Here is a 72089-nt window from a genome sequence, read left to right on the forward strand (position 1 = left end):
ACCCCTTTAAAGTGGAACTGTAACCAAAATATCATAATGAATAAAGTAGCTTTTTTTTTGTATACAATATTCATTTATAAATTATTTTGTCATTATTTGCCCATTGTAAAATCTTTCATCTCCCTGGATAACTTTTTAAAATGTATCACAGGCAGCAACATCGATAGTGCTGGAAGGTGATCTCTGTGGAATGTTCGGTTACTGAGGAATCTGAAACCAGTACAAAAACATAGCTGGTCTCCAAGAATGCTCTGGGGGAGGAATTCCACATGATAATCCAGCCTAGGACTTGCCTCAGTAGAAGGGCGGGGCTACATACCAATCTACAGCAATCTACAGCTATAGGAATTGTTTATGATGCTGAACCCAGGATATTTAACATAAAAGTGGGTATCCTGATAAATAACTGCAATCTTCTATATGTCGTTACAGTTACTCTTAAAGTGCATCATTATATTGGCAGATATCCTTTCCTACTAATCCAGAAATCCCTTGCAGGTGATTTTCAATTTTTCAAGAGCAGACGTATATCAAGGAGTAGTACATCAAGTATATACAGGCAGATAATAACAGATTTAACAAAGCAGAGCAAAACTTGACAGCTCATCAAACAATAGCACATATTATCTAAAATTGCTTTAAAGCACAATTTCCTATGTTAAATAATTCAACACATCCTTATTTTTACACACGTAATAAATATTTTGTTGACTAGCGAGTAAACATGTAATATGATGTAACAAGATTTTGAAAATATGTGCTTGCCTTAAAAATGAGCAAACCGAAACTTAATGTTTCATTACATTTTATAAACTATATTAACTACATAATTTATGAAACGTGGCATTAATTTTAAATAACGCATAAGTGCACTATAATAAAACACTAAAATTCCCAAAGGAGGCACACTTTACACAGGGCTCATTAACCTATTCTAAGCGCATTTATTTTTTAGTTTCCTGTGTTTTTATAAATGTATAGACGAATTAAACACAGACTTGTAGCTGTAAAAAACTGTCCTTTATTAACAATCTCGAATTCATGATTTTATTTTTTATTTATGCTTATCTCGTATTCATGGTTGATATTGTCTGCTCAAAATGATAGACATGTGGTATGCACAACAAATTATATGTAACAACATAAATAATACTTACAGGTACTGGAGGTTTATGCATACCACCTTGCCCACATCATTCTGCTAGTGTCTCAGCACAAATGTATAGTGGGAACATGGGCTCATTGGGCTGGAGTGTTCCAATCTATAAGTTCCTTGAATTTTTGTGGGTGCGTTGATTTTCATAAACACGCTAGCTGTGCCTTGAATAAAGTTGTATGGACATTTGTCAGATCAGAAAAGTCTACTTAAAAATTAATATAACAGGAATTATTATGAAAGTATATCTAGTTTCCTGCATTTGACTACTGAAAAGGATGAATAGTGATCCCTAAATTAAAACACATAAACAAGTGATTGCAGTAAAAAAGCAAGTTTGCTCTTAAATATAAATTATTGTCTTGTATGTTGGCACATTATTGATTGGAATCCATTAAAAATGTCCATTTTGTTTATTTTTAAAATAATTACGGTATGCTAATGGTTTAATTTCACAGTTGACAAATCTTTCTTCTAAGATATGTAACTTTATTATATTTTTATTTTCACAACTGAAATTAATATACTATATCATACTTAACTGCAGTATTCAAAGATTTTATGATCTGGTTCATGAACTATAACTATGCTTAATTATTAGTGGAATTCGGTATTTGTTGTTATGCTAGTTTTTTATGCTATCATGGTTTACACAGCTTCTAAGTCAAATCTACAATCCAACAAAGTATAGATTTATGAAAGTAATTCTGTTCACATACTGTATTAGCAAAGATCACTATAACATATTCACACTTAGCATAACATCTAGATTTGGGAAATATGTAAATTAAACATATTTTAACTAGATTTCCTCTATTTTTATTTGCTAAAATATTAGTTTAAATATTTAATCGGTGTGAATATGCTTAGCAAAGAGTCATTAAACATAAGGCTTCTAGTTTTCCAAACCCAAGTTTTGGCAGCATCTGGAATAAGTGTGATAAATGTATGTTTTTTTATCAAGTATTCCAAACATTGCTTGTCAAGAGCTAGCGCTACTTTCAATTAATGTTTTAAGTCCAAAGTACATTTTGCAAAACCATGTTTTCCCAAGTTGCCAATTTAGAATTTCTCCTAGATAAATAATTTTATATTTGGCTAAGGAATAGCACTTTGTAAAGTGTCTAAACTTTATTATTTTATTATATATTATGTTTAACATAAATCTAGTTATTATTTTAGCATATAAAATAAAGTGTATAGAAAATAAATATTTTGTTTGTAAAGTTATGTGCAATCTATAAAACCAGTCTCATAAACTCTTGGATACTTCAGGCATTTGATTTTTTTTTCTGTTATTTTAGTTAGTTAAATGTAATTAAACAAATTATTCCCACAGTGGTTTATTGGGGGTGCACTCACAGGTGCACAATAAATTTATCTCCACTTAAAATCACTTCTTAAAGGAGTCATCAGGGGTTTCAAATGAAAATAAGTGGTACTTACCCGGGGCTTCTTCCAGCCCCAAGCTCCCAGCCTGTCCCTCGCTGCAGCTTCGCGGTGAGCCGTTCTCCACCTCTCCCTCCCGGTCCCCGGCGATGACGTAAGGCCGACCTGGAGGTTGGCATGTACTGCGCCTGCGTGAGCAGCGCTGTCAATCACCGCCACGTGGACCAGAGCGTACTGCACAGGCGCAGTAGTTCTGCGCATTTTTTCTTTGATTTTTTTCAAATCGATTTTCTCAAAAACCACAAATTCAATTTGAAAAAAAAATGCTTTTGACTTGTTCCCACAAAATCCATGCAGTTCGTATTGCGAGTCGTTCGTAAGTCGGGGACTCCCTGTAGTTTGGTCTAGGCAACATGCATATTTAATATGTTAAAGAACTCACACTCACTACATCTAGAGTCCTGTAAAAGTGAACCTGCCATGCATCTGAATGAAAGCATCTTTTCAGAATGTATGGGGAAGGGGTGATATGGAGGTTCTTCATCACACTCTATTCAGTTCAAAATATAGGTGCAGGTCAGACTTTACGTGAGACACATAACAGCCGTGCAAAAAAGGAAAAAATAGTCTTCAGGTTTAGACAGGAACTGTAGTTTTAGCAGTTTCTTTGAAACTGAACAAAACTAAAATTAAGATACTTATTTTTATCATATACATGCACCAGCGTTTATAGCAACAGGAATTTTATAGGCAGGCCTGCTTTACAAAGTGCACTTAGGGTAGAAGGCAGGGGGCGTTACCTGGAGTGGTCTCTCTCCTTTGCCAGGGATATTATATGCAGTTGGTGATTAGGACATGTTTCCTGGGTCCTTTTACCTTATGGGGATTTGAACTTTAGGGACAAACACTGCGTGTCTTTTTTAAGATCAATAATAAATTGGTTTATATTTTTGCAAAGATGGGTTTTTCTATTCTTTTTCATTTATTTATTGGTGTGCTATGCACACAAACTGCACTCTATTTTTGATATACATGAGTAGTGTTGTGCACTAGAAAGTAGCTACGAGTATGTTGCTACTCGTAATTGAAATTTAAATTAGACAGCGCTTTCTGCGCCAGAGGGGGGAGGTTAACTTACCACACACTTGCGTTCTGTGTCATGTTCCCTGTCACTCCCATTCTACCTTCTTTCAGGTTAAAGGAAGAAGCATAGGAGTGGCATGGAATGTGAGTGGAGCGCATCGGCTAAGGCGGTGGAATAGGTAAGTTAACCCTCCCTCTGCCGCAGGCAGCAATGTATAATTTAAATTTTGATTAGGAGTAGCTACGAGTACATAGCTACTCCTAATCGAAATTTAAATTATACATTGCTGCCTGCGGCAGAGGGAGGGTTAACTTACCCATTCCGCCGCCTTAGCCGATGCGCTCCACTCACATTCCATGTCACTCCTATGCTTCTTCCTTTAACCTGCGGCAGAGGGAGGGTTAGCTTACCCATTCCGCCGCCTTAGCCGACGCGCTCCACTCACATTCCATGTCACTCCTATGCTTCTTCCTTTAACCTGCGGCAGAGGGAGGGTTAACTTACCCATTCCGCCGCCTTAGCCGATGTGCTCCACTCACATTCCATGTCACTCCTATGCTTCTTCCTTTAACCTGAAAGAAGGTAGAATGGGAGTGAGAGGGAACACGACACAGAACGCAAGTGTGTGGTAAGTTAACCTCCCCCCTCTGCCGCAGAAATCGCTGTCTAATTTAAATTTCAATTACGAGTAGCAACATACTAGTAGCTACTCCTAGTGCACAACACTATACATTTGAAAAGTATTTTATTTTTATTTTTTTGCCTAAAGCGCCTTAGAATAGGCCAGAACTGTTCGCCCGCGAACGGGAACTGGCGAACTTCTGGGGTTCGCGATCGCAAGGAACCGCAAACTTTTCCCGAAGTTCGATTCGCCCCCATAGTGCATCATTAGGGTCAACTTTGACCCTCTACATCACAGTCAGCAGGCACATTGTAGCCAATCAGGCTACACTCCCTCCTGGAGCCCCACCCCCCTTATAAAAGCCAGGCAGTGTCAGGCATTGGACTCACTCGTGTGCCTGCAGTAATTAGAGAAGGGAGAGCTGCTGCTGCTGCAGAGAGAGCTATAGGGAAAGCTTAGTTAGGCTCCTTGCTGATTCGTATTGCTAAAAAAGCACCTCTCAACAGCTCTTTTGAGAGTTAATTTTGTTCTTGTGATCTATTTTTTATTTTTCGTTTGGCCCACAGACATTTGTGTTGCATAGACAGCCTTGGTAATTCCTACTGTGCCACTGCCAGGCCCAGCACATTCAGTGACTACCTGTATGTGTGACAGGCAGCTGCACATTTGCAATCCCAATCACTGCACCTGTTCACTGTTCAGTGCACCTACCTACCTATACCTACGTGAGCGCACGCATTGTTAATACCACCAGTCATTGCACCTGTTCAGGGTACCTGTGTGTGTGTGTGTGTGTGTGTGTGTGTGTGTGTCTGTGTGTGTGTGTGTGTGTGTGTGTGTGTGTGTGTGTGTGTGTGTGTGTGTGTGTGTGTGTGTGTGTGTGTGAGACAGGCAGCTGCACATTTGTAATCTCAATCACTGCACCTGTTCACTGTTCAGTGCACTTACCTACCTATACCTACGTGAGCGCAGGCATTGTTAATACCACCAGTCATGGCACCTGTTCAGGGTACCTGTGTGTGTGTGTGTGACAGGCAGCTGCACATTTGTAATCCCAATCACTGCACCTGTTCACTGTTCAGTGCACCTACCTACCTATACCTACGTGAGCGCACGCATTGTTAATACCACCAGTCATTGCACCTGTTCAGCGTACCTGTGTGTGTGTGTGACAGGCAGCTGCACATTTGTAATCCCAATCACTGCACCTGTTCACTGTTCAGTGCACCTACCTACGTATACCTACGTGAGCGCACACATTGTTCACACTACCAGTCATTGCACCTGTTCACGGTACCTGTGTGTGTGTGTGACAGGTGCATATTTGTAATTCCAATCACTGCAGTGCATACCTGTAACCTGTTCAGTGCACCTACGTGAGCGCAAGCAGTGTAATATACCACCAGTCACTGCACCTGTTTACGGTACCTGTGTGTGACAGGTGGACATTTGTAATTCCAATTACTGCACCTGTTCACTGTTCAGTGCACCTACCTACCTACCTACGTGAGCGCAAGCAGTGTAATATACCACCAGTCATTGCAACTGTTTACAGTACCTGTGTGTGACTGGTGCACATTTGTAACTCCAATCACTGCACCTGTTCACTGTTCAGTGCACCTACCTACCTACCTACGTGAGCGCAAGCAGTGTAATATACCACCAGTCATTGCACCTGTTCACGGAACCTGTGTGTGACAGCTGCACATTTGTAATACCAATCCCTGCATACCTGTTCACTGCACCTGTGTGACTGCACGTTGTTTAGTATACCAGCCCGTGCATACCTGTTAACTGCACCTGTGTGACAGCTGCACATTGTATTGTAATACCAGTCATGTCATACCTTTCACTGCACCTGTGTGACAGCACATTGTATTAGTCAAGTCAGTGCATACTTTTCACTTCATCCCCCCCGATATGGACAAAACAACAGGCAGAGGCAGACCCAGAGGCAGGCCACCCAGCAGGTCTGTTCGAGGTCGTGCTGACATGATTTTGTGCGGCCCTAGACCAAAGTACAGTGCTCAGAAGAAGGCACGTCCCATCAACTCCCAAGATTGTCAGGACTTGGTTGACTATTTAACACAGAACACCTCATCTTCCGCATCCACCAGCGCTACTCCAAGTACCACATACGCTACATTTGACACTTCGCAGGAGTTATTTGGTGGGGAAATCACTGATTCACAGCTATTATTGTTACAACAAGATGAAGGCGCTAAGCAAGTTACACCACCTCATATGTCCGAGTTAGGCGACACTATGGACGTAAGGAGTGAGGAGGAGGAGGATGAAGTACCTACTGTTGGTGCAGTTTTGTGTCTGATACAAGCGAAGCTTTGGAGGATGATTATGATGATGATACTGGTAGGTGAACAGAGGCGCCAGAAGGATAAACGTACATAAAATTTTTAAAAAATTGCTGGGAGGAAGTGGTGGACTCGCCTCCGTTAAAGCAGACACCAAGGACTGTAAATGTATAGATATACACATTTATTGAAAATACCCCAAAGATGCAACGCGTTTTGCGGGCACAGCCCACTTCTTCAGGCAATAAGCAGGGGATAAACAACAGCAATTCAGTTATAGCAAGCAGAGCCATGGATGCCACGTGGGATCCTAAGAGACAGGATGACCAAGGGGACAGTTCAGAGGGGGAGTCAGAGAGTAGGAGGAGACGAGTTGCTGAAAGAAGCAGGGGGAGCTGGTCGTCAGAAACAGCTGGTGGCAGTGTCCGGCGCTATGTATCGCCACCTATGGACAGCCAGCCAACATGCCCTTCAATGTCAGCTGCTGACGCCACCATAGTGCCCACACCCCAGGGTGGCTCAGCGGTGTGGACATTTTTTAGTGTGTATGCCAAAGATCAGAGCAATGCCATCTGTACTCTCTGCCACCAAAAATTGAGCCGTGGAATGCCCAACACCCACGTAGGGACAACTGCCTTACGAAGGCACATGCTGAAGAGGCACAAACCGCAATGGGAAGCCCACCTGAGCAAAAGCAGCACACAAAAGCAAAGCCACCCTCCTTCTCCTCTTCCTCCTTCAGGAGCATCATCTTCTTCAGCCGCTTTCTCCCATACACCTTCACAACCATAGCCAACCTTCTCCACTCCACCTCTCACCTTGAGCAGCTCCTGCTCCTCTGCCCACAGCAGCAGCCATGTGTCCGTGAGGGAAATCTTTGAGCGTAAGAAGCCAATGTCTGCCAGTCACCCCCTTGCCCGGCGTCTGACAGCTGGTTTGTCGGAACTGTTATCCCGCCAGCTGCTACCATACCAGCTGGTGGACTATAAGGCCTTCCGAAAATTTGTGGCCATTAGGACACCGCAGTGGAAGATACCAGGCTGCAATTATTTCTCAAAAAAAGGCGATACCCAAACTGTACCATGAAGTTGAGAGGCAAGTGGTCCATCTGACCACGGATGCCTGGTCTGCCAAGCATGGTCAGGGCAGGTACATTACTTACACAGCCCATTGGGTCAACCTGGTGACCGTTGGGAAGCAGGGAGTACGTGGCTGTGCAGCAGACCTAGTGACACCTCCACGGCTTGCAGGCAGGCCTGCTGCCACCTCCTCTCCTCCTGCTACATCCTCTTTGCTGTCGTCGTCCTCCTCCTCCTCCTTGGCTGAGTGGCAGTTCAACTCTACTGGTGGTGCGATCTCCTCTCCAGCTACACAGCCCCAGCTCCCCAGGGCCTATGCTGCATGCCAAGTACGACAGTATCACGCCATCGTAGACATGTCTTGCCTCAAATCGGAGAGTCACACTGGAGCAGCTCTCCTGGCTGCTCTGAACAAACAGGTTGATCAGTGGCTGACCCCGCACCAACTGGAGATCGGCAAGGTGGTGTGTGACAACGGCAGCAATCTCATTTCGGCTTTGAATTTGGGAAAGTTGACACACGTTCCCTGCATGGCACATGTGCTCAATCTCGTAATTCAGAGATTTGTGTCTAAGTACCCAGGCTTACAGGACGTTCCAAAAGCAGTCCAGGAAGGTGTGTGGGCATTTCAGGCGGTCTTACACGGCCATGGCACGCTTTGCCGATATTCAGCAGAGAAACAAATTGCCGGTGAGACGCTTGATTTGTGATAGCCCGACTCACTGGAATTCGACCCTCCTGATGTTTTAACCGCCTGCTACAACAGGAGAAATCCGTCAAACAGTATCTCTACAACTACAGTCAAAGGACGCAGATTTGGGAGATGGGGATGTTCTGGCCGAAGTACTAGACACTAATATGTCTGCAGGCTCATGCGGCCGTTTGAGGAGGTGACAAATCTGGTGAGTCGCAGTGAAGGCGCCATTAGCGACTTGATCCCATATGCCTTCTTCCTGGAGCGTGCCGTGCGTGGAGTGGTGGATCAAGTTGTGGAGGAGCATGAACAGGAACAGGAGGAAGAGTTGTGGAATCAATTCTCAGCAGAAGCAGATGATACCTCAACACCTGCGGCAGCACAGAGGGGGGAGGAGGAGGAAGAGTTGTGTGGGGAAGAGGAGTCAGATGATGGGGAAGGTGTTGTTTTGGAGCAGGAGGAGGAGGCGGAAGAACAACCGCAGCAGGTGTCGCAGGGGGCTTGTGCTGCTCAACTTTCCCGTGGTATTGTTCGTGACTGGGGGAGGAGGAGAACTTAGTTGACATCACTGAGGAAGAGCAAGAGGAGATGGATAGTATGTCTGCATCCAACTTTGTGCAGATGGCGTCTTTCATGCTGTCCAGCCTGTTGAGGGACCCCCGTATAAAAATACTCAAGGGGAATGAGCTGTACTGGGTGGCCACACTACTAGACCCTCGGTATAGGCACAAAGTGGTGGAGATGTTTCCAAATCACCAGAAGGCAGAAAGGATTCAGCACTTGCAGAACAAGCTGGCAACTATGCTTTACAATGCATTTAAGGGTGATGTCACGGCGCAACGGAGTAAAGGTTCCACTGCCAGTAATCCTTCTCCCATGTCCACGCAGGCAAGGACAGGTCGCTCCAGCAATCTCATGGTGATGTCGGACATGCGGACATTCCTTAGTCCAACACCTCGCCTTAGCGCTTCCGGATCCACCCTCCACCAACGCCTCGACCAGCAGGTAGCCGACTGGCCTTAAGTGTGGATGTAGACACTGTGAGCAGCGATGAACCGTTGGACTACTGGGTGTGCAGGCTTGACCAGTGGCCAGAGCTGTCCCAATGTGCCATCCAACTTCTGTCTTGCGCTGCCTCAAGCGTCCTGTCAGAAAGGACCTTCAGCGCAGCTGGAGGCATTGTTACTGAGAAGTGAAGTCGCCTAAGCTAAAAAAGTGTTCAGTACCTCACCTTTATCAAAATGAATGAGGCCTGGATCCCGGAGGGCTACTGCCCGCTGAAGACTGAAGTCAGTCCCCGCACACAGCATCTCGCCCTGCACGCCATGTGACTGCCTGCCCCATGACTAAGTCGCTCCCCACAAAGCATCTCTGCCTGCAGGCTGCTTGACTGCCTTCTCCGCCACCACCAACAGGGTCCAGGACTCCAGATGGATTCCTGATTTTTTAAGGCTATAATAATTTTTCTGGTGCGTGTACATGCCTGCTTATTTTTTGTCTGCACTGCAGCTGCAACTACACAACAAAAGTCATGTACATGTGTCAATTCCCCTTCGTGATCGTTACCTTGCCAAGATGAAGGCGCTTGCATATCACAATGAAGCAATGACCGACGGCTATATGAGTGTCTCGGGGGGTGGCACACCAAAGATAATAAGGTCGTTGCTTCATTGTGGACAGACCAAATTCGAACAGCTGGACAGTCACTGATGTTCTGTCATTGAGCTACCCTAGCACGGTGACCATATGGGCTTGAATACCGCCACTGCCTGCACTCTGGCCATGGTGGTGTGCACCGGTCCAGCACGGCCGTCATCTGTTTGCGGTGCGTTATACAGTGAGTTTGGTCTGTCAGTGTGAAGCAGTACTCTAATTACACTCCCTGATTGATGTATACACATGATGTTTTAAAGCACTTTAGGCCTCCAATTTAGCATGCAATGTGATTTCTGCCCTTAAAGAGAATCTGTACTCTGAAATTCTTACAATAAAAAGCATACCATTCTATTCATTATGTGCTCCTGGTCCCCTCTGTGCTGTTTCTGCCATTCTCTGCTGCAAACCTGGCTTGTAATTGCCAGTTTTAGGCAGTGTTTACAAACAAACTAACCAGCTTCTAATAGGCTCAGCTAAGCAGAGTGTGTTAGTCACACAGAGCCTGCAGGGGGTGTGTACAGCTTCTAGCTAATCACAAGCAGCCCTGCACATTCCAGTCTGACTGCCTCAGCCTGACTGTGCCGACTATAGAGAGAAGATTAGATCATATAACAGAGATAACACAGCTACTGTGCAATTAGGAAAAGCTGCAGTAAGCCAGACCACATTAGAAAAGGCATAGGAACTTATAGCATAGAAGAAATAAAGATAAACAATTTGTTACAGAGTCTCTTTAAAAAGCTGCTTTGCGTCAAATCCAGATTTTTCCCCAGGACTTTTGGCGTCTATCCCACTCATCCATGCAAAAACTCAGATGTTAGACCCCTTGAAACATCTTTTCCATCACTTTTGTGGCCAGCATAAATGTTTCTAGTTTTCAAAGTTCTCCTCCCCATTGAAGTCTATTGCGGTTCGCGAAAGTTTGCATGTTCGCGAACGTTTGCGGAGGTTCGCGAACGCGGTTCACGAACTGAAAATCGGAGGTTTGGGCCATCTCTACTTATAAATATGATTATGAAGCTCACAGACAGTGATGCCTAATATGCAAGTTTTCATTTGGCAAATTATGGAAATTTGCATGGGCAGGTCTGGCAATTTGCAGGGTACCAGCTCATTTTGAGGACTGTTGTTTGTTCTTCAGTTCCTGAATCTGATTTGACCTTGCAAAATATTCAGCAAATGTGTAGCTCATCACTGCTCACAATTGGGAACTCTGTAATTATCCATGTTTGTGGCGGTGGATATCTGTGAGCTCCCTTATTATTAAATGGAGCTGCCAGATTCCACCCAAACTTCCCATTTTAATACTACATCCTCCTTCTTCTAAGGGGGAATTTGGAAGTGAGAAGTGGTCACTGTCATTCAACGCTGGGACAATTGTACTTCTTGAGGGTTGATGGCTTTGTGAAACAAATAAACTCCCTCAGACAGCATGTAAACCCATAAGCTTATTTGCTAGGTATGCTGATGCTTGTTTCCTACCAAGTACATAAAGTCTTGCAATATTCAATCAAAATAACAAAACGGGAAATGGCACACAAATGGCTTTGCAAAAAGTTTTAAAGTTTTAAACCACACGTTTCACGGTGACGCCCTTCTTCAGGTGTGACAATACTGACAACCAGCTAAATAAACCCTCCCACATGAAGTACCTGCCCACACATTATCCGTTTAAGTGTATTACTGATCAACAGGAGCATTATTAACAACCAATACTAAGTACATTTGTCCTAGCAAGACTTGATCTTATTCTCACAAAGAATGTTTTCATATTCGATAATCAATGGTACCAACAGTCTAAAGCAGGTTGGGCAAACTTTATATAGCCCAGGCTGCATACCCTGGGCCACATTACTCTCCTCTTTTCCTCCTTCCCTCCCTTCCTGCAGAGTTGAGAGCGGGCTTAAATGAGAGGGTTAACTCCCCTATTTACCGCTTCCAGCATCGGGTCTCCACGGCCACAGTGGCATCACGTGACATTGAACTGAGACAGTGGGACAAAAAACTGAATCAGTAGCAACATATTATATCTGTAGTAAAAATGTTAGCAAGATCATCAGAAAACATTGGAATATTTTCCGTGATGCCTTTCCTAGAATACTAGAGTTTTGTTATCCTTCTTTAATGTCCTACAAACGAACACCAAGTATCATAGATAAAACCTTTAATAGCTCTTCACCCCATAGAGTCAGAGAAGATTAAATAGGAACTTATACCTGTTTGAGATGTCACTTTTGTGTCCCTGTGGCCTCGGATATATGTGTAAAACCACGCAGAAACTTAAGGACAAATTTTCCCCACATAAATCAGGGATTAGAAATCAGGACACTTGGTAGTAGCTAGGCTATATCCTAATACATCATCCTTTTTTAGACTTTTTGCATCTAATGGATGCTATTTTTGAAAACGTGGATACATTTGTGGAAACATGGAATAATTCAGCTGTTCTTTATGGTTTTCTGTTTTTGTTTGGATTTCTGCCTTTTTGCGGATTTGTGTTTTAAATTTACACAATAAAAAATGTATGCTTTCTACAACGAATGTGGACCTCATGGATTTGTTCTAATCAGGCCTTTTTGAGCAAAGACATTCCAGATCTTTGCCTGGAGTGCAATTTGCTCACAAGGCACCATTGCAGTGCCTGCTGATGATGATCAGTAAGATCACCATCAGCAGCTTCCTGGTTTCCTGTGCTCACTGCATCCCCACTGCAACTTGGCACCCAAATATACTTAGCACCTGTAAGGAAACGCGGAAATGCCGCCGTCTCTCAAGGTGAGGCGGCTGTTTCCGCGTCCAGCATGGTGTCACAACGCGGAAAAAACGCTGCATGCCGCATAGGCAGTGCGGCGGAATCCGCATTGGGAACGGCGGAATCCGCATCAGAGGCGGCCCCCGCACTAGATACATTGCATGACAGTACTGGTGTGGCTGGGACTGATAGTCCACCAAGATTCAGACTTACACGCGCGCGAGCAGAGAGGCAGAGTTTAAATAGCAGTTAGAAGGGTGTCGGCTGACCAGCTGGGTCAGCTGACAAATTCCACTGCTCTCATTGGACCAGCAATTAGGGAGGTCCTGGAAAGGTCCTAGAGTATATATACTGCTGGTTGTTCACTTGCTCTTTGTCTGGCGTGCGATCACATACGTGGGAGCACCCAGATCCGTAGTCAGATCCTGAAGTGTGTCGGGACCAGCTGGAGCTGTAATCCTACACTTAGCTAGATATTTGATAGCTAAAGTACTAGTTTGATTGTGATTATATGTTATGACTTTTGCCTGCCTCGACTATCCTCCTGAACTCTGACCTTGTACCTCGATATTTCTGATACTCTGTTGCCGAACCTCGGCTCGTTCCTAGACTCTGTTTCTGCCTCCTGATTTTGTACCCCGATATATCTGATACCCCGTTGCCGAACCCTGCCTGTACTTTGACTCCGCCTTTGCCTACTGTATTTGTACTTTATCTGTCCGTGTGTGTACGACCTGGCTTGTCTGACCTCGAGAACCGACCTCACGATTGGAGGCGGTTCCCAGTCCTGTTAGTGACACTTCTTCCTGAGTGTCACTCTCGGACTCTCCTTCCTACTGTCAGTCTGACTCCTCCCGTCTTGGAGAGCTCAGGTCTGCGGAAGGAATCCGTGCAGTTCTCCTTGCTGCACTGAGGCCTAGGCCTCCTAGTGTTACTGTTACACCAAAACACTACACTCTACTCAGGCGAACAGAGGTTAGTTTGTATATCGGATTATCGGTGAGACTGCAGATCACTTATAATCTGGTATATATCTGTATTTCCGGCGATACTGCAGATCACCGGTAATCAGATATTCTCTGCGCCCACCGATCGTTACAGAACGCCAGACCCAAAAAATGCAAATGGACGCACATACTGACCGTCTGGGCGCACTTGCCACTTCGGTGGAAAACATCAACCAAGTGCTGGGTAGCCACAAGACTATGATTGATGTCCTGTCAGGCTCTGTGCAAACCCTCCAGACGTCAGTTGATTCAGTGCGATCCTCTCCTAGTACTGACATACGTATGCCTGTACCTGATAAATTTTCCGGCCACAAGTCTGACTTCCGGAATTTCAGGAGTAGAGTGTTATTGTATTTCGAGTTGAGACCCCGATCCTCGGGGACTGAGACCCAACGGGTCACCTTTATTAAAACTTTGCTGTCTGGTGACTCCCAGTCATGGGCATACAACCTGCCTTCTACCGATACTGCTCTGACCTCGGTAGAGGAATTTTTTAAGGCCATGGCCGTAATCTACGACGACCCTGACCTTGCTGCATCCTCTGAGCGGAAGCTCAAACTTTTACGGCAAGGCAGGGGTCCAGTCGAGGATTACGCGGCCGAATTTCGTAGGTGGTCAGTTACGGCCAGGTTTGGCACTTATGCCCTGTTAGATTACTTCCTGTCTGGGTTGTCGGATGAGGTCTCCGACCTAATGTTAAGCCAACCCGAACCCAAAACAGTCGACGAGGCCATCTCATCGGCCATTCGAATCGACCGTAGGCTACGCCATCAGAGACAGACTAGGGGCAGTCATCGGCTTAGGCCGACCTCTTACACAGTGCCTCCCGCTGCACCCCTAGTAACTCCGTCTCCTTCTGTCTCATCATCTCCGGTCTTGCCTCCACCTGAGCCGATGCAGATCGGTCGGTCTAAATTGACCCAAGTGGAGAGAAGACGGAGATTGTCGGAACAACTATGTTTATACTGTGGTGAAGGGGGGCATAGGGTACTAGACTGTCTCATTAAGCCTAATAAGGATAAGCCGGGAAAACGCTACCGCCTAGGAGTGATAAGGGGTGACACCCTAGGCGCCCAGCTCGCACCCCTGAAAGAAAGACGATTGCTCCTCCCCTGTACGATTACATGGGGGGACAAATCTGAAGCCACAGAGGCCTTTATTGATTCAGGCTCCGCGGCTAACTTCATGAGTTCCGAATTTGCAGAGAAGTTGGACATTCCTCTCACCCCAGTAAAACCACCTATCCAGGTTACTGCCGTGGACGACTCCCCGTTACAAAGGGACCGTCCGCTGTCCCAGACACCAGAGGTGGAAGTCATTACTGGGGTACTGCATAGGGAGAGTTTACGTTTTTTTGTGTTACATATGACCACCTCCACCATTGTCCTAGGTATGCCTTGGCTGCAGCTTCATTCGCCACAGATCAATTGGGCGACAGGACAATTAACCAGTTGGTCAGACTTCTGTTCCCAACAGTGCCTAGGAAAAGTGGTATTAGGTCAGACCAAGGTACATGTGGAGGGTGTTCCCGAGCAATACTCCGAGTTCTCGGATGTATTCTGTCCCAGGGCTGCTGATAGGTTACCTCCTCATCGCCCTTTCGATTGCCCCATCGATCTCCGTGCCGGTTGTATGCCCCCTAGGGGTCACCTGTATAATTTGTCTGGACCAGAGAAGGTGGCTATGCAGGAGTACATCCGTGACAATCTGGCCAAGGGGTTCATTCGCCCCTCCCGCTCGCCTGCAGGGGCCGGTTTCTTTTTTGTTAAGAAAAAAGACGGAGGTCTTCGACATTGCATCGATTATCGGGGCCTAAATAAAATCACGGTGAAGAATCGTTATCCGTTGCCATTAATAGACGATTTATTCACGCAGGTCACAGACGCTAAGATCTTTTCAAAATTGGATCTGAGGGGTGCATACAACCTGATCCGCATTAGAGAGGGCGATGAATGGAAGACGGCCTTCAACACACCCGATGGGCATTACGAGTACTTAGTGATGCCCTTCGGGTTGTGCAATGCGCCAGCCGTCTTCCAGGAATTGATTAACGAGGTATTCAGGGAGGTGTTGGGTAGGTTTGTGCTTGTATACCTTGACGATATACTAATTTACTCCAACAACCTCTCCGAGCACAGGGTCCATGTCAGATTTGTGCTAAACAAGTTGAGACAAAATCTGCTGTACGCCAAGTTGGAAAAATGTATTTTTGAAGTTACATCTGTCGCCTTTCTGGTGTACATAATCTCCACCTCGGGCCTGTCTATGGACCCTGCCAAGGTATCCGCTGTTCTGGAGTGGCCTCAGCCGGTGGGGTTAAAGTCATTGCAACGTTTTCTGGGTTTTGCAAACTATTATAGGAGGTTCATAAAGGGGTACTCCACCGTTATTGCACCTCTCACCAGTCTCACTAGGAAAGGGGCGGATACTACTCACTGGTCGCCTGAGGCCCTACAGGCATTTTCGACCTTGAAGGAGCTGTTCTGCACAGCACCCATACTAAGACACGTAGACACTTCCTTCCCTTTTATTGTTGAGGTAGACGCCTCAGAAGTCGGGGTGGGGGCTGTGCTGTCTCAACGTTCAGGCTTACAGGGTAGATTGCACCCATGTGCCTATTTTTCTCGGAGATTTTCTACAGCAGAGAGAAACTACGATATCGGCAACAGGGAACTCTTAGCCATTAAACTAGCCTTTGAAGAATGGCGTCATTGGTTAGAAGGAGCGGAGCATACTATCACGGTTTTTACCGACCACAAGAATCTGGAATACATCGAGGGGGCTAAGAGGTTAAGCCCTCGTCAGGCTCGATGGTCCCTGTTTTTTTCAAGGTTCACATTCGTGATTACGTACACCCCGGGCAGTAAGAATACTAAGGCAGATGCGCTATCCAGGTGCTTTGAGCCAGAAACAGCACAGGCCTCCGTCCCTGAGACGATTGTTCCGCGAAAATTGGTGCTGGCTGCAATTGATACTTGGGAAGACTGGAAGGAGACGTTGAGCCCCTTCCAGCAGGACATCCCGGAAGGGAAGCCTGAAGGGGTCATGTTTATTCCCTTGCCCTTTCGTCTTCAGATCCTTGAAATGTTCCACGCACATAAAAATGCTGGACATCCTGGAGTTGCCAGAACACAGGATCTTGTAGCCAGGTGTGCCTGGTGGCCTTCCCTGTCTGTTGATTGCAGGGAATTTGTTAGGGAATGCGCAGTATGTGCTAAGAGTAAACCCTCCCGGCTGGCACCTGTCGGTACCTTACAGCCTTTGCCCGCCCCGAGTGAGCCATGGACCCACTTGTCCATGGATTTCGTGGGTGAGCTCCCCAGGTCTGAAGGCATGTCGGTCATTTGGGTGGTAGTCGACCGCTTCAGCAAGATGGCCCATTTCGTGCCCTTGAAAGGACTCCCCTCGGCTCAGGAATTGGCCGACCTGTTCATCATCCACATTTTCCGGCTGCATGGCATTCCGGAAAACATAGTGTCGGATAGGGGAGTCCAATTCATTTCTAGATTCTGGAGGGCATTTTGCCACCAAATGGGCATGAAGCTGTCTTTCTCGTCCGGCTACCACCCACAGACTAATGGCCAGACTGAAAGGATAAATCAGTCTCTAGAACAATTTTTGAGATGTTATGTTGCGGAGGCACAAGACGACTGGGTCAGATTTTTGCCCTTCGCAGAATTTGCTCAAAATAACTTGAGAAATTCCTCCTCCGGATTTTCGCCTTTTCAGGTGGTAACGGGGAGATCGCCCAAGTTTTCCCCCTTGCCAGTTGCCTCCTCTCCGTTTCCAACCCTGGAAGCCTGGCACAGGGCATTTAAAGTCATCTGGGGGAAGGTGAAGAGTAATCTGGAAAGGGCATTCCAGAGTCAAAAGGGTCAGGCTGACAAAAGACGCTCATTGGAGTGGAAGTTCCAGCCAGGAGACTTGGTCTGGGTGTCCACACGTCACTTAACCCTGAGACAGCCCTCAGATAAACTGGGCCCCAGGTTTGTGGGTCCATTTTCAGTGGCCAAGAAGATCAACAACGTTACGTATTCCGTTGATCTTCCCGCCAGCATGCGTGGGGTAAAGTCCTTCCACGTATCCCTGCTTAAACCAGCAGTCCATGTGGGTCCGACTCCTCCTCCTCCTGTGGTGGTGGACGACCAACCTGAGTACGAGGTAGAAAAGATATTGGATTCACGCATGGTACAGAATTCGGTACAGTACCTCGTACATTGGAAAGGGTACGGCATTGAGGAGAGACAGTGGGTACCGGGTTCACGCATGCATGCAGACGAGTTAAGGAGGGAGTTTCATGCCTTACATCCCGAGAAACCTGGTAGGAGTTGTCCGGAGTCCACTCCTCGGGGGGGGTACTGTAAGGAAACGCGGAAATGCCGCCGTCTCTCAAGGTGAGGCGGCTGTTTCCGCGTCCAGCATGGTGTCACAACGCGGAAAAAACGCTGCATGCCGCATAGGCAGTGCGGCGGAATCCGCATTGGGAACGGCGGAATCCGCATCAGAGGCGGCCCCCGCACTAGATACATTGCATGACAGTACTGGTGTGGCTGGGACTGATAGTCCACCAAGATTCAGACTTACACGCGCGCGAGCAGAGAGGCAGAGTTTAAATAGCAGTTAGAAGGGTGTCGGCTGACCAGCTGGGTCAGCTGACAAATTCCACTGCTCTCATTGGACCAGCAATTAGGGAGGTCCTGGAAAGGTCCTAGAGTATATATACTGCTGGTTGTTCACTTGCTCTTTGTCTGGCGTGCGATCACATACGTGGGAGCACCCAGATCCGTAGTCAGATCCTGAAGTGTGCCGGGACCAGCTGGAGCTGTAATCCTACACTTAGCTAGATATTTGATAGCTAAAGTACTAGTTTGATTGTGATTATATGTTATGACTTTTGCCTGCCTCGACTATCCTCCTGAACTCTGACCTTGTACCTCGATATTTCTGCTACTCTGTTGCCGAACCTCGGCTCGTTCCTAGACTCTGTTTCTGCCTCCTGATTTTGTACCCCGATATATCTGATACCCCGTTGCCGAACCCTGCCTGTACTTTGACTCCGCCTTTGCCTACTGTATTTGTACTTTATCTGTCCGTGTGTGTACGACCTGGCTTGTCTGACCTCGAGAACCGACCTCACGATTGGAGGCGGTTCCCAGTCCTGTTAGTGACACTTCTTCCTGAGTGTCACTCTCGGACTCTCCTTCCTACTGTCAGTCTGACTCCTCCCGTCTTGGAGAGCTCAGGTCTGCGGAAGGAATCCGTGCAGTTCTCCTTGCTGCACTGAGGCCTAGGCCTCCTAGTGTTACTGTTACACCAAAACACTACACTCTACTCAGGCGAACAGAGGTTAGTTTGTATATCGGATTATCGGTGAGACTGCAGATCACTTATAATCTGGTATATATCTGTATTTCCGGCGATACTGCAGATCACCGGTAATCAGATACTCTCTGCGCCCACCGATCGTTACAGCACCCAATGCAACTTGGCATCCACATATAATTAGCACCCACTGGAACTCCACAGCAAAACATTGTTAGTACCCACTGCAACCTGTTAGCAAAATAAACTTAGCGCCCCACCAGGGGAGGACTGGGACCTTTTGGCCTGGGGGAAAACACAAATTAGAGGTCCATTTTTACAGCAGCCCCAGCCCAAGATGACATCACACATGTGCCCCATGTGCTATATTCCAGTAGTGGGAGAGAGATGAGAATAGCCTGAAATTGATCAGAGAGCTTATCTGCGTAATATGTTGCCGCTTTATAAATACAACAAATAATAATAAAAAAAAAAATCTGTATTGCAGCCAAATCACACAGAGGCTAATTGCCTGTAATTATCAATCCTGTCCCTGCCAATCTCTCACACAAGCCCTGAAAGCAGCCCCTTTGGAGTCTAGGGACTGTCTGCCAGCAGCCCTTCTGGAGTCTAGGGACTGTTTTCAAGCAGCCCTTCTGGAGTCTAGGGATTGTCAAATACTTTTCAACCTAGACAATACCTTATGTAGCTGTGCACATGCAGTCATTTTAACAATGGTGAGAGACCAGACAGATTTGTTCCCACAGACCCTGCAGGCAAGCCCCTGCTCTGTATCGTGCTATGTATATTTACCAGCTTGACCGCCCTCTAATTGCTCTGTAATTGGGCATTTATTTGCCTCAGCCAGCTAGTGGTTCACATTGCCTTATACAAAAACATGAATGCACCATCCCTAAATCATTAAATGAGAGGCAGCCTGGGGGGACATCTCCCCCCTTCCCCCCTGGCCAGTCCTCCCCTGCGCCCCACTGCAACTTGGCACCCAAATATACTTAGCACCCACTGCAACTTTGCACCTACATATACTTAGCACCAACTGCATATTGGCACCCAAATATATTAAGCTCCCACTGCAACTTTGCCTCAAAATGTATTTAGCACCCACTGCTCCATGGCATCCAAAAGTACTTAGCAACCATGGCAACTTGGCACAAAATGTACTTAGCACCATCTGCATTGCAACCAAATACTGTATATTTAGCACCCATTGCAACTTTGCCTCAACATTTATTTAGCACTCACTGTAACTTAGCACCCAAATGTTTTTAGCACCCACTGCAATATGACACCCAAATATACTTGCCATTTACTACAGCTTGGCACCCAAATTTATAAAGCCCCAACTTAGCACCCACTGCAGTGTATTTAGCACCCACTGTAACATACCACCCAAAGCTAGCCACTGTAATGTAGCATCCACTGCTGTTTAGAACCCAAATGTACTTAGCACTCACTACAGCATGATGACTGAGGGAAAGTTCACACAGGTTTCTTTCATGCCGAAAGGTCAAATGCTTTTCTGCAAGCATGTAATAAAGTGCAATAGTGCAAAACTGTATGATGCAGGATGACCAAATTGTCCCTGCAGTGCAAGAAAAGGTCCAATCCAAAATGTACAAACAAGTGAAATAAATTATTCAGATCACAGTGGGCTGTCCTAAATATACAGACTCCAATATAGAAACCATGTGGTCCAAAAGGAAAAGGACAAAACAAAAAACAATAAGCTGTAAACAGTCAATACCAACAAACCCAAATGGCAATCGTGTGTCAAGGAAAGCAGTAACCAAATCATCACCTAAGATGTGAGAAAGAAAAGAGACTGTGGGCCATATCCTATTCAAGGTTATAAGTAGGTTGCACATGCAAGTTACTTATCACCTTGTCATCGCGCAAGGATTACAGGCAAAACATACAGTATTGCCGGTTTCCTTCACGCAATAGCTGATTGTTAGGGAGCATTACTTAAATTAACTTAGTCTTAAATTAAATAGGATGAGGCGATGAGGAGGACAAACTTTTTAGCCATTTATTTAGGAAAGGGTTCTTTACAGTAAGAGTGATTAAGATGTGGAATGCATTTCCACAGGAAGTAGTTATGGCAAATTGTATACCCGCATTTAAAGAGGGCTTAGATGCTTTCCTTGCATTGAAAGACATCCATGGCTACTATTACTAAGTAATGCCCAGTGATATTGATCCAGGGATTTTATCTGATTGCCATCTGGAGTCGGGAAGGAATTTTTTCCCTTTTGGGGCTAATTGGACCATGTCTTGTTGGGGGTTTGTCACCTATCTCTGGTTCAACGTGGATATGTGAGGGAGCAGGCTGGTGTTGTACTTTGTTCTCTGGTTGAACTCGATGGACGTCTTTTTTCAACCCAAATAACTATGTAACTATGATGCTCCCCCCACCTAAATGAAGAACTATATTACACACTCTTATCGAGTGTGTAATATATCTGCAACATGGCTAATTCACTAACCTTTTAGCATCCCTCAGACTGCTCTGATATGATTCAGACAGGGATTGAAAACCATCTAACAGCAGGGCTTTTTTTTTAAATAAATGTAGGCCTGATCTGTATGTCCTAAACAGTTCTCCGGCTCTAGAGAGCTTAATAAATTGGCTCATGGTATCTAAGCAGTTGTTGATATACATAACATCAATATTAACTTGTGAACCTGAATTTTAAGCCTAAAGCCTGGTACAAACATTCAATTTTGATTGGCCCATCATTCACCAATTTTACCACTTCTGTCTAGTGTAAGAGCATACCTACACAATCTTTTCATAGTATTCAAAATCTGTTTTACCAGATGGAGGTGATAAAAGTGGCCAGTCATTGGCCAATGAGAATTTAATGTGTGTACCAGGCTTACGTCATATTCTTTTTACCATATTAATACTGTATACTGTAATCCTCTGTAAAATTGTTTTGCTGAGGAGCATGTGATTCCCTCCCACCTCTATGCAGAGTTATGCGGCGCAGGTATGGGTATGAATGACTACTCTCAATCATGAGTATATTATGTGATTCCCTCCCTCCTCTATGCAGAGTTATGCGGCGCAGGTATGGGTATGAATGACTACTGTCAATCATGAGTATATTATGTGATTCCCTCCCACCTCTATGCTGAGTTATGCGGTGCAGGTATGGGTATGAATGACTACTCTCAATCATGAGTATATTATGTGATTCCCTCCCACCTCTATGCAGAGTTATGCGGCGCAGGTATGGGTATGAATGACTACTCTCAATCATGAGTATATTATGTGATTCCCTCCCACCTCTATGCAGAGTTATGCGGCGCAGGTATGGGTATGAATTACTACTGTCAATCATGAGTATATTATGTGATTCCCTCCCACCTCTATGCTGAGTTATGTGGCGCAGGTATGGGTATGAATGACTACTCTCAATCATGAGTATATTATGTGATTCCCTCCCACCTTTATGCAGAGTTATGCGGCGCAGGTATGGGTATGAATGACTACTCTCAATCATGAGTATATTATGTGATTCCCTCCCACCTCTATGCAGAGTTATGTGGTGCAGGTATGGGTATTAATGACTGCTCTCAATCATGAGTATGTTATGTGATCCCCTCCCACCTCTATGCAGAGTTATGCGGTGCAGGTATGGGTATGAATGACTACTCTCAATCATGAGTATATTATGTGATTCCCTCCCACCTCTATGCAGAGTTATGCGGCGCAGGTATGGGTATGAATGACTACTCTCAATCATGAGTATATTATGCGATTCCCTCCCACCTCTATGCCGACTTATGCGGCGCAGGTATGGGTATAAATGACTACTCTCAATCATGAGTATATTATGTGATTCCTTCCCACCTCTATGCCGACTTATGTGGCGCAGGTATGGGTATGAATGACTACTCTCAATCATGAGTATGTTATGTGATTCCCTCCCACCTCTATGCAGAGTTATGCGGCGCAGGTATGGGTACGAATGACTACTCTCAATCATGAGTATATTATGTGATTCCCTCCCACCTCTATGCAGAGTTATGCGGCGCAGGTATGGGTATGAATGACTACTCTCAATCATGAGTATGTTATGTGACTCCCTCCCACCTCTATGCAGAGTTATGCGGCGCAGGTATGGGTACGAATGACTATTGTCAATCATGAGTATGTTATGTGATTCCCTCCCACCTCTATGCAGAGTTATGCGGCGCAGGTATGGGTACGAATGACTACTCTCAATCATGAGTATATTATGTGATTCCCTCCCACCTCTATGCAGAGTTATGCGGTGCAGGTATTGGTATGAATGACTACTCTTAATCATGAGTATATTATGTGATTCCCTCCCACCTGTATGCAGAGTTATGCGGCGCAGGTATGGGTATGAATGACTACTCTCAATCATGAGTATATTATGTGATTCCCTCCCTCCTCTATGCAGAGTTATGCGGCGCAGGTATGGGTATGAATGACTACTCTCAATCATGAGTATATTATGTGATTCCCTCCCACCTCTATGCAGAGTTATGCAGCGCAGGTATGGGTATGAATGACTACTCTCAATCATGAGTATATTATGTGATTCCCTCCCACCTCTATGCAGAGTTATGCGGTGCAGGTATGGGTATGAATGACTACTCTCAATCATGAGTATATTTTCTCATAAAAATAGACGGGAAGGAATCCTGAAAACATATGAACATTACCCAAGGTATTTGAGCCTTACTAATTGTTTGGAAAAAAGACAGCACGTAGTGCAGAACTGCCACCCCTCCCAACTTTTCCTGTTCTGTTGACATTGCAGGCTGAGTTGTGAGCTACAAAATGATATAACTGAATATTTTTAGTTTCAGAAAATAATGAATGCATGTTTTTGTACGTTCTCTTTTGGGAGAAAAAATACTTCAGGGTCAGCAGTGCACAGAAATTCTGGATCTCAAAGTTCTACCATGAGCCAAAAAAAGAAATCAGTGAGAATTGTTTCAAGCTTCTGAAGATTATTTAATAATACAAAGGACTGCCTTTTGTTTTTGATGTGGCGTACCAGACTGAGCCTATTCAGGAAAAGGAGTTAAAAAAGCTGTGTGATATTGCTGTGTCTCATCCTGTGAAAGTATGGGAATATGCCATGCTGTGGACAAGTGATGTTATCAGTATTTTTTCAGTGTTCTACATAATTGTGCTGCTACGTTACTTTGTTACCGCAGAAGTGTTTCCAGATAGATGCTGGAGTTTTGTATGCACACTGTGACATCCACTCAGACCAGCTATTTATCCTGATGATCTCCAGCATAATAAAAACCAAAAACATACAAATAAGCTTATTTATATTTATTTATTTACATATTTACACAGGTGAAACTCAAAAAATTAGAATATCATGTAAAAGTCTACTTATTTCAGTAATGAAACTTAAAAGATGACACTAATATATGAAATAGACTCATTACATGCAAAGCGAGATATTTCAAGCCTTTATTTGTTATAATTTTGAAGATTATGGCCAACAGTTTATAAGAACCCCAAAATCCCAGACCATAAGCATATTGTAAAAATGTTCAATTTTCACTCTAATCAGCTAATTAATCCAAAACATACACAAAGGGTTCCTGTATTGTATATTAGTTTCCCCTTTTAGGGCCCTTTTCCACTAGCAATCGCTAGCGGTCACGCTAAACGCTAGCGATTGCAATTCAGAAAAAGTTAAACATTTCCCGGCGATTTCCTGACGTTTGCAATCGCGATTTTGATATGCTATGCACTGCAAAATCAAGGCAAAAATCGTTCCTGATAACGTACTGCATGCAGTACTTTACACGCGGCGAAGCCGCGTTAGACTGTTTGCACATGCTCAGTACGGGTGAGTTTTTTTTATTTTGGGGGCGGAGAGGAGGCGGGGAGAGGCCGCTACGTAGCCAGGCACATGGCTACTTAATATTCACTGCACTTGCAGTGTTTTCTTCTTGGAGCGGCCGCTGATTGGCTGGCGGGACCACATAATGCGGAGAGCTCCGCTCACGTGGTCTCCGCAGTGCCTCCGACAGAGCAGGCGCACCAAGAGCTGTTTGTAACGCGGCTCTTGGTAGCGTCCTGCTCCAACACCACCAGGCGTTGCGTTAGGGGCACGTTATGCGACCTTAACGTCCCCTAAAACGCAACGTCCTGGTGGGAAACCAGCCTCAAACATTTGTTTGGCACTGATAGCATTTATCTTTACATTTTTATTACCCCATTGTAGGTCAATGGAGCGTCTGCTTGACACTTTTGCATTACTTTTCTCCTGAGTTTTCTCTTGGGAGATAATTTTTTATCTTCTCTTTAAAATAACTTTTCTGCACTTTGCAATTGAAAAAGTACTGTCCAAATTATTTTGAGTATTTTCTTGCTTGCTGGTGGCTTAAATTGCATTTTATTAATGTGAATATATCACCTAATTGAAAACATAGAAGACAAAGCGAATTGAATAAGGGCCATTGCATATGGGCCAATTTGTTTTATGTTCCATGCATTTTATTGGTTTAATTGGTTGTGCCCATTAACGGCCAAATTCCCACCAACCAATTCGATAATGATCAATCGGTGGCAGGGTTATACTGTTAATGGGCACCTTAAAGGGAAGGTTCAGGCACAGGCAAAAAAAAATAAAAATCCAAATCCACTCTTACCTGGGGCTTCCTTCAGCCCGTGGCAGGCAGGAGGTGTCCTCGGCGCCGCTCCGCAGGCTCCCGGTGGTCTCCGGTGGCCGACCCGACCTGGCCAGGCCGGCGGCCAGGTCGGGCCTCTTCTGCGCTCCATTGTGCGTTCCACGGCGGCGCGCTAACGTCATCGGACGTCCTCCGGGTTGTACTGCGCAGGCTCAGTAGTTCACATGGAATTTCAAGAAAATTGATTCATGTTTGTGGCAGTAATGTGACAAAATATGGAAAATTTCAAGGGGGCCGAATACTTTTGCAAGCCACTAGAAATAAAAATCACTAAATAAATTGGGCCAATTTTTTCTATTTTGTAATGAGCAGTGATGCAGGCGAACTATGAAGCGGGGCTCTATCACAACTTTATAAATAGGCCTCATACTTACTACACACTACTGATGTGTAGCTTAATTTAATATATACAATTTTTTCTCTCTCCTTTACTAATTAGTTTAGAATGAGTGGCCTGCCAATCTTATCCTTTCCTGAAAATGACTCTTACAGGACTTCCGAGGCCAAAATGACACAAATCACTCTTTACCTTTATCTTAGCAGAATCCACGGAGGACGCCATCCACGCCCTCCGCTCCGTTCCGCCGCCAATCCATTCTTTTTATTGCCCCCAGGCCTGGTCCCGTCCCCACCAAATGGGTCGCATCTGATTCCACTCATAAGATGGCCGCCATCTTGAGCCGCGGCCGCGCAGTACGCTTTGCCGCGAGTACGGCTGCGCAGCCTTTAGCCCTCCTCCAGCCGTGTACTGGGTCTTGGCATCCTCCAGAGCGTACGTCGGGCGCAGTGATGTGAAAAAAATGTAATGGAAAAAAGTGATAAATTTTTACAATAATTATTTATAAATGATTTAGTCAGTGCTCGCCGATTGTAGTATCTTACCTATCCCCGATTTAAATTCTGACATTTATCAAATGGCGACATTTTTACTGCTGGCAGGTGATGTCTGTGAAATGAGATGTTGCATTTTTGGCAGTTGGAAACAGCTGCTATTTCCCACAGTGCAACAAGGCTCCCACAGTGTGATGTCAGCACCATGGTACTGACATCACACTGTGTGTGTGTGTGGGGGGGGGGGGAGGTGGGGGGTCACCACAATATCAGGCATACAGAACCCCCTGATGACCCGTTTGAGAAAAGGAAAAGATTTTTCTTGGGAAAGGGGGTGTCAGCTACTTACTGGGATGAAGTTCAATCCTTGGTTATGGTTTCTCTTTAAAAAACTACAATTCGGAAAATTGTAATATTGTGCTTCCCTAATAGTTATTCAAGTAACAGCAGCAGAATAAGATGCTTGATATACCCTGAGAATTACAGAAGTAGGGGTTCGCCTCTTCACTTGGTGTTTTCCAACTGACACACCGTTACCTCACTGTGGTAATTGGCAAATCAGCAGTTATGTACAGATAAGCAATGATAAATAGAAGTCTTGTCAGTTGTAAAAGACAAACATTGTATTACGGCCTCAATTCACTAAACTTAACTCCTGACTTTAATAACTCTTCTGAGCTGTTTTACAGTTATCACAATTATATCACCATGGTGATAACTGTAAAACAGCTCAGAAGAGTTATTAAAGACAGGAGTTAAGCTTAATGAATTGAGGCTGTGAAGAAGATCAGCACTACTGATGGATGGGATACTGTCAGATGTTGAAAAGCTATAGTAGTCCTTTAAATTAGTTTATACTCTGTGAGTTCTCGCTCTTGCCATTGAATGTTTTCAGTGGCTGATCAGCAAATCATACAAGTTTCCCTAGAGCTAGGTAAATAAAAGCTGACCATGATAACAGACTTCAACCAGGCTTGCTTTCACATATAATGGAACACATGCTGGTGGAATGTCTATAAAAAAGCTAGGACAATGATGTGATGGAATCAGTGCTTAAGGTAATCTAAATGTTTGGGAAAGAAAATATCCCTCATAAGGCAGCTGAGCAACCTATTGAGCATGTGAACTACCTAGTGCTAACTGGATGTGTCTGCAAACTGCTCAGTCCTTGTAACGGGACATCTGGGTGGGTTATTTTGAAACAATAGGAGGCACCCAAAATATAAAATAATTTAGAAAAAACCTTGACAGTTAGGGCCAGCTCTAGACTTTTTGCCACCTGATGCAAACTTGTGAGGATGCCACACCCTCCCAGGTAGTACAATTGGCCCAGGTAGCCTGGAGGGGGTAGCAGCCAGGAAGGGGGGAAGCAGGCACAGTGGAGGGTTGGACCCCCCTCCTTCACCTGCGCCCCCGTCTGCTCTCCCCCTCCAGCTAATTGCGCAGCAGGCATACACGTCAGGCAGCGGGCGAGGGAGCAATTACTCACCTCTTCCTTCCGCGTTCCAGCGTGCGTACCAACGCTCATCACTTCCTCCAATGTCGCTCAAGTGGCTGGCATTGCAGGAAGTGATGAGTGGTGGTACCCCATCCCCGGGGCTGTGCCTGCTGCCCCCCTTTCTGGCTGCTACTCCCTCCAGCTCGGTGGTCCCCCACCCACGGCCAGGCGGGTGCCTCCTGCCGCACTAGTGCCGCCTGAGGAACCTGCCTCACCCCGCCTCATGGGAAGCCCGGGGCTGTTGACAGGAGTGTAAGGGGCCCTTCACACTTGTCAGTGCAAAACCTGTATGCGATTTCCTGCATGCACGAATGCAATTTTTTTGTGGTTTTTATGCATGTTTGTATGCGATTTTAGGGGTTTGTGATTTGAATTGAAGTTTATTTACATGAAAATGCATCTGTTTAACTTCAAAACCATGGGCTCTTTCCAAGATCACCTTAACATCGCCATACTCTCTTTATACCCTGAGATTATTATTACTGATTTATAAAGCGCCAACATATTCTGTGGCGCTGACTATCAGGGCCGGCCTTTGACCTGAGCGACCTGTGTGATCGCTCAGGGCGCCGGCTTCCAGGGGGCGCTCCTGCCGCCTGGCCGCATGTCTTTTAATTTGGAAGCTGGCATGATGCGGCCACCGTGATGGAGGGGGGAGCCGCGGGGAGAGCAGCCCGTCCTCTCCCTCCCTCCTCTCCGGGCGCTCTCCGTGCTCCCCCCTGCAGAGTGCAGACTGCAGCAGTGAGAACAACTCACCTCCCTGGTTCCGATCGCCGGCGCCTCTCACGGTGTATCACTTGCCGCTGGTCTCCTCTTGTACATTGTCACTGATCGATGCACACTAAACTTCCTGCTTAGCAGGAAGTTTACTGTGTATCAGTGACAATGTACAAGAGGAGACCAGCGGCAAGTGATACACCGTGAGAGGCGCCGGCGATCGGAACCAGGGAGGTGAGTTGTTCTCTCTGGCTCTGCTGCAGTCTACATCGGAGGGGGGAGCACGGAGGGTGGCCCGGAGAGGAAGGGAGGGAGAGGTCGGGCTGCCCTCCCCGCGGCTCCCCCTCCAGTATGAGGGGAGGGGGGGCACCTACCTACCTAGCCTATACTGGGGGGGCACCTACCTATCTAGCCTATACTGGGGGGGCAGCTACCTATCTAATCTATACTGGGGGGCAGCTACCTATCTAATATATACTGGGGGCACCTACCTATCTAATATATACTGGGGGCACCTACCTATCTAATCTATACTGGGGGCACCTACCTATCTAGCCTATACTGGGGGGGCAGCTACCTATCTAATATATACTGGGGGCACCTACCTATCTAATCTATACTGGGGGCACCTATCTATCTAACCTATACTGGGGGGGCAGCTACCTATCTAACCTATACTGGGGGGGGGGCAGCTACCTATCTAACCTATACTGGGGGGCAGCTACCTATCTAATCTATACTGGGGGGCAGCTACCTATCTAATCTATACTGGGGGCACCTACCTATCTAACCTATACTGGGGGGGCAGCTACCTATCTAATCTATACTGGGGGCAGCTACCTATCTAACCTTTACTGTAGGCAGATCCCCCCTTTAGTGTGTATAGGCTTAGGCTACTAGTCTTACAGTCGCAGATCCCCTTTTACTGTATTTAGGCAGCAGATCCCCCCCCCCCCATTAGTGTATGTGTGTGGTGCGCTCACACGCGAAGAGGATGAATTTGGGGGGGCACCAAAATCTGGTTCTGCTCAGGGCGCTGTGAAACCTAAGGCCGGCCCTGCTGACTATGGATACATTTAAACATTTCCTAATCCTGACTATACCGGGCATAACCGACAATCTTGTATGACTCACCAGCCTTAACTTACTCAGACTTGCTTAGTTTCAACAGATTTCCAAATGTATCTCTCTATCCTCTCTGGCCCCATCTTACAAGTGAAAGAGTCACCAATCTTTTCAATTATGCCAGGTTTATCCCTATAGGTCTTTCCTTTACTCAGTGTTTGTCCATTGTAAAATGATTCCTTTCCCCGATTTACATTTTGAAGTGTATCATATTCTTTAGTTCAATCCTGGGTTAAAGTTCCTCTTTAAAGGGGAACTTCAGCCTAAACAAACATATTGTCATTAAGTTACATTAGTTATGTCAATTAAAATAGATAGGTAATATAATCTCTTACCCACCCTGTTTCAAAAGAACAGGCAAATGTTTGTGATTTCATGGGGGCAGCCATCTTTTTCATGGGGGCAGCCATCTTTTTAGTTGAAAGGAGATGACAGGGAGCATGAGACACAGTTTCAACTGTCGTGTGTCCTGATCACCCCTTCCAGCTGCACGCGCTAGGCTTCAAATCTCAAATTCAAAGTTAAAAAAAAAAAATTGCACCAAAACAGCAGAAGGAGAACAACAACATCAGAAATCCCATCATGCTTTGCACAGCATCAGGGAAAAAATGCCCAGGCAGTTTTCTTCTGTGGAGCTCAAAATGAGTCTTGGGTAAGAAAAACAAAGTTCTGATGCTGTGAAACTGTTAAAGAAACAACAAGGCTTTTCAGTGCTGCTGAGTAGATTTTTAGTCTAGAGGCTCACTTTAAGCTCTCTCACCTTGTGCATATATCTCCTATAGGGAGAAATTATTTTGTGCCTCAATGGTCTACTTGCTACTCATCCTAAACAAAACATGGTTCTGACTTTGGCTAAATACAAAGGTGATTTCCAATATCCCCGAATAGCTGAAAGCACTGCTTTGAGAAACATGACAAGGATCATGAAAGGCGGTCTATATCATTCTCTACTGTAAAGTAATAGTAAGATCCTCCACAGGGCCTATATAACACCAGCCAAGCTATTCAAGATTCAGATCTTTGTTTCAGGGGTTGTGGCTCTAGAGCAGGGGTCGGCAACCCGCGGCTCCGGAGCCGCATGCGGCTCTTTTTCATCTTCGCCGTGGCTCCTAGGCGGCTCCGGTGTCAGTGGCTGCGCGTGACGTGTGCTGTTGTCGCTGGCCGGCAACCTATCAGAGAGACCGCCGGACCAGTGCAGTGCAGGGCTTCGGGCAGCCATTTTCCCGTAGCCCTGCAGGCAGGACGTGACGTAGGAAGAGGATCGTGGGAGTTGCGCGCCACAAGGTCGGGACCGGAGGTCGGGACAGGAGGAGATCGTGACAGGAGGTCTTCTGACTAGGTGAGTAAATGGGTTTTTTTTTTCAGATCTGCTGAAGGATTGTGCATATGGGGGTCAGATCTGCTGAAGGATTGTGCATATTAGGGTCAGATCTGCTGAAGGATTGTGCATATGGGGGTCAGATCTGCTGAAGGATTGTGCATATGGGGGTCAGATCTGCTGAAGGATTGTGCATATGGGGGTCAGATCTGCTGAAGGATTGTGCATATGGGGGTCAGATCTGCTGAAGGATTGTGCATATGGGGGTCAGATCTGCTGAAGGATTGTGCATATGGGGGTCATATCTGCTAACAATTTGTGCATATGGGGGTCATATCTGCTAACGATTTTTGCATATGGGGGTCATATCTGCTAACGATTTGTGCATATGGGGGTCATATCTGCTGAAGGATTGTGCATATGGGGGTCATATCTGCTAACGATTTGTGCATATTGGGGTCATATCTGCTAACGATTTGTGCATATGGGGGTCATATCTGCTGAAGGATTGTGCATATGGGGGTCATATCTGCTAACGATTTGTGCATATGGGGGTCATATCTGCTAACGATTTGTGCATATGGGGGTCATATCTGCTAACGATTTGTGCATATGGGGGTCATATCTGCTAACGATTTGTGCATATGGGGGTCATATCTGCTGAAGGACTGTGCATATGGGGGTCATATCTGCTGAAGGATTGTGCATATGGGGGTCAGCTCTGCTAACGATTTGTGCATATCTGGGTCATATCTGCTAATGATTTGTGAATATGGGGGTCATATCTGCTAACGATTTGTGCATATGGGGGTCATATCTGCTAACAATTTGTGCATATGGGGGTCATATCTGCTAACGATTTGTGCATATGGGCGTCATATCTGCTAACGATTTGTGCATATGGTTTTGCGGCTCCCAGTTTTTTTCTCTTTTCGGAAACGGGTCTAAGTGGCTCTTTATGTCTTAAAGGTTGCAGACCCCTGCTCTAGAGGTACCTTTTTCCAAATGTGGTGGGACTGCCCAACAGGCTACTGCTTTTGGTCTCAAGTAGCCTGGTTGCATCAGTTATTAATAAGGGCCTTACTTCAACTAGTCTAACATATTACCAATTCTGCTAAGTCATACCAAGCTTCAAGATGGAAAGATTCCAGACTTGATCTGGACCAGGTAACTGCTAGAGTCCACCGTATCATGATCCCTGAACGAATGATAGCAATAATGTAAGACCGCATGCCCCAGTTTCCTAAGACCTGGTCTGCATGTGGATCTTCAATATTGTTTTTCTAGTTAGACTTACTCTTATGTTAAAGATCACTGGAACTAATCTAACCTGCATGCCTTTTTTAGGTATAGTAGTACCTTCTTCTGCTCTGTTCCTATTCCTTTAATGAAACCTGTGATCAGGGGCGTAACTAGAAATCACTGGGCCCCCCTGCGAATATTTGGATGGGGCCCCCCCCCCCATAGGTGCCAAATAATCGTAATGGGGCAGCGTTTCACTGTAAATTAATTGTAAAGTGGGCAGCATTTTACCAGACAATCGTAATGTGGGCCAGAAAATCGTAATGTGGGCAGAGTTCACCAGAAAATCGTAATGTGGGCAGAGTTCACCAGAAAATCGTAATGTGGGCCTTTAGAAAATCATAATGTGGGCAGAGTTCACCAGAAAATCGTAATGTGGGCAGAGTTCACCAGAAAATCGTAATGTGGGCCTTTAGAAAATCATAATGTGGGCAGAGTTCACCAGAAAATCATAATGTGGGCAGAGTTCACCAGAAAATCATAATGTGGGCAGCAGTCACCAGAAAATTGTAACGTGGACAGTATTCACCAGACAATCGTAATGTGGGCAGCGTTCACCAGAAAATCATAATGTGGGCAGAGTTCACCAGAAAATCATAATGTGGGCAGCAGTCACCAGAAAATTGTAACGTGGACAGCATTCACCAGACAATCGTAATGTGGGCAGCGTTCACCAGAATATCGTAATGTGGGACAGAAAATCGTAATGTGGGCAGAGTTCACCAGAAAATCGCAATGTGGGCAGCAGTCACCAGAAAATCGCCATGTGGGCAGCAGTCACCAGAAAATCGCAATGTGGGCATCAGTCACCAGAAAATCCTAATGTGGGCAGCAGTCACCAGAAAATCGCAATGTGGGCAGCAGTCACCAGAAAATCCTAATGTGGGCAGCATACACCAGAAAATCGTAATGTGGGCAGCATACACCAGAAAATCGTAATGTGGGCAGCAGACACCAGAAAATCGCAATGTGGGCAGCAGACACCTATAAATCGTAATGTGGGCAGCAGACACCAGAAAATCGTAATGTGGGCAGCAGACACCTGAAAATCGTAATGTGGGCAGCAGACACCTGAAAATCGTAATGTGGGCAGCAGACACCTGAAAATCGTAATGTGGGCAGCAGACACCTGAAAATCGTAATGTGGGCAGCAGGCACCTGAAAATCGTAATGTGGGCAGCAGACACCTGAAAATCGTAATGTGGGCAGCAGACACCTGAAAATCGTAATGTGGGCAGCAGACACCTGAAAATCGTAATGTGGGCAGCAGGCACCTGAAAATCGTAATGTGGGCAGCAGGCACCTGAAAATCGTAATGTGGGCAGCAGACACCTGAAAATCGCAATGTGGGCAGCAGACACCTGAAAATCGTAATGTGGGCAGCAGACACCTGAAAATCGTAATGTGGGCAGCAGACACCTGAAAATCGCAATGTGGGCAGCAGACACCTGAAAATCGCAATGTGGGCAGCAGTGACCAGAAAATCGCAATGTGGGCAGCAGTGACCAGAAAATCGTAATGTGGGCAGCAGACACCTGAAAATCGTAATGTGGGCAGCAGGCACCTGAAAATCGTAATGTGGGCAGCAGTCACCAGAAAATCGTAATGTGGGCAGCAGGCACCTGAAAATCGCAATGTGGGCAGCAGACACCTGAAAATCGTAATGTGGGCAGCAGTGACCAGAAAATCGCAATGTGGGCAGCAGTGACCAGAAAATCGTAATGTGGGCAGCAGACACCTGAAAACCGTAATGTGGGCAGCAGACACCTGAAAATCGTAATGTGGGCAGCAGGCACCTGAAAATCGTAATGTGGGCAGCAGTCACCAGAAAATCGTAATGTGGGCAGCAGACACCTGAAAATCGTAATGTGGGCAGCAGACACCTGAAAATCGTAATGTGGGCAGCAGACACCTGAAAATCGTAATGTGGGCAGCAGACACCTGAAAATCGTAATGTGGGCAGCAGACACCTGAAAATCCCCCTCCAGCTAGTCAATGTGTGTGGGCAGCGGGCAGCGGGCAGCAGCGGGATACATACCTTCTTCCTTGCATTCCATCGCCGCCTTCTCGCTCTAGCGGCTGACGTCACTTCCGCTTCCGGAAGTGACGTCAGCCACTAGAGCGAGAAGGCGGCGATGGAACGCAAGGAAGAAGGTATGTATCCCGCCGCCGCTGCCCGCTGCCCACACACATTGATTAGCTGGAGGGGAGCGCAGAGGGGAGAGCCCCGAGGTGAGGGAGAGGGGGGAACTTCCCCTCTCCCCACCGACTGTGGGCAAGGCTTTCCCCTCATGCTGCCACCCCTCCAGCCCCCCAAAAATGGCCCCGAGCGGGCCCCAGGGGGGGGGGGGGGGCGGGCCCCCCCGCGGGCGCAGGCGCTGCAGGGCCTATTGCTACGCCCCTGCCTGTGATGTATAAATGTGTTTTATATACATGCTAGTTTACTTTTTGGCCATTTTGTTAATTTTGTTGTTGTTTATTACTATTCTTGTCTTCTTCACCACCCTGCGTGGGAACAATATAAACTCTTAGGATTTTATCCTATGCAAATCATTAATAAAAGCTACCGTATATTCCAGCGTATAAGACAACTGGGCGTATAAGACGACCCCCCAACTTTTCAGTTAAAATATAGCATTTGGTATATACCCGCCGTATAAGACTATCCCTCTTCCAACGCACACTAATAAACATCCATAAAAACCACACCATAAAAAATTTAAAAAATCATATACTGGTGCTATGTATGAACAGATACTGGTGCTGTACTGTATGTGGTACCCTGTATATAACAGTATATAGGTGAAACAAAGGGGATTTGTTGCTAGACACTTCATATTTTAAGGTCGAGGCCACTTTTCTAAAACTAAAATATCCTTTATGAAACACCCTTTATTATTTGGGGTGCAGCCACCCGTCTATAAGCAGTACGTATTATACGGCCACTGATTATTTTGCACGCTGGGTAATGTTGATAGTAACAATATTAATAATATTATTACTGTACTATCTGGCACTTGTACATAACCTCCCCCAACCCTATCCCCTCACACTAACCTTCCTACATCTATGCCTAAACATTGAACCTAACCTCCCCCTGCCCATACACTGGTCGATTTCAGCCATCTATAGAATCGATTGATCGTTCAGAAATCGATTCTTTCAAATCAGCCAGCCGATCGATTTGCGATCGATTTGATCTATCTGACAGGATGGAAAATCTAGGTCGATCTGCTGCTGGCAGCAGATCAATGGCCCACAGAGTTGCATTGGATCTAATGGTCCAATAATGCATTTAGATTCAGCATTTCTGCATTTCATCTACATCTGCATTTCCTTCTAAAATCTATTGAAAATCTGTTCCTAGTGTGTGGCACACATTAGATAGATACCAGTCAGATGCGACTTGACGGGCATCTGACAGAAATCTATCTGATGGTCGAATCTGCTGCATATCTATAAGTGTATAGCTACCTTAACACTAATTCTACTACACCTAGACCTAAACATAACCTCTTCACCCAGCTATAGGTATACAATAGCCTGAGCACTGGCTTTACAGTAAAATCACCTATAACAGACACATGCAGGACAGAAGATGAGTTCTGGCTATTATATACCCAAGCCCAGTGCCCAGTATTAGCAACTGTTCCCTCCACAACTCATGGCAGGTGCATGGCTATATCACAGCCAAGCGCCGGTGCCATAAGTAACCACCATATGTTGATATCCATCACCCGGCACACCACAGGCACAAGTATACAGATTGGTCTATGATGGTGCCTATGGTAGCAGTATGGCTTAATTCACCTGATTCCGCTTTGAGAATCCGATATTTAGTTGAGTGGAGATTAGTTTCATCCCAAGCTGTACTAGCAGTTTACTGTAGGTAATCCCCTTTTGTGAGTACTGTATACTACTATTTTACCCTACCCTGGTACAGTAACCTACTATGCTAGAGTGGCTCCTGGTGTTCCTTCATTTTTCTAATGAGGTCTCCTTTATAACCAGATCTGGTTAGGTGTTTACCAAATAGTCTATGTTTTCATCGCTGATAATGAGTATGTTTTAAATCATTTGCCTTGTTTGGAAAAGCAAAGTTGACTTCAGGCTGAAAAGTAAAGGTCGATTTTACAGCATTAATATATTATATCAACAGATGTTAAGCTTTCATTTCAATAAAGTTTTGTTATCTGCCATCTAAGCAGGTTTTTAAATCCCGTGGTGTCACAGCACTCCATTCCAAGACAGCATGAACCACACAGAGAGGAGGGGGTCTTTGTGAATCACAATGTCAATGTAACCCTGTGTGTAATACAACCCAAATGAGGCACCTTCCTGTTCATCTTCCTGTTACCTGGGATGGTTCAACAGTTGTTAGCAGAAGAGGACAGAGGAGACTTGTACTTATCAAAACAATTATTATGCAGTTATGTAGCACTGACCAAAGTCCAGACCACTGTTCAGATCTCATTGGAACAATTCATATCATTAGCTGTGCTGCAGTGGGGATTACAGTCTAATATTCCACTACTGTACATTGTAGGGCCCATTCTGAAGGAAACCACTTAACTAAGTATGTAGGTAAATGTCCTTCACTGGGGCTCACAATCTACTGTTCCTACCACATTCTAGGGCACCGTATCTTAGGAGGAAATCACATAATTCAAATATCAACCTGGCCAGTATTCCAATTAAGGCTTTAGTGCATCCAGGTATTAGCCATTAGCCAATCACCTACCCCTCATCCTGTCTTACCATAGCCACATAATGGAATGGTCTTCCTAAACAATATACTCATATGCTGTATAACCAGTTGGTTCTCATAATATATATATATATATCTATATATATATATATATATATATATATATATATATATATATATATATATATATATATATATATATATATATATATATATATATATATATATATATATATATATACATACAGTACATAGATTTTGCTAAGATTATTCAAATATTGTACAATCCCATTGTATTGTGTATAGTCGCCTAGAGAGTATATTCATAGTGTGGATGTTATGGCAGGGTTACTTTGTTTAGTTTATACCTATCAAGGTAGAGCAGATTAAAGGTTGAATGTCAGATAAAATCAGCAGTAAGGGCCCATTCACACTGGGGATCACAAAACGCTAGTGATTAGCGCTAGCGTTTTGCTACGGCCATGCTACGCCATTTCAGCGATTAGCACTCTTTTTACATTGCAATGGCGATCGCTCAAAAATCGTGAAAAAACGCATTTGCGTTTACCAGCGATCACAGCAGTGAGATCACTGCCATAGTTAACATTACACTAGAGCTTTAAAAAGCTCTAGCGACTAAATTAGTGGTAAACGGATGCTAATCGCCTCACTGTGAATGGGCCCTTAGAGCTTGCTCCCCCACAGAGCCCAGAATGAAAGTTTGCACATACTGTATGACAATACCTAACCCTATAAACCTACCATTTTGTGTTATGCTCTTACTTATCTCATTGCTTACCCTAATGCTGGATACACACCATGTGTTTCCGCGTTCAATGCGTCCGTCGATACGCATCGATTTGATTATTTCCGACATGTCCGATTCAAGCTTCGATGGATCGTTAGGTCGATTTGCCATACTTTACATGGCAATCGACCTAAAAATCATTGAAATTCGTTCGGAAATGCTCGGAAATAATCAAATCGATGCGTATCGACGGACGCATTCGACAGGGAAACGCATGGTGTGTATCCAGCATTAGTCACACCACCTTGTCTAACCTTAACCATCCAAATGCCTAACTCTACACACTAATGCCTCAGCCTATGATACCGCACCCTACAATGAAAATAAAAAAGCAAACATTCCCTACTTACTTATCTATCAGCACTGGTGTCAGGAATAATACAGAGCAGTGTAAAAATTACTAGGGATGGTCGGAAATACAGATTTCTGATTCTGTGGAAAATATTTCCGCAAATGCCAATTATCGAATTAATCGGATTTTTGCAATTTCAGTTAATAAAGTGATATAATTTTTTTGGGGGAGGGAATCCACTATATTATGCAGATATCTGCTATTATGTGGACATCCTTTATACACTACCAAATTCTCTGATTGGTCAAATACTTTCAAGTCGGAATACTGCATACATTTTTGACTAATCGCAAGACTCAGATTCGCCTAAAATTTCTGTGGTATTCTGATTTCTGCTGTAAATTTCCAATTTTAGGCCAACCACAAGACTCAGGAAATACTCAGTAGTATTGGACCAATCAGAGGATGCGGAGGTTTACCGTGGAAATTTGAATACTACAGAAATTTTAGGCCAATCGCAAGACTCGGAAAAACTCAGTAATATCCGAGTCTAGTGATTGGTCTAAAATTTCGGCAGTATTCTGATTTCTGCAGAAAAAAATTGCATCCTGTGATTGGTCCAATGCTTCCGAGCTAAGTGCTGTCTCATGTTGCAGGTACGTACGGGAACAGAAGCAAGTCACAAAGCTTTGCTAATGCTTACTTCTTATTTTATATGATTGTACTATTCACAACACACAAACCAAGAAAACACATTTAACCACTTCCCGACCGCCCCCAGCCGATGGGCGGCGGCAAAGTCCGGGCCCAAACGACCGCAATACGCCCATCGGCGGGGCGGCTGCGGGAGTGGCTATGCGGCGATCACGTCATTCGTGACGCGATCAGCCGCCGGGGACTGGCTCCGCCCCCCGTTCGCTGTAACCCGCCAGCCGTTCGGAAGCGCCGGCGGGTTACTAGCACCCGGATCGCCGCATGTACATAGTATAATAGGCTTTGTAATGTATACAAAGCCTATTATACTGGCTGCCTCTTGCCCTGGTGGTCCCAGTGTCCGAGGGACCACCAGGGCAGGCTGCAGCCACCCTAGTCTGCACCCAAGCACACTGATTTCCCCCCCCCCCGCCCCCTGATCGCCCACAGCACCCCTCAGACCCCCCCCTGCCCACCCCCCAGACCACTGTTTGCACCCAGTCACCCCCCTAATCACCCATCAATCACTCCCTGTCACTATCTGTCAACGCTATTTTTTTTTTTTTAGTCCCTAATCTGCCCCCTACTCCCTCCTGATCACCCCCCCCCCCACCCCTCAGATTCTCCCCAGACCCCCCCCAGACCCCCCCCCCGTGTACTGTATGCATCTATCCCCCCTGATCACCTGTCAATCACCTGTCAATCACCCGTCAATTACCCGTCAATCACCCCCTGTCACTGCCACCCATCAATCAGCCCCTAACCTGCCCCTTGCGGGCACCCAATCACCCGCCTACATGCTCAGATTGCCCTCAGGCCCCCCCTTATCAATTCACCAGTGCAATATTTACATCTGTTCTTCCCTGTAATAACCCACTGATCACCTGTCAATCACCCATCAATCACCCCCTGTCACTGCCACCCATCAATCACCCCCTGTCACTGCCACCCATCAATCAGCCCCTAACCTGCCCCTTGCGGGCAATCTGATCACCCACCCACACCAATAGATCGCCCGCAGATCCGACATCAGATCACCTCCCAAGTGCAGTGTTTACATCTCTTCTCTCCTCTAAACACCCACTAATTACCCATCAATCACCCCCATAACCACCTGTCACTGTTACCCATCAGATTAGACCCTAATCTGCCCCTTGCGGGCACCCAATCACCCGCCCACATGCTCAGATTGCCCTCAGACCCCCCCTTATCAATTCGCCAGTGCAATATTTACATCTGTTATTCCCTGTAATAACCCACTGATCACCTGTCAATCACCCATCAATCACCCCCTGTCACTGCCACCCATCAATCACCCCCTGTCACTGCCACCCATCAATCAGCCCCTAACCTGCCCCTTGCGGGCAATCTGATCACCCACCCACACCAATAGATCGCCCGCAGATCCGACATCAGATCACCTCCCAAGTGCAGTGTTTACATCTCTTCTCTCCTCTAAACACCCACTAATTACCCATCAATCACCCCCTATCACCACCTGTCACTGTTACCCATCAGATTAGACCCTAATCTGCCCCTTGCGGGCACCCAATCACCCACCCACACCTCAGAACGCCCTCAGACCCCAGCCCTGATCACCTCGCTAGTGCATTGCTTGCATCTATTTCCCCCCTCTAATCACACCTTGAGACACCCATCAATCACCTCCTGTCACCCCCTAGCACACCTACCCATCAGATTAGGCCCTAATTTGCCCCGTGTGGGCTCCTGATCACTCGGCCAAACCCTCAGATCCCCCTCAGACCCCCTTCCGATCACCTCCCCAGTGCATTGATTGCATCTATTTTCCCCTCTAACCGCCCCCTGAGACACCCATCAATCACCTCCTGTCACCCCCCTAGCACTCCTATCCATCAGATCAGGCCCAAAACATCCTGTCATCTAAGAGGCCACCCTGCTTATGACCGGTTCCACAAAATTTGCCCCCTCATAGACCACCTGTCATCAAAATTTGCAGATGCTTATACCCCTGAACAGTCATTTTGAGAAATTTGGTTTCCAGCCTACTCACAGTTTTGGGCCCGTAAAAAGGCCAGGGCAGTATAGGAACCCCACAAGTGACCCCATTTTAGAAAGAAGACACCCCAAGGTATTCTGTTAGGTGTATGATGAGTTCATAGAAGATTTTATTTTTTGTCAAAAGTTAGCGGAAATTGGATTTTTATTGTTTTTTTCACAAAGTGTCATTTTTCACTAACTTGTGACAAAAAATAAAATCTTCTATGAACTCACCATACCCCTAACGGAATACCTTGGGGTGTCTTCTTTCTAAAATGGGGTCACTTGTGGGGTTCCTATACTGCCCTGGCATTTTAGGGGCCCTAAACCGTGAGGAGTAGTCTAGAAAACAAATGCCTCAAAATGACCTGTGAATAGGACGTTGGGCCCCTTAGCGCACCTAGGCTGCAAAAAAGTGTCACACATGTGGTATCGCCATACTCAGGAGAAGTAGTATAATGTGTTTTGTGGTGTATTTTTACACATACCCATGCTGGGTGGGAGAAATCTCTCTGTAAATGGACAATTGTGTGTAAAAAAAATCAAAAATGTGTCATTTACAGAGATATTTCTCCCACCCAGCATGGTTATATGTAAAAATACACCACAAAACACATTATACTACTTCTTCTGAGTACGGCGATACCACATGTGTGACACTTTTTTGCAGCCTAACTGTGCTAAGGGGCCCAAAGTCCAATGAGTACCTTTAGGATTTCACAGGTCATTTTGAGACATTTGGGTTCAAGACTACTCCTCACGGTTTAGGGCCCCTAAAATGCCAGGGCAGTATAGGAACCCCACAAGTGACCCCATTTTAGAAAGAAGACACCCCAAGGTATTCTGTTAGGTGTATGATGAGTTCATAGAAGATTTTATTTTTTGTCACAAGTTAGCGGAAATTGATATGTATTGTTTTTTTTTTCACAAAGTGTCATTTTCTGCTAACTTGTGACAAAAAAAAATCTTCTATAAACTCACCATACTCCTAACAGAATACCTTGGGGTGTCTTCTTTCTAAAATGGGGTCACTTGTGGGGTTCCTATACTGCCCTGGCATTTTAGGGGCCCTAAACCGTGAGCAGTAGTCTAGAATCCAAATGCCTCAAAATGACCTGTGAATAGGACGTTAGGCCCCTTAGCGCACCTAGGTTGCAAAAAAGTGTCACACATGTGGTATCGCCGTACTCAGAAGAAGTAGTATATTGTGTTTTAGGGTGTATTTTTACACATACCCATGCTGGGTGGGAGAAATCTCCCTGTAAATGGACAATTGTGTGTAAAAAAAATCAAACAATTGTCATTTACAGAGATATTTCTCCCACCCAGCATGGGTATGTGTAAAAATACACCCCAAAACACATTATACTACTTCTCCTGAGTACGGCGGTACCACGTGTGGCACTTTTTTTCACCCTAAGTGCGCTAAGGGGCCCAAAGTCCAATGAGTACCTTTAGGATTTCACAGGTCATTTTGCGACATTTGGTTTCAAGACTACTCCTCACGGTTTAGGGCCCCTAAAATGCCAGGGCAGTATAGGAACCCCACAAATGACCCCATTTTAGAAAGAAGACACCCCAAGGTATTCCGTTAGGAGTATGGTGAGTTCATAGAAGATTTTATTTTTTGTCACAAGTTAGCGGAAAATGACACTTTGTGAAAAAAAACAATTAAAATCAATTTCCGCTAACTTGTGACAAAAAAAAAAATCTTCTATGAACTCACCATCCTCCTAACGGAATACCTTGGGGTGTCTTCTTTCTAAAATGGGGTAATTTGTGGGGTTCCTATACTGTCCTGGCATTTTAGGGGCCCTAAACCGTGAGGAGTAGTCTTGAAACGAAATTTTTCAAAATGACCTGTGAAATCCTAAAGGTACTCATTGGACTTTGGGCCCCTTAGCGCAGTTAGGGTGCAAAAAAGTGCCACACATGTGGTATCGCCGTACTCAGGAGAAGTAGTATAATGTGTTTTGGGGTGTATTTTTCCACATACCCATGCTGAGTGGGAGAAATATCTCTATAAATAGACAATTGTGTGTAAAAAAAATAAAACAATTGTCATTTACGGAGATATTTCTCCCACCCAGCATGGGTATGTGTAAAAATACACCTTCTCCTGAGTACGGCAATACCACATGTGTGGCACTTTTTTGCAGCCTAACTGCGCTAAGGGGCCCAAAGTCCAATGAGCATCTTTAGGCTTTACAGGGGTGCTTACAATTAGGCACCCCCCAAAATGCCAGGACAGTGAACACACCCCACAAATGACCCCATTTTGGAAAGTAGACACTTCAAGGTATTCAGAGAGGAGCATAGTGAGTCCGTGGCAGATTTAATTTTTTTTTGTCGCAAGTTAGAAGAAATGGAAACTTTTTTTTAATCACAAAGTGTCATTTTCCGCTAACTTGTGACAAAAAATAAAATCTTCTATGAACTCACCATGCCTCTCACTGAATACTTTGGGATGTCTTCTTTCCAAAAATGGGGTCATTTGGGGGGTATTTGTACTATCCTGGAATTTTAGCCCCTCATGAAACCTGACAGGTGCGCAGAAAAGTCAGAGATGCTTGAAAATGGGAAAATTCACTTTTGGCACCATAGTTTGTAAACGCTATAACTTTTACCCAATCCAATAAATATACACTGAATGTTTTTTTTTTTATCAAAGACATGTAGCAGAATAACTTTCACGCTCAAATGTATAGGAAATTTTACTTTATTTGAAAAATGTCAGCACAGCAAGTTAAAAAAAGTCTTTTTTTTTGACAAAATTCATGTCTTTTTTGATGAATATAATAAAAAGTAAAACTCGCAGCAGCAATCAAATAGCACCAAAAGAAAGCTGTATTAGTGACAAGAAAAGAGGGTAAAATTCCTTTAGGTGGTAGGTTGTATGACCGAGCAATAAACCGTGAAAGCTGCAGTGGTCTGAATGGAGAAAAAGGCTCTGGTCCTTAAGGGGCGAAAAGACTGTGGTCCTCAAGTGGTTAATTATGCTTCCCTTTAAAAGGAAATAATTTATAGAAATAAGTAGGTGTTATTGTATTTTAGTAAATATACACACATGGACGTAACAACAGATCTTGCAAGGAAAAGCCTCAGGGTGCCCTGGGGGGAGGGGGGGGGGGGGACTGACAACTAAGGGCACGGATAGAAAAAGCTTCATGCTCTCTGCTCAATTGTTCTAATAACTGTGTCTGCTCAGCCACTGATAACAAATCATACAACGTTTTGTAGACAAATATTTGTATATTTGTAGACAGTCCCTATTCAGTGTGCAGCAGGCTCTTGTGTACAGCGCCCAGCCCTCAACCTCTTCATCCCCTCCCTAAGTTCTTTGTACTGTAGTGATTCTGGAAAAGTCTGCAGAGCCAGTTCTGCTCCATCAGAGATGGACAGAGTGAGTGTAATAAGATGAGGCTGGTAGCACACTCGTCTGTCGGTTTTCTGTTTTGTTTTCTGTTCAGTGTATCTGTGCAGAATGGGGGAGGGGAGGAGGCCCCATCCAAAGTTTAGCAGTGGGGCCCAGTGATTTCTAGTTATGCCCCTGTATAAACATATACAAATCCTCTGTATATATGATATGCTGCACTTTTCAATACGTATTGAAGCTTTTCTAGACTGAAATCAACTCAATGAAGTACGGTGAAAATCAGCAAGAAATGACAGGTTTAGATAAGAGAATAAAAATGAAAATAAATACTGTGGACCTTTGCTGTCTGTGGACAATGGAGAAATCTGTGTACAATCTGCTAACCAGATCTGCTTCTTATTAGAGAAAATAGCCGCACTCCGCAGGCATCTGCCATGCCATGTTGATTTTGTATCTGTGCCCAAACTTGCTGCTTTCAAAGAACCTTACCATGACAGTTCAGCTTTTCTTCATACTGTTGGGAGCCAGAAATCAGTAAATTGGTTGAAAGGCTATTGATATATGTATAAACCATAAAGGGATATTACAGTATATCACAAAGCTGAGTACGCCTCTTACATTTTTGTAAATATTTTATGATATCTTTTCATGGTACAACACTGAAGATATGACACTTTGATACAATGTAAAGTAGTCAGTGTGCAGCTTGTATAACAGGGTAAATTTGCTGCCCCATCAAAATAATTCAACACACAGTCATTAATGTCTAATCCGCTCACAAAAAAAGTGAGTACATATTTATTTATCGTATTTATAAAGCGCCAACATATTACGCAGGTCTGGACATTAGTTTACGTTACAGACAATATTTAGGGGTGACATACAGCAAAATGACAATACATGAATACAAGAGAGACCAAGCGGGTATTTTGCCCCAGGCGCAGTCTGTTGAATTATTAAAAAAGCGGCAAAACGAATGGCAGTTTAGGCGCCAAAAACTGACCTTGCCCCAGGTGCAACTTGGTCTTGATCCGTCCCTGATCATGCAGCACAGTAAGTGAAGAATGTCAAAATTTTACACCAAAATTGATTGGAAATTTTTTGTAGCATCGATTTCCAGCACATTTAAGCATAGCGAAGGAATCTGCAGAGAATTGGGAAAATGTATGTATGGCCTGCTTAAAAAGGGACTATCAAAGAAAGTGTCCTTCTGTAAACCCCACATACCTATAGAGCTTTTAGCCAGTAACAATAGAAGGCTTTTCATAAGTCTCCAAACACAGCTTGTGTGAAAAAAAAACCTTGCGCATCAGCTTTTTGTAGCAAAGTCAGCATCAGGGCTAGAGCGCTACCATGTAGATAGGTTCAATCACTATTCACATAGAAATGCTTTACTGTTTGTTTCTACCCTGCTTACACACACTGCTTTCTCACAGATCATATGAGAACAGATAGGAGATTTTTCAGCTACAGAGAAAGGATCTGAAGAGAAGGACCTGTACTTTATTCCTGATCTTGGATGCTCCCCATCCCCATTCAGAATGAGCTCTTCCTAGCTGTAAACTCTGTTTACTCCAGACTGCATGAAGCAGACAGAGACACATGGACAGCTGATGAGTTATTGACATCCTCTTTGATGTTATATTTCTGCTTTCTATAATTCTGAACATATTTCTATCACAGGATTACATATAGTGAGGACTGTTTCTGTATGCTGGATGTACTGGATACAGTCCACCATAGTAATGCCCACAGTGAAAACTGTTCTCTGTAAATGTCATATTTTCTTCACATATAAAATGAAAAGATGAAAAAAAGCCTTTGTATTGCTATTTGCTAGTACTGGAAATATATGTGGCATTTAGAATTGTGGTTAACTTTGATAATTGTCCTTTAAGGGAGAGGTGGGACCACTAGACCACCAGGGAAGACTACCAGGGACATTTAAGAAAAGGATCATATGTACATCTTATGTACATATGGAAATGGTAATCATATGGACCTGTTGTTAGTTTTACATTTCAGGTGGCCAATGAAATGCACATAATATCTCAATGCTGGCTGCACTTACTGTCTTTATCCCAAGTGCAGCTGCAATTTGTGCAAAACACTTTATACGAAATTAAATGCTTAAAAAGACTCTGAAGTCTCTTAAAATTCAGCTTTTTATTTCAAAAATGTGTTTAACATCATTCTCCTAACTAAAACGCCGCATCCCTGTGGCTGGACACTAACTAAATCCCCCCAAACTCCCCTCGCAAAATCCACGACTTTCTTAGTCATGGATTTTGCTGCTGTGTGCTTCCGTGTGAGGCAGAGCTTTCAGCGACAGCTCTGCCTCTACACGGGTCTGTTAGCGCGTATATCCGTCTCGTTCCCCACCCCTGTCAGTGAAGGAAGACTGAAAGGGGCAGGGGAGAGGCGGCAATCCAGGCTGACAGACGCGCTGAGAGGCAGGGCTGCCGCTGAAAGCTCTGCCTCACACGGAAGCGCTGCCCGGATTGCCCCCCGGGGAGTGTGGGGGGATTTAGATAGATCCCAGCCGCAGGGATGCGGCGTTTTAGTTAGGGGAATGATGTTAAACACATTTTTTAAATAAAAATTGGAATTTTAAGAGGCTTCAGAGTCTCTTTATTTTGTTCAGAATTGCTGAGCAACTCTACATGTCATTTTACTGCACTTTGAATGCATGTGTAATGATTCATTAATGCTTATTTTTAGAAAAAAAACAAAAAAGGAAAATATCATTTCACCTATTCATTCAGTCCATTCCCTCCCCCACCCTCTATAAGTCTGATGTCATGATAGGCTGTCAGCCAGAAGGAAAGCATGACTTCAGCTGACATTGCAATCACTTTCCCCTTAATGTCATGTGACTAAAGAGGATGTGTTCCAGGCTGTTTATGTGTAATCAGCCAGCTGTCAGTTTCTAAAGATTTCAACTTGTGGCTTCCATTTGTATTTTCCAAAATATGCATATTTCATTTACAATAATAACCTGTAAGAAAAGCATAAAAATACTGGCTTGGCTTTAACAGAGTTTCACAACTTTCCTACCGTTCATTTTTATTTTAGACCATTTTACAGGTAGTTCCCAACTTATCAACACTCAACTTACAAACGACCTGCTGATACTAATGGCCTGAAAATGTGAAATTTGATACTGTAAGAACAAGTCAAAAATAGTTTTTTAAACTAGTAAAATTACATTTTTCTTTTGGTACACTGAGGGCACAGGAGGACCGAAGTGGCACAGTGGGGGTGGGGCTAAGGTGGCAAAGATGGGGACACTGAAAGAACGGGGGAGCAGAGGTGACACAGAGGGGGACACTGAAGGCACAGGAGGGCACAGAGACGGTACAGGGGCTAGTGATAGCACAGCGTTTCAACTTATGGACAGATTCAGGTAAAGAACAAACATACAGTCCCTATTTTATTCATTAAATGGGGACTACTTGTATTTCGGTCTTTATAAATACCTTGGAAAGGATCTTGTGAAGTTGTATGAAAAGGGAAACATTCTAATCTGCCTGAACACAGGCCACATTCCATTCTAAGTCCATAAATGTGAATATGTATCATGGAAATATCAGACTGACGCTGTGCCAGTTAGATTTCAATAGTTCTACACTGTCCACGTTACGTTCCCAATTTCCAAACAATGTTATTGTTAATATAGTGCTCTTAGTGAAAGCCTGGCAACAATTCTAAATCTCCAATTAGTATTATCAAATCCTAGAACCAGATGAAAAATGCACAATATTCTAGGCTATATTTTAAGTGGCAAGGGAAAATGTAAATAATTGGAGAAACTATATATACAAATTTAATATGACCACAACTGGTAGCAGCTTTAAGCCATAGTCTTCTGCGGACAGCACGAAAGCAGTGTTCTGTTTCCTCCGACCTCCTTTGTGTGATACACATGCTCATGACTACAGAAGAAGATTAAAGCTATAATGGTAAATGATCCAGCCCTGCAGCTTTTTAAATGTACCGCATGTTGGATCCTTGTGAGAAAATGATTCACACAAGCACAAGACATGTTATGAAATATTTCTTCCATTTATAAAGCCAGCTGACACACGTCGCACTGAATGAATGACGCCAGTGCTGCATAGCTGTTATGTTGATCTGACAAATCAGATCTGAAGCAAAATCTGTTTGTGTGTGGCAAAAACACAACAGTGAAGGTTTATCTCTCAGGAAAGCAGTTCGTGTTCATTATTTACTGACTTATCTCTTAGGGAAACCAGTTTGTGCTCTTTATTTATTTGGTTTATAACTCATGTATGTCAAGTTTGTGTCAAATGCAAAGAATATGCACTTGCTTTCCAAATAATTATGCAAATTGTATGTAAGTGTCATAAAAATTTGATATTTTGTTTTTCAATTAAATTCATGCATAGCATTGTGTCTCAGGGCTCTTTTGATCACTGAAATCAATCTCAGACACCTCTGATAACTAGTTTGCCAGGTAAGCCCGATTAAAGGAAAAAATATTTAAAGAGAACCAAAGACGAAGCACCCTCATGTATTTTATTCCATTTATCAGTGGGAACATGACAGTAAACACCTACCCTGCTTTTAGTTTCATTCTTATCTGCTTAATTAGTCTATTAGCAGCTGTGATAAGAATCCCCGACTGGCTCAGTCTAGGTTTGACCTGGAATCATTATAGCTGAGTCACTCTTCTGTGTAGTCTTTTCAAGCCCAAGCCTGCCACCTCCTGGCTCAAATTTCCTGCTTTGCATACTGAGAGCTGTGATGACATGGGAGAGGCTGCTCCTGCTGAGAGAGAAGCTCTGAACAGACAAGTGTGGCTGCAAGCCTGCAATATGGTCTGTGTGCTCTGTGTGCACTCTGTCTGCATAGATACTGCTGATGACTGCAGTTTCATTCCTATGAGAGACACTTCCTACAGGCAGCTGCACATCATACCAAAATGAAAGCACATAGCCTAAATAGCAGCCTAGTCTCATATAGCCTAGACAGCACATCCGGAACAACTCATAACCTGGAAGCAGAAGGAATATGAGCCGGCGGCCATATTTGATTTTTGGCCATAATGGATAAAAAACACTAAAAAAGGCACACCAGAGCGGCAAAATTATCAGGTAGAGCATTTATTCTTTACAAGCTATCGACTGATATGTTTATTTAGTGTGAAACATTCATCTCTGGTTCCCTTTAAAAAGGGTGTCCCACTTTATTAAACAGACCACCATTTTCGAGCAATATGAGAAAGAAATATGATCTACAAAAGTGTGAAATAGATAAATGCCTTGGACAAGGTATGAAAACCTTTATACTTATACGGGCAGCACGGTGGCGTAGTGGTTAGCTCTCTCTCCTTGCAGCGCTGGGTCCCTGGTTCGAATCCCAGCCAGGGCACTATCTGCAAAGAGTTTGTATGTTCTCTCTGTTTCTGCGTGGGTTTCCTCCGGGCACTCCGGTTTCCTCCCACATTCCAAAAACATACGGATAAGTTAATTGGCTCCCCCCTAAAAAAAAAAAAAAAAATTGGCCCTAGACTACAGTACTTACACTACATAATATAGACATATGGCAATGGTAGGGATTAGATTGTGAGCTCCTTTGAGGGACAGTTAGCGACAGGACAATATATCTATATACTGTACAGCGCTGCGTAATATGTCGGCGCTATATAAATACTAAATAATAATAATAATACTTCACGAAAACTTAAGCATGATCATCGTACCGTTAAAAGATTTGTGGCTGATTTAGAACACACATGGGTTTGTGCAGATAAAAGCAAAATGAGGAACGGTTCTGCCAAACAAATACATCACATTAAGAGAACAGCTGCTAAAATGCCATTACAAAGTAGCAAACATATACTGTATTTGAAGCTGCTGGTGCTTCTGAAGTCCAGCGAACATCCAAGTGCAGGATTCTCCAGAGGATTTCAGTGCACAAACCTTCTATTCAACCACCCCTAACCTAAGCTCACAAGCAGAAATAGCTGCAGTGGACCTACAAGAAGACTAATTTTCAAACAATCTTGTTTACAGATACGTGCCATGCAACTCTTCATGGTCCAGATGGATGGAGTGGTGGATGGTTGGTTAACAGCCACCACATCCCAAAAAGGCTGCAATGTCAGCAAGGAGATGGTAGAGTAATGTTTTGGGCTAGAATCATGGAAAGACAGCTGTTCAGCCTGTTTAAGGTCCCTGAAGGTGTGAAAATGACCTCTGAAAAGTATGTGGAGATTCTGACTGACCACTTTGTTCCATGGTACAAAACGTAGAATCATATTTTCCATGATAACATCATCTTCATGCATGACAATGTACCATCTCATGCTGCAAGGACTAACTTTGCTTCATTGGCTGCTATTAGCATAAAAGGAGAGAAACTCATAGTGTGGCCCCCATCCTCCCCTGACCTCAGTCCTACTGATAATCTTTGGCGCAACATCAAGCAAAAGACCTATGAGAGTGGGAGGCAGTTTACATCCAAACAGCTGCTCTGGGGGGCTATTCTGACATCCTGCAAAGAAATTCAAGCAGAAACTCCCCAAGACTCACAAGTTCAATGGATGCAAGAATTATAAAGCTACTATCAAACAAGGGGTCCTATGTCCATATGTTAAGGTGTTTTTGATTGAAATACCTTTTTATTCCAGTAAATATGACCCCCTCTAATGCTGCAAATTCAACAAATGAAAATTTTCAGTTCTTTACGACCTAAAAAATGTTTTGAAACTCTGTTATGCATAACAATTTGGAACAGTGTATTTTATTTTTGAAAAACATAACATCCTCATTAGGAGGTTTGTTCAGTAACATTCAAATCACCGGTATCAACTAAATTAAGTGTAAGGGCCAATTTCCATACATAGCGAATTAGCCACGAATCTGCAGCCTTTCCCCCCAGGCGAGTGGGACAGGGAAATACTGCCTATCTAACCTATGGCTGGACATTCAGATTGCACTTCGGTGTGAAACTGGATGGTATGCTGCAGTTTTATGCAGCACGCAGCTGAATCGCTATACCCGTGCATGGCACAGCTTCGCAATTCGGGCTGCAGCTGCGCAGCAAAACTGAGCCGGGGCCAAACCGCCCCTATGTGTTTTAACCCATGAAAACCAGTCAGATGGTTTTAGCTATTCATTCTTATGCTGTTTTTAATTCTTTAGACCAGTGGTCCCCAACCTTTTCCGGCCCGGGGACCACTTTCTGACCAAATTTTTCTCCGGGGAACGGTGGGGGGTGGGGGTTTGGGGGTTTGCGTGACCTAGTGGACAGTGTCGTGCGCAGCAGGTTATGGGGGGAGGGGGGCTGGGGTGCGGCTGCATAGCTAGCATAGTTGCCCCAATATAGGAAGTTTAGTTGCCGCAGTATGGCTAGTATAGTTACCCCAGTATAGCTAGTATAGTGCCCCAGTATAGCTAGTATAGTGCCCCAGTATAGCTAGTATAATGACCAGTATAGCTAGTATAGTCCCAGTATGGATAGGTAGTGCCCCAGTATAGTGCCCAGTATGGGTAGGTAGTGCCCCAGTATAGCCAGTAAAGTGCCCAGTATAGCTAGTATAGTGCCCAGTATAGGTAGGTAGTGCTCAGTATAGCTAGTATAGTGCCCAGATAGTTAGTATAGTGCCCAGTATAGTGCCCAGTATAGCTAGCATAGTGCCCAGTATGGTGCCCAGTATAGCTAGTATAGTGCCCAGTATAGCTAGCATAGTGCCCAGTATAGGTAGGTAGTGCCCAGTATAGCTAGTATAGTGCCCAGATAGCCAGTATAGTGCCCAGTATAGTGGCCAGTATAGCTAGCATAGTGCCCAGTATGGTGCCCAGTATAGCTAGTATAGTGCCCAGTATAGCTAGCATAGTGCCCAGTATAGGTAGGTAGTGCCCAGTATAGGTAGGTAGTGCACAGTATAGCTAGTATAGTGCCCAGTATAGGTAGGTAGTGCCCCAGTATAGTGCCCAGTATAGCTAGTATAGTGCCCAGTATAGGTAGGTAGTGCACCAGTATTGTGCCCAGTATAGCTAGTATAGTGCCCAGTATAGCTTCCTAGTATGGGTAGGTAGTGCCCCTCCCCTCTCCGCAGCCGCCACTCCTGTTACCTTATCATGAGCGGGCGGCCGCTTGTCCGATTAGATTCCCCCGTAGCCGCTCTCCTCAGTGGCATCTCCTATTACATCAGCGCGCTTGGCGGCTGCTGTGATAAGCAGGAATCGGTACAGCGGCTTCCTGTAGCGGCGATATGCATCACCGTTACCATGGGAACCGCTGTACCACTTCCTGCTCATCACAGCAGCCGCCGTGCGCGCTGCTGTAATAGGAGATGCCACTGAGGAGAGCGGCTACGGGGGAATCTAATCGGACAAGCGGCCGCCCGCTCATGATAAGGTAACAGGAGCGGCGGCCGCGGGGAGGGGAGGAGCGAGAGGCCAGACCTGCCACGGCCCGGTGGCTGGGGACCCCTGCCGTACGGCACACCAAGCAACATCTCGCGGCACACTAGTGTGCCGCGGAACAGCGGTTGAAAGACACTGCTTTAGACTATAGATGAAATTGGACGATAGTAACATTTTTAAAAAAATTTAAGAATACTTGTATTATCTTTTTTGCATAGAAAATACTACAATAAGACAAGACACAATAATGAAAGAAGATACAATATGGGTTCTACCAATAGCTGGGTTATAAGGCTAGATGTTTAAGGTTTAAATCTTTCCTTACACAAATTGCAACATGTTTATCTGCTTATAATGTAGTTGTAGATGGTTTCCATTGTATATAAATATATATTTATTTATTTAAGTATTTATATAGCATTGACATATTACGCAGCATTGTACAGAGTATATATTGGCCTCAATTCACTAAGCTTAACTCCTGTCTTTAATAACTCTTCTGAGCTGTTTTACAGGTATCACAATTATATCACCATGGTGATAACTGTAAAACAGCTCAGAAGAGTTACTAAAGACAAGTGTTATGGTTAGTGAATTGAGGCCAATGTCTTGTCACTAACTGTCCCTCAGAAGAGCTCACAATTTAATCCCTACTATAGTCATATGTCTATGTATGTATCGTGTAGTGCATGTATCATAGTCTAGGGACAATTTAGGGGGAAGTCAATTAACATATCTGTATGTTTTTGGGATGTGGGAGGAAATCGGAGTGCCCAGAGAAAACCCTCGCAGACATGGAGAGAACATACAAACTCCTTGCAGACGTTGACCTGGCTGGAATTCGAACCGGGGACCCAGCGCTGCAAGGTGAGAGCGCTAACCACTATCTTTGCATTACTTGCTAAATAAAATGTAATAAACAGGCCTGTAATTATAAGTACTGTATACATTTCGATTTTGATTCTGATGGTATAGTTCTGCACCTATTCTAGTTTATTCAGCAGATACATTTATAATGCTTTTTTGGCACCTTAAACGCAATCTAAGCTATTATTTATATTTCACAAGCAAGGACATAAAACTGTCCTTACTATTTGGGAAAGCCTGCTTTGTGGAATTCTTTACTGTACAATTAATGTTGTGAATTGCCCATAAGGAAATTGGTTTTATTAATGTACTTTGTGTGTTTTTGTTACATTTGCACGGCTGTCCTTTATCCTTTATGAGCTCCAGCCATATAAAACTCACAAAGCCTGAACTTGTGCTGTTTTGACATGTGGCAGATAAGAGGTTAATTGGTCCTTTAATGGGGTGCCCTCCGACCATTTATTAGCAATTAATTCATCTTGTTCAGGGCAAGCAGACATGTAAGTCATTACAAGCTAGAGCCATGAAGAATGTTTTCACAGCAATGTATATGTATATCTTCATTTCCTCCATCCATTCCTCATTATCCTCCATCCTCCTGTCCTGACCACAAGCCAGCTGCAGTGATGACTCTAGGAGGAGGAGGGCATCTCAGCCTGTGTACACTCATCCCTCCCTCTCCTGCCCTTCACTGGAGTGACAGCTCCTGAGCCTTGCGTGCGAGTGAGTTCAGCTGGTGCTGTGTGGTCTGGGTGTGTGGTCCCCCAGTCTTTGGAGAGGCTGCTAACAGAGTAGAGGAGGGATAGAGCAACACTGTTTACATTGATTCATTTTTTTATGCCGGAACTGTGCCCAGTGTTTCTCCTAAGCTTGAATCCACTGTTTCAATCCTCCACATCTGCAGAACACCCCGAGTATGCACATCACTCTCATACTGCCTGCTGTTTACTCTGATTTTCTCCTACCTTCTTCTTATATAAACTTATATTTAAAGTCCCATTTATAAAGGAGTGTTAAAGAGACTCTGTAACAAATTGTTTATCTTTATTTCTTCTATGCTATAAGTTCCTATGCCTTTTCTAATGTGGTCTGGCTTACTGCAGCTTTTCCTAATTGCACAGTAGCTGTGTTATCTCTGTTATATGATCTAATCTTCTCTCTATAGTCGGCACAGTCAGGCTGAGGCAGTCAGACTGGAATGTGCAGGGCTGCTTGTGATTAGCTAGAAGCTGTACACACCCCCTGCAGGCTCTGTGTGACTAACACACTCTGCTTAGCTGAGCCTATTAGAAGCTGGTTAGTTTGTTTGTAAACACTGCCTAAAACTGGCAATTACAAGCCAGGTTTGCAGCAGAGAATGGCAGAAACAGCACAGAGGGGACCAGGAGCACATAATGAATAGAATGGTATGCTTTTTATTGTAAGAATTTCAGAGTACAGATTCTCTTTAAAGCAAGGAAATGTATTCTACATCTGATACACAACAATTGCCTATACAAATGCATTGATTCTGTTAGTGCCAAATCATTTTAACAAATCAGTTTTTTTTATTCAGAACAGCTTTGATTCCACATTACCATACAGACCTTATGAACTGCAGTTTAGCTTTCATTTTAAAGGACCACTATCGTGAAAAATGTTTACATTTAAAATGCATGTATATGAATATGTGTGGGCGTAGCAATCACCCCTGCGACTCCTGCCATTGCAGAGGGGCCAGAGGTTTTGGGGTCCCTTCCTTCTCCCTCTCTCCAAACGCAAGTGCTGGCAATTAGCAAAAAAACAAAAAAACAAACCCCGCTGCTTCATAGCAGAACACTCTCTGCTGCCATTTGCTGGCTCCAGATCACGTGACCTGCATGGGGACCAAGGGGGCCCCATGCTATCATTTTTGCAGGAAGGCCCTGTTAAGTCTAGTTACGCTACTGTGAATATGTATAAAATGTACATCTGTTCCAAAGTAAAATGCACCATAAATGTATTTTTTCCTATGTCGCTGTCACTTACAGTAGATTGTAAAAATCTGAGAGGTTTTGTACTAATTAATCTTCTCATAGGGGATTCTCAGAGTTTTTTTTATTTTCAAAAGTACTTCCAGAACAGCAGTTGATCAGTCCAACTGCCAAAAAAAGTGTGCAAGTGAATAGGCTGGCATCTTTGGCATCCCTTTCCAGTGTGTGCTTTTTAAAAAATAAAGGAAATATGAGAATTCCCCATGAGGACTAGTCTGTCAGTCAGTCTGACAGATATTTATTGCTTACTGTAATCGAAAGCAACATAGGAAAAAAGTAATTTATAGTGCACTTTACTCTAAGATACATGTGTACAGTATTTTAAATGTCACACCTTCTCACAATAGTGGTCCTTTAACATTCGTTTTAGGGTTGGGCAGTTACAGTTTGGAGTTATTTGGTCACTTTTTCCAGTTGCACATGGATGGACTACTTCAGTTTATGTTCAGTCTGATGTCAGAAAATAACCTGTACTCAAAGCTCAGTGTACACCAGCCCTAATGGTGGCAGAATATATCATGGCTAGTGTACACGGAGCTGTGAGTTTAGGTCTCTTTCTGATGTCGGCATCAGCTCAAACCCAGGAAAAAAGTGTATAAATAGAAATACTGAACATCTGACTTCACACTGCAGCTATCAGTTTATCTATGCTAAAACTAGAAATGGTCAATCAGAGGCTAATTTTCTCAGTTAATGCAAACTGTTTTGCAAATTGCATGCAGCTTTGGCCTGGGCCAATCAAAGTCAGTTGCTGCTGCTCTGGATTGGCTCAATTTCTAACTGCATACAAACTGCAACAAAATGTGCTGTTCCCGTCCATCCCCTTCGCTTCTCTTACCTTCACCTTCCTCCCCCCCCCCCTAAACTCCCAGTTCTACCCTTTCTGTAGTATTGAATCATGATGTGCCCCTTACAGGTTACATGTTTCTTGAATGTGCCCATGGTTATTTATAATTTTTTTGTGTGACTGGAGCCTATCCATAAGGCAGAACACTTCTCTTGAGGAAGAAAAAGCTTATTTATGAAACATGTTTAGCCTCATGCTCGGCCCTGATGCACTCTTCAATTATTTAGGTATACTGTGTATAACGTCTTCCCTCTTTTTTGAATTTGTGAGGGTGCGCTACAATTATTAGCTGCCCCGTTAACAGAGAGGAGAGGGATGTGAAATATGTAGCCACTATGGAACCAGGTGTGTAAATACCATGTAATCAATTTAAATATATACATTTTGAATTTTACCCACACCTTGTATTGTAAAGGAAAACTAGGTAGGAATATTAGGGGAATTATGAGTAATCAACCATCAGTGGAGGTCATGAATCAGGACATTTGTCCAAAAATTAAAATACTAAACTTTATTTACATTAAACAATAATAGACACAACATTATAAAAACAGGACAAAATAGAACACTTTGCCATCTGCATACTGTAAATATTGTGTAAAGAATTGCGGGATCAGCTTCATTCAATAATGTGGTCAACCAAGTTCAACCTTTTGTGGCCAAACACAATTTGAAATCTTGAGCCACAAAATCAAACATTGAGTTTAAAGTTGCACCTCAGCTATTTGTAATTTACTAATCTATTGTGTTGTGACACTATAGTACGGGCATTGGCCCGAAACTGTTGTCACCAAGGGTTGAACTTGGTGGACCACATTATTGGGATGTGGGAAAATTAAATTGTTATACTTATTTGATTATTACCTTGAATTATTACAATAATCTGGACTGCCCTATTCTCTTCAGCTCTTTTTAAACACTAAATCCCCCCTTAAAGGATTAATTTATAAATGTCCTTATACAATTGTAATGCATTACTGATCCCCCCCACCCCCCGCATGGATCCAAGAATACACTGGCTGCCTTCTTCATATATATTATAACCAGAACTACTACTTGATGCTTCCCCAAGCTTCACATCACTTCTATCTATATTGCATAAGGTATGAAAATTAGATGATGACTAAATACATACAATAGACTGTCAGCTCCTCAGAGGTAAAGCTAGCAATATGACTATGTACTCTGTAAAACACTATGAAATACATTACCTGCCCAATCACTGTATAATTATCAGCCCTTTAAAGATGCTGAATCAGTGTCAAGTCATGCCACAGTGAGTAGAAAATCAGATACATAAAATAGCAGTATCACCTGCCTGGCTATACAGTGCACCAGGGCTGTGTGACTCACAAGACTGGCTCAACAGAATTACAACTTCTGATGTCATTTTACTTGTGTACTGTATTCAGTGACTACTTGCCTTGAGTGATGCCTTTAAATATATGTCATTAATTAGGCATACAGTAGCTATGATAAACAACCATATTTGGAACATTTTAATTTCTTATACTCAATTCTCTTAGGCAAATGGGGTAGGAAGTTCTGACCTTCATTTGTCTACTGAATTACAAAACAGTGATATGAGTGATAACATTGTCAGAAAACATCACAAAAACAGTTGTGATATAGTATTGTGACCTCAGGTGAACCAGTACTTCTTATATAATTAACTTGCATATGTTATTTACAGGGACATGACGATCACTTTAACAAAAAATATAAAACCAACCACCCTCTAAAATATAGTCCACTAATGTGATTCCATCTCCTAGCTGGGAGATGTAGTTACATTGATGAACTACATCTCCCAGCATGCCCTGAGACGGCTGGAAGTGTGCCACTTCACCACAGCTACTTTGAGCTGCAGGTTATTTGGCACAGGGACAGCCAAGATGGAGGCTCACATATAAATGAGAGCTGTAATGATCAGTGGCGTATCTGATGATCAGAACGTGCTCTATCAAACAGTTAGTCAGTACTTTATTCAGAGTGTAATCACACGTGTATTGGTGCACAATAGTATCAGGAGTACTCCTTAAGTGATAGCCCTTGGTGGCTGGGGCTATCACTCAGACAGAGCGTGATCATACAAGCGAGGTCGGTAACAGGTCGGTCAGCAGCAGTACAGAATCGTCAGACAAAATCGTAGTCAATAAACAGGCCGAGGTCGGCAGCAGATCAGATAGGCAAAGGTACAGAATCAGGAGGCTAAATCAGAGTCAAAGTTTCAGGCTAGAGTCGGCAGCAGATCAGATAGGCAAAGGTACAGAATCGGAAGGCAGAGAATAATCAGAGGTACAGGCAAGAGGTCATACACAATAAATCAATATACAATGATATGTTTTTTCCTAAGCTAAGTGTGAATCCCCGGGGTCCTGCCGGATCAAACACACACGGATCTGACTAAGGTCTGAGAGCTTTCACTGCAAAGTTTCAGCAACAACAGACAATGAGCTACTGACAGCTCAATACAAGCAGCTAGATCAAATGGCCCGCCCAGAGCAAGCCAACCAATCAGTATTGCGGAGGCGGCGGCCGAGGTCAGCTGACAGGTGTGTCAGCTGACTCGCCTCCTCAGTGCATAAAGAGCATGCCGCCTGTTGCGCGCGCGTGACAGTCTATGCTGATGTAAAGAAGAGATGCCCGGCCTGCGGAGGGGAGCCTGCTGGGATGCGACTGCGGGCAATGTGACGTCAGACGCAGAAGCGGCAGCGCCGCTTCCCGCAGCGGAGATAACTCCAACCTCTCTGACATTACCCCTCCCCCCCGGAGGCGTGGTCTCTGGACACGCCCCTGATACACTATCAGGATGAGATAAATGAAACTGTTTTTTAAATTCCTTAGCGTGAAGATGGCGAGCCGGGACCCATGACCTATCCTCAGGACCATATCCTTTCCAGTGGACCAGATACTGAACTGAACCTTGCGAGAATCCAAGATCTGCTCAACCTCATATTCTGGCTCCCCATCAATCACCAGGGGGGGGGGGGAGAGGAGTCCGCATAAACAGCAGGCTTTAGTAATGACACGTGAAAGGACTTCACTCCCTTCATAGTGGAGAGCAGCGCAACCTTATGCTACCTCATTGATTTTTTTTAGTGATGGGGTATGGACCAATATACTTAGGCCCTAACTTAGCGGATGGTTGTCTAAGTGCAATATAATGGGTGGAGAGCCATACCTGGAGAAAAATCCCACTCAGGAGAGCGCTTCTTGTCGGCATGTCTTTTTTGTACCCCAGAAGCCCTTTCCAAATTGACTTTTACCAAAGCCCAAATTCTCTTCAAGGACTCCTGCCATCCCTCCAACGCAGGGAAAGGAGAGTTAAACACCGGTAATGGGGAAAACTTGGGTGACCTCCCTGTGACCACTTGGAAGGAAGAGAACCCTGAGGAGGTGTTTATGAGGTTATTGTGGGCAAATTCCACAAAGGACAGGAATTTTACCCATTCGTGCTGAGAATCAGCCACGTAACAGCGGAGAAATTGTTCCAGGGATTGGTTCATTCTCTCCGTTTGACCATTAGTCTGGGGATGAAAACCTGAGGAAAAAGACAAAGTTGACCCCAAATGCCGACAAAAGGCTCTCCAAAACTTAGAAACGAATTGTACTCCCCTGTCTGAGACTATGTTTTGAGGTATGCCATGCAGACAAAAAATGTGTGTAACAAAGAGGTCCGCAAGCTCCTGAGCAGACGGTGGTCTCTCCAGAGGCACAAAATGAACCATTTTACTGAAGCGGGCTACCACTACCCAGATCACAGATTTCCCTTCTGACTTGGGAAGATCCCTTACAAAGTCCATGGAGATGTGCGTCCATGGTTCGGTAGGCACGGGTAGTGGTTGCAATGTCCCTGCATGGGCCTGTCTGGAAGGCTTGCTCTGTGCACAAACCGTACAAAACATTACAAATTCATTGGCGTCACTCCGCAGAGAGGGCCACCACACTGAACGGGACAATAACTCTTGTGTTCTGACTATCCCAGGGTGCCCAGCAGTTTTGTGACAGTGAAACATCTGCAGAACTTGAAAGGGCAGATGCAGCGGGACAAAGAGGCGACCCTCAGGTTTCCCCTCGGGGAAGTCGTGCTGAAATGCCTGCAAGGTTGTTGCCAAATCCTCCATAGGTTCTGTAGCAGCAACCACAACGTGCTCGGGTAGGATATTGACATGGGATGAGGGCTGTACTGTCTCGGGTTAAAAAGCAACGGGACAATGCGTCTGCCTTGATGTTTTTATTTCCAGGTTTGTAAGTAATTATAAACTGGAATCGGGAGAAAAAAAGAGCCCAACGAGCTTGTCTAGTGTTGAGCCTCTTCGCCCCCTCGATGTACTCGAAGTTTTTATGATCGGTGTACACGGTGATCACATGCTCTGCCCCTTCCAGCCAGTGGCGCCACTCTTCAAAAGCCATCTTGATGGCCAACAGTTCCCTGTTACCGATATCGTAATTATTTTCCGCTGGCGAGAACTTGCGTGAAAAGAATGCACAAGGATGTAATCGTCCTTGAACCCCGGAATGCTGAGACAGTACAGCCCCCACTCCTACCTTGGAAGCGTCCACCTCCACAATGTAAGGACGTGTGACGTCCACGTGACGTAAGATGGGAGCGGAACAAAACAGGGCCTTCAGCTGAGGAAAAGCTGTACAAGCTTTTTCAGACCAATTGTAGGTATCTGCCCCTTTTTTGGTCAGATCAGTAAGGGGGGTAACCACAGTGGAAAAACCTTTAATACATTTCCTATAATAGTTGGCAAACCCTAAAAACCTCTGAAGTGCCTTTAACCCCACAGGTTGCGGCCACTCCAGCATGGCTGAAACCTTCTTGGGGTCCATAGACAGCCCATTGGTGGAGATGATGTACCCCAAGAATGAAATTTCTGAAACCTCAAATAGACACTTTTCTATCTTGGCATACAGACAGTTCTGCCTAAGTTTGGTTAGCACGAATTTCACATGTTCCCGGTGTTCAGAGAGGTTTTTGGAGAAAATCAAAATATCGTCTAAGTAAACCACAACGAAGCGTCCCAATACCTCCCTAAAAATCTCGTTGACGAATTCTTGAAAGACAGCCAGGTCATTACACAACCCGAAGGGCATCACCAAGTACTCGTAATGCCCATCAGGTGTGTTGAAGGCTGTCTTCCATTCATCCCCCTGTCTTATGCGTATCAAATTGTAGGCCCCTCTCAGGTCCAGCTTGGAGAACAGTTTAGCCCCAGCAACTTGTGCAAATAAGTCATCAATCAGCGGCAGAGGATAACGATTTTGGATGGTAATATTGTTCAATGCTCTATCATCGATGCATGGACGGAGTCCACCATCCTTCTTTTGCACAAAAAAGTATCCTGCCCCTGCCGGTGACTTAGAGGGATGGATAAAACCTTTCTCAAGGTTTTCTTCGATGTAATCTTTCATGGCTACCTGTTCTGGACCTGAGTGGTTGTACAGATGACCCCTAGGAGGCATGGTACCGGGTTTTAAATCTATAGGGCACTCAAATTCCCTACGAAGGGGAAGTTTGTCAGCCGAATGAGGACAAAATACATTGGAAAAAGCAACATACTGCATAGGAACACCCTCCACCTGAAAGTCAACAGAACACATGCCAACTTTCTCCATACATTGTTTTTGGCAGGCCGGGGATCATGCCAGCAATTTTCCAGTGTTCCAATCTATCAGAGGAGAGTGCTTTTGCAACCAGGGGAGACCCAAAACGATAGTAGAGGAGGATATATTAAGGACATAAAACTGTATCTCCTCCTTATGCAGAACTCCCACATGACAAACAAGGGGAGGAGTCTGCGTAAGGGGCTGTTTGTTTTGCTGGGGAGAATCATCAATTGCAGCTACATAAATTTGCCTCTCTATGGAACAGATGGGAATGTTCCACTGAGAAGCCAAATCAAAATCGATAAAGTTGGCTGCAGAACCTGAATCGACAAAGGCCTGGGTGTTATGAACCTGATTCTTCCACATGATAGAACAGGGTAACAACATTTTAGTATTTTTGGGAGGTAAAACAGGTTGCCTAGGGTAGTACCTCCTAGTACACCTAGGCGGAGAAGTTTTCCGACTTCTTACTGCAGTTTTGGATAAGATGCCCTTTCTCCCCACAATACAAACAGAGCCCCTCTTTCCTTCTCCTAGTTTCCTCTGCCTCAGACAACTTGGAATGGCCTATCTGCATCGGTTCATCCGTACTACTTGCCCCAGAAGGAGTGGAAAGTACTGCCCTGCCATGATCTGCCCTGCTTATGATATCTGACCCTGCGATCTATCTTAATCGCCAATGTTATCGCCTCATCATAATATCTGATACTGACTCTGATAACCCTGTGAGGAAACAATCTAATAAGGCAAAATGTTCCCATCTGGAAGAGACTGCCCACTTTCTGAACTGTGAGGCATAATCCTCCACTGTACCGTGACCCTGGCGTAGGCTTTTCAGTTTTCTCTCTGCTGTAGCAGCTATGTCCAGGTCATAATAAATAACCGTCATAGCGTCAAAAAATGCCTGAACGGACACCAATGCTTCGTGGCCGTCTGGCAGCTTATAAGCCCAGGTCTGAGAGTCCCCATGTAATAGCGTTTTTATCAGAGTTACCCGCTGCAATTCGGAGCCTGACGACAAGGGTCTCATTTGAAAATAAGACATACACCTATTTCTGAAATTCCTGAAATCTGACTTAAGACCTGAAAAATTTTCAGGGAGTGCCATGTTAGGTTCAAAAACACGAATGGGAGGCGATGATGATACAGATTCCTGCTGGCTGCGTATAGCCTCAGACAGGAGATTTAACTGAGCCTGTTGTGCCGCAACTGCTCGACTGCTACAGTTAAAGCCTGAACCTGTGCCTTTAAGGCCTCCATACTTCTTTTGGTCTGTTGTTATGTAATGATCAGTGGCGTATCTGATGATCAGAACGTGCTCTATCAAACAGTTGATCAGTACTTTTTTCAGAGTGTGATCACACGTGTATTGGTGCACAATAGTATCAGGAGTACTCCTTAAGTGATAGCCCATGGTGGCTGGGGCTATCACTCAGACAGTGCGTGGTCATACAAGCGAGGTCGGTAACAGGTCGGTCAGCAGCAGTACAGAATCGTCAGACAAATAGTCGTAGTCAATAAACAGGCCGAGGTCGGCAGCAGATCAGATGGGCAAAGGTACAGAATCAGGAGGCTAAATCAGAGTCAAAGTTTCAGACTAGAATTGGCAGCAGATCAGATAGGCAAAGGTACAGAATCGGAAGGCAGAGAATATTCAGAGGTACAGGCAAGAGGTCATACACAATAAATCAATATACAATGATATGTTTTTTCCTAAGCTAAGTGTGAATCCCCGGGGTCCTGCCGGATCAAACACACACGGATCTGACTAAGGTCTGAGAACTTTCACTGCAAAGTTTCTGCAACAACAGACAATGAGCTACTGACAGCTCAGAGTTTAAATACAAGCAGCTAGATCAAATGGCTCGCCCAGAGCAAGCCGACCAATCAGCATTGCGGAGGCGGCGTCTGAGGTCAGCTGACTGGTGTGTCAGCTCATTCGCCTCCTCAGTGCATAAAGATCATGCCGCCTGTTGTGCGCGCGTGACAGTCTATGCTGATGTAAAGAAGAGATGTCCGGCCTGCGGAGGGGAGCCTGCTGAGATGCGACTGGGGGCGATGTGACGTCAGACGCGGAAGCAGCGGAGGTAACTTCAATCTCTCTGACAAGAGCTAGGGACAAGGAGCCAGGGCAGGATTTGTACTTCTTACTGCCCTAGGCCAATAGTCAATAACAGCCCCCCACTCTGTGTGCACACACATACACAATATATCACCCCCCCCCCCCTACTCCTAAATTGCCTGACTGTGGTGGGGATTCAATTATGAGCTCCTTTGAGGACAGTCAGTGACCTGATTATATACGGTGCTATACAAATACATAATAATAATATGGTTGGACATTAGACTATGACTATGGTAAGATAAGGAGAGACTGAGAAAAGGGGGTGAGACAAATGGGATGAGAGGATGGAAGATGAGTGAAAGAGGAGGAAAGGTGAGATGGGGAGGAAGGAAAAAAGAGGGAGAGAGAGAGAGAGAGAGAGAGAGAGAGAGAACACTGAAGAAGGGAAGAGAGGAGGAAAAAATACATTTGATACAAGTGAGGGGGGACTGATGTCAGGCAATAAATCAGGCAGGCGGAAACAAAGCATTCTGTAGCAGGTTTAACTGCTTGCCTGTCTGCTGGCTTGCTGGGATTTCTCTCACTGCCGGCCCCACGCACAGCTCCGCTCCACCTCCACAGCTGACACTGCCTTAGTGCATGGCCACCTGTGCATGGTGGCTCAGCCGCCACAAGAAATTTCATCATCCCCCTCGCCGCTACCACCAGCCAGAGCTAACCAGTGAAAGCAATAGTACTGAGCCTCGCTGGGTGCCTCTCAGCAAATAAGCGCTGCCTCCTGTAACGCCAGAAGAGAGGGTAGAGGAGCTGAGTATTGGGACCCCAATTTTAGCTAGTCCCAGTAGATCATGTCACAGGTGCATGAGAGTCCGCCCAGCCTGCCTACGGCCGCACACTGCAAGCCAATGCTTTATGCCTATGCAAACTTTTAATGTAGGACGGACAGAACGGACTCTCACTGCAGAGTGTGTGTTGGGAGGGTGAGAGCCAGGCGAGCAGAGAGGAGTCAGGAGGGAGAGTGCAGACTGCAATTGGTGGCCAGGCGGGCCGCGGTCGGCATTGCATTAATAGACGGACAGCCGTCTACCCTGCTGCACACACTTTTCTGCCGCTCAGCAGCTCCAAATAGTGCTGGATTCCTGGAACCCTAGGCCAGTGATCTGCAAACTTGGCTCTCCAGCTGTTAAAGGAGTTATCAGGCTTTTTTTGCCCAAAGCTCCAAGCATGTCCCTTGCCGCAGCTTCACTGTCAGCCGTTCGTCGCCGCTGCCTCCCGTTCCCCGGCGATGACGTCAGGCCGACCTGGAGGTTGGCCTATACTGCGCCGGCACGAGTGGTGCTGTCAATCACTGCCACGTGGACCGGAGCGTACTGCGCCTGTGCAGTACAGTCCGACCTGTGCACCGGAGCGGTCCACGTGGCGGTGATTGACAGCGCCGCTTGCGCAGGCGCAGTACAGGCAGACCTCTGGTGGTGAACAGCTGATGGCTGCGGCGAGGGACATGCTGGGAGCTTGGGGCTGGACAAAGCCCCGCGTAAGTAGCACTTATTTTCATTAAAAAAGCCTAATAACTCCTTTAAGAAACTACAAGTCCCACAATGTATTTACCTTTATGAATCATGACTGTGGCTGTCAGACTCCTGAAATGCCCACTGGTGCCCAAGGCCAAGTTTCTCTGCAGATTGCCTAATGTTGTCGTTGAGAATCTGTATGTATTGCTCTATCTTCATGGTACCGCTTACTGTGCCGTTTTCCTTGGCCCATTGGCTGAACTCCCCCAAAGCATTAGTTTCCCACCACCATGTTTGACAGTGGGGATGGTGTTCTTTGGGTTGAAGGCTTCTCCTTTTTTATGCCAAATGAATGAAACATCATTGTGAACAAACAATTAATTTTTTTTTCATTTGACCATAACACAGAAGTCCAGATTTGTCCAGATGAGCATTTGCAAAGGCCAAGCGAGCTTTTGTGTGCCTTATCTGTAGAAGTGGTGTCCTTCTTGGTCTGCATCTGTGGAACCCAGCAGTGTGCAGTGTCTGTTGGATTGTCTGCCTTGAGACATTGCCACCAGCAGAGCCCAAATTCACCAGGATGGCCTTGGTGGTGATCCTTGATTATTTTTCACCTCTCTCACTATCCTCCTGGCTAGCACAGGTATCACTTTTGGCTTCCGACCATATCTTCTGAGATTTTACACAGTGCGGAACATTTTGTATTTTTTAATAATACTTTGCACTGTAGCCACTGGAACTTTAAAACATTTAGAAATGGGCTTGTAGCCCTTTTCTGACTTGTGAGCAGCCACAATGCGCAGCCACAGGTACTGACTGAGCTCCTTTGTCTTAGCCATGACTGTCCACTATCCAACTGCAGAAAGCTGCTGTTTTTCACCTGTTGAGCTGATTAAAACAACTGTTCCCAATTAATCAGGGAAATTAGGATGATTTAGAATAGCTTGGACTATTTGGGATGGTATAGAACTTTGTATTTTCCCAGAGACTGACAGTTTGTGAAGGGTATAAATAATTTTGGACTGGACACTTTTTGCTCAAATGTAAATAAAAGCTGGCAAATGTTTTTTTTTTCCACAATAATGCCTCTTGTACATAGACTTATTATCTTTTGGGAGACACCCATGTGATTTCCCGTCAAAAAATTACTTGCTGGTTGAATAAAAGTAACTTTTAGTCAAAATTTGCCAGGAGTATGAATAATTATAGGCAGCACTGTATAATCCATCAGTCTAACCTCCCTACCCTTAATAGGATTTGATCAAACTACCTTCAAAAGGATCTGATCAAAATACCCTGAAAAGGATTTGATCAAACTACCCTAAAAAGGTTTTGATCAAACAGGGCGGTTGGCTTTTCCATTCCAGGCGACTGCCTAATGGATAGAGCAAATATAAGCATAATATACCCTTGTCCACTTTTTAGTTATGCCAGGGTTGGGTGCTTAAAATAAGGCTTGGTGTATAATTGTTGTATAATTATCTCCACGGTTGTTGAGAATGGCTGACTTAAACTGCATTTCATCTCATCTCAGATCTTCCCGCCTTCAGACCAGTCCCAGAAAATGTGGACAAGACAAGAGTTCCATCCTCTTAACATCTCCGTAAGCATAGTGGTTATAGACTAATATATATATATATATATATATATATATATATAAATATATACCTAGTTTAATTCGGATATATATATACATATATACAGTATATATATATATATATATATATATATATATATATATATATATATATATATATATATATATCTTATACACTTGCTGATAAGCTTCCCCGGCTTATATGCGAGTCAGTGGAGCAGAATGGATAGTGGAGCACGTTTTGTTACTGGCAGAGGAGCGTAAGGATCGTGGACTAGTGGTCTAGCCAGCTGGCTCCCTGCTGTGTCTGTGCCCTCATCCCCTGCAACAAGGTGAGCAGAGTGCACTGCTCAAGACTAATTCTGTCCATTGGCTTGTGGAGCGGAACGTGCAAGCAACGTGTCAGCAGTAGACATGGGCTTTAATTCGGATTTGGGTGAGCTTGATCCCCCCCGCCCCCCGCCCAGCCCGCACAGCATTACTGAGTGAAATCCGGACAGTAACTATCCGGATCACCCGAATCCGAATTTAAGCCCATGCCTGGTCAGCAGTGCAATGATCGTGTATCCTTCCTGCGTGGAAATCGCTGTGTCTCATTTATATGATGCCATTTATTGGTGTCTGGAGACACAACTGTATCATCCTTGGGGGACATCTGGCTATGGGGAAGGGGGCTGACTTGTACTGGGGGCACATCTGGCTACTGTGGAGGGGGTTAAACTGTGAAGGGGGCTTAAACACGAGTCAATCAATTTTTATTGTTTTCTGAGGGAAAGGCGAGTACCTCGGCTTATATCCGGGTCGGCTTATACAATATCCGCCACACAGACGTTCCTGGTGAACTATTCGAGAAAATGAAAAGATGTGTCGTGGCAAAGGGGGTATTGGCTAATGACTGAGATGACGTTCAATCCTGGGTTAAAGTTCCACTTTAAAGGAGTTGTAGTTATAGATTTTAAAAAAGTTGGGTAATATCAGTATGTAACGATCTGCTAGTGTGTGGGAAAACTAGCAGACAAACAAATGTCAGAATGTAACAATCTGCCAGTGTATGAGGGCATAAGCAGATCAACAATAATCAGATGTTCCCAACAGGGGAAATGTCTTACAGTCAGTGACAGCAGAAGGCAATACTGTCACTCGTACCGATGTATAGAATGGTCAACAATTCGGGTCGGTAACAGTTCTGACAGATAAGGTACAAAATCGGCAGGCAAGATCAGAGTAAGTATTCAGGCAGAGGTCGGCAACAGTTCAGATAGGCAGAGGTACAGAATCGTTAAGCAAAATCAGAGTGAGTATTCAGGCAGAGGTCGACAGCAGATCAGATAGGCAGAGGTACAGAATCGTTAGACAAAAGAGTAGTAAGAGCAAGGCAGAGGTCAAATAATACAATCACAATAATATATATTTATTCCTGAGCTAGTGTGAAATTCCTGGGGTCCTGCCGGTTCAAAGCACACACGGATCTGACTAAGGTCTGAAGCCTTCACTACGAAGTGTTAGCTAGAGCAGACAGTAAGCAAGTGTCAGCACAGCTCTTAAATAGCCCGGGTAAGCAGGCAACCACGCCCCTAAGCCGATTGGCCAATCAGGAACCGGAGGTGGAGCCATGCGTGTCAGCTGACAGGTGATCAGCTGACACGCTTCCTTAGAGTATAAGAAGGGTGTCGCCGACACCGCATGTGTCCACCCTCATTTGCAGTCTGAGAATCATGCGGCCGGATCTCCGCATGAATGCTGCTCTCACCATCCCTGACAATGCAAGCAGCTGCACCTGAAGTCCCAGATGTGCTGCCAGCGGAGGAAACCGAGATTGAGCTGGTAAGCGCAGAATTGCTGACACAGTATTTATTTAATAGGTGAGGGTTGCCTGTTAAATTGCAAAAAAACAACAACAAATTAACGTATTTGCTATTGAAACTATGTAAGGGCCTAAGCCCACTGCTGCGTTTTTAAAAATGCATGCATTTTTCAAGCGTTTTTGAAATGCATTTTCAAGCCTTTTAATGTCTTGAAACACGTTTAAATGCGTTAAAGCGCATCAAACACATTTCAAAAACGCTTAAAAAATGCATGCGTTTTTAAAAACGCAGCAGTGGGCTCAGGCCCTTAAGGAGTTAGATATAAGCCACTGAAACTGACTACAGTATTCGCCTCCCATATATTTCATGCGTGTAAATGTGTATTATATGTGTATTAATTAGCAAGATACAATGTTTTGAGCATTGCAAGTCATGTACTTTTTGCAGGAGATATACTACGGTAGTTATTTTGCTGGTTGGCTCCAGTACTTTCCTTCCCATCCCATCATCACTCACATCACGTAGTCAGGGAGGGAACAGATCACCTGCCTCCTCCTACCTTCTCCCTCTGTTGGTTAGAGATGAATAATTTGTGGCCACTGATGTTACAGCAGAGTTTCATAATTGCAAGAAACTGCAGTATCTGCAGTGCTGACCACAAAGAGGGTATACCTATGCAGCTTAGGGAGGAGATAGGTAGGATGGCTGTATAATCAGCTGATGTCTACACCCCTTTAGCTGCAAGCTTTGCGAATAGATGATGGTCCGTATGACTGACTTAAGTTTTCCAAGGGGAATTGCTTTTAAAAGGCTGCATCAAATATTAAAAATGCACACGTAATAGCCTAGTCTCCTTCAAATTTGAACTTAAACTTGAACTCTGGAGCACCTGCTACCCTTTTTCTACACTTCAGTTCTTGTGATGAGTTGCTTAGTCTTGTTTCCAAGCCAACGGAATGGATTTCCAATTGTAACTCTACCAAGACACTTCTCCGGATTAGTTGTACCACTGTCCCATGGTTTATTTCAGGTCTAAGCTGGCATTACCACTTGACATCTTCTGGGGGAAAAATGTGCCATTTAAGCCTGTAGATGAAATGAAAAATCAATTGCAGATTTTTATTGGTAACAAGTCAAAAAGTGCTATACATTCTATTTAGGCATCCTTTGACTGTAAAATACGTACATTATTACATCATATATGAAAGATCCTAAAGTGGCAGAATATACAGTGGGTTGCAAAAGTATTCGGCCCCCTTGAAGTTTTCCACATTTTGTCATATTACTGCCACAAACATGAATCAATTTTATTGGAATTCCACATGAAAGACCAACACAAAGTGGTGTACACATGAGAAGTGGAACGAAAATCATACATGATTCCAAACATTTTTTTTTACAAATAAATAACTGCAAAGTGGTGTGTGCATAATTATTCGGCCCCCTTTGATCTGAGTGCAGTCAGTTGCCTATAGACATTGCCTGATGAGTGCTAATGACTAAATACAATGCACCTGTGTGTAATCTAATATCAGTACAAATACAGCTGCCCTGTGAGACTCTGTCCATAGGACAACTATTAGGCATGCACTGTACAAAGTTGGCCTTTATGGAAGAGTGGCAAGAAGAAAGGCATTGTTAACAGAAAGCATAAGAAGTCCCGTTTGCAGTTTGCCACAAGCCATGTGGGGGACACGGCAACCATGTGGAAGAAGGTGCTCTGGTCATATGAGACCTAAATGGAACTTTTTGGCCAAAATGCAAAACGCTATGTGTGGCGGAAAACTAACACTGCACATCACTCTGAACACACCATCCCCACTGTCAAATATGGTGGTGGCAGCATCATGCTCTCTTCAGCAGGGACAGGGAAGCTGGTCAGAGTTGATGGGAAGATGGATGGAGCCAAATACAGGGCAAACTTGGAAGAAAACCTCTTGAAGCCTGAAAAAGACTTGAGACTGGGGCGGAGGTTCACCTTCCAGCAGGACAATGACCCTAAACATAAAGCCAGGGCAACAATGGAATTGTTTAAAACAAAACATATCTATGTGTTAGAATGGACCAGTCAAAGTCCAGATCTAAATCCAATCGAGAATCTGTGGCAAGATCTGAAAACTGCTGTTCACAAACGCTGTTCATCTAATCTGACTGAGCTGGAGCTATTTTGCAAAGAAGAATGGGCAAGGATTTCAGTATCTAGATGTGCAAAGCTGGTAGAGACATACCCTAAAAGACTGGCAGCTGTAATTGCAGCAAAAAGGTGGTTCTACAAAGTATTGACTTAGGGGGCCGAATAATTACGCACACCCCACTTTGCAGTTATTTATTTGTAAAAAATGTTTGGAATGATGTATGATTTTTCGATCCACTTCTCACATGTACACCACTTTGTATTGGTCTTTTACATGGAATTCCAATAAAATTGATGCATGTTTGTGGCAGTAATGTGACAAAATGTGGAAAACTTCAAGGGGGCCGAATACTCTTGCAACCCACTGTAGTTCTCTGCTTTGATCTGACACAATTAGATCGCATCATATTAATAAATTGGTCTTTTAGAATAGGGCTGAGAAGTGACTGCTGGTGTTTTCACATGTCAGTCTATCATGACTTTGATTTTCCTTTGCTGTAATACATACATGACTCCCCTTATGAATACAGTTCATTACAAGTGGCTATTTGAGATTGCAAGATTGCAGTTTTTTTTAAACACCGTTTTTTTTTTTTTTTAAATCTGAGCTGACAAGTCACGCTTTATTGTTGTTAAAATAAACTAGCGCCAGCTCTAATATGGGTTGGAATTTCAGCATTGTTTGGCTTGTTCTCTTCCCAGTATTTTCTGGCAAGGGTTTCAGGAATAGGCTTGATACTGTTGATGCGATGTGTGGAAGAAGACTTTGGACGTTTTCAT

The sequence above is a fragment of the Hyperolius riggenbachi genome, chromosome 5 (assembly GCF_040937935.1).
Source record: "Hyperolius riggenbachi isolate aHypRig1 chromosome 5, aHypRig1.pri, whole genome shotgun sequence".
Classification (NCBI taxonomy): domain Eukaryota; kingdom Metazoa; phylum Chordata; class Amphibia; order Anura; family Hyperoliidae; genus Hyperolius; species Hyperolius riggenbachi.